General features: G+C 43.9%; 2 protein-coding genes across 6 annotated transcripts; both read left to right on the top strand.

Moving 5' to 3' along the window:
- Positions 1-19,752: 19,752 nt before the first annotated feature.
- Positions 19,753-36,244, top strand: GPIHBP1 (glycosylphosphatidylinositol anchored high density lipoprotein binding protein 1). Its single transcript, XM_036737987.1, has 4 exons — positions 19,753-20,043; positions 20,888-21,004; positions 30,052-30,168; positions 34,049-36,244. Exons 1-4 carry the CDS (start codon positions 19,992-19,994, stop codon positions 34,288-34,290), a joined length of 528 nt encoding a protein of 175 aa, XP_036593882.1. The 5' UTR covers positions 19,753-19,991; the 3' UTR covers positions 34,291-36,244.
- A 14,053-nt stretch (positions 36,245-50,297) lies between these two features.
- LOC118841690 (zinc finger protein 501-like) lies at positions 50,298-62,417 on the top strand. Of its 5 annotated transcripts, XM_036749370.1 has the most exons (5): positions 50,298-50,510; positions 53,338-53,492; positions 58,615-58,684; positions 60,233-60,412; positions 61,249-62,417. In XM_036749370.1, exons 4-5 carry the CDS (start codon positions 60,400-60,402, stop codon positions 62,346-62,348), a joined length of 1,113 nt encoding a protein of 370 aa, XP_036605265.1. In that variant the 5' UTR covers positions 50,298-50,510; positions 53,338-53,492; positions 58,615-58,684; positions 60,233-60,399; the 3' UTR covers positions 62,349-62,417. The 5 variants fall into 5 exon arrangements, with proteins under 5 accessions (XP_036605265.1, XP_036605209.1, XP_036605350.1 ...); XM_036749455.1 differs by lacking the exon at positions 50,298-50,510 and having other exon boundaries at positions 53,409-53,492; positions 58,615-58,667; XM_036749314.1 differs by lacking the exons at positions 58,615-58,684; positions 60,233-60,412 and having other exon boundaries at positions 50,356-50,510.
- Positions 62,418-71,615: the final 9,198 nt, after the last annotated feature.

The following is a 71,615-nucleotide window of genomic DNA, read 5'->3' as shown; positions in this document are numbered from 1 at the left end:
ATAAATTTTGTTTATTTATAAGTTTATTTATGAATTTATTCATAATTCATTTTTATTTATAATTTTTATTTATTTATAAATTAATTTAATTTATTTAATCATTTTTATATCATCTGCATTTCCCACTATATTCTTCTTCCCTCACCCCATCCCAGAGAGTCATTCCTTATTAAAAAAACAAATAAATAAGGGGAGGGGGGGAGCGAGACACTATATATAATGTTCCACACCCATAGTCCCTCACCTCTGCAAAAAAGGTACATCTCTCTTCTTTGTGGCCAAGGTCGTGTTTTGTTGTTGTTAGGATTTTCGCACCCATTTACATTGTTATGCTTATAGTACATGAAGCCCTCTGGGCTCCCTCTCCCAATCAGAACTCCCACTGCAGTTTGGGATCCCCAGAGATGCAGTAACTCCTGCTCTCCCTCAGAGTTCTAAGAGTGACCCTGAGGGTTGCTGAGGTTTCTGGTACTACTACCCACAAGCTTCCACCAAAGTGCTTCCTGCAAATTATCAGCCAGGCTTAAATAGCTAACAGAAAGAGTGTTTACTAAGGAGGGATGGCTAGGACAGCTGTGTCCTCAAAGTGGGGACACGATCTCCCCTTGCACACACAAGGTCTCTGGGAAGAGTGGGCTCAAATTTATAGCAAATCATAGTGAAGCATACAGTTGGGAAACCTGTATAACAAAGAGGTAACTCAGCTTCTGGTTACTGAAAGTCCTTTTCTCTCTTTGTGAGGTCCTCATGAAATTCTCACTAAGTATTATTGTCTACAAGACTCTGAGGGCTGGTGTCCATGTAGATTTTTAAGCCGTTTTTCCTCAGTATATCTAGTCTGTCCTGTGTTTCTCAAATCCCAAAGCAGACGCAGCTATAGCCTGATTCTGGTCCCACTGGACTCTGTTATCAATGCCAATGGGACCTCCCGGTCTTCCAACTTCCAAATATATTGTGAGCTTTGAAAAGCTCACAAGATTATAACCTAACCTATTCATTCTCTGAATACTCAGCTACTTTTCTCCAAAGAGACCTTCTGTTTGCTCTGGTTAAGTCTCTCTCTATCTTCAACTGTATGTATTGTCTTCTATTTGTCCAGTATCTTCAGTCACATGGTCAGGGCCTAGGATTGTCAACTCCCAAATCTGGAGTCCTCTCCTATTTGACTGACTTGCTTTAAAGTAGTTTGCTTTTTAATATGTAGCCCAAGAGGAATGACTTGATCTTTTTCAACCAATTAAAATACAGTTCCTATGTGGTACCATCCAATGACCTAACTTCTCTATGACCCTTCCAATTGATTAAAAACCTATTCATACCTAGTTTATTTTTGAATGATTAAATTCAATTCAGATGTCTAGCCTTTCTGTGATTAACAGGATAGGAGGAGACCTCTGCCCTTATATGTATATTGCTTTTTTCCGTTTCCGTTTACTTCATTTTGCATCAGTTCATATGTCTTCTCATGTTCCTCTGTATTCATCATACTTATTATTTCTTACAGCACAATAATATTCATTATGTCCATTTGATTAGCCATACCCAAATTGATAGACATCTACTTTGTTTCCGGTTCTTTGCTATCACAGAAATTGCTGCTGGAAATATTTGGTGTATGTATTTTTCATTGAATTCTCTAGGACATATATCTAGCAGTGGGATCTCTGGGCCAAAGAGTAGGGACATTTGAGTTACTTTATTTTCACATTTCTTTTCATAATTCCAAATTTGCTTTGCAGAATGGTTGGATCAGTTCACAGCTCCACCAACCGCATATGAGCATATGGGTGTTTCACTCTTGCTGGGCTGTTTGAAGCCTGTAGGATGAGCCAGGGTCTTCATTTACATAGAATCTTGACATACATGGAAAGAACCTGGGAGAAAACACAGGGCTAACATCTATAATTGTGCACCACCTGGTGGACCAAATTATAAATTACACTCCTGTGCTAATCAATGATAAAGTGACCGAGGGCCTATGACTTCCTGTAAGGCAGTTATTCCCAACCTTTTGTTGTTTCCCAGATCCCTTGCAACAAAACATGTCTTGTGAACCCTCTGGATAATTTTATATACTACTCGTAATATTCTCTCAGATTCACTCATTAAGTGCTTACAGTAATTGCAATGAAAACTTTTACCTAAAAATGTTCATGATGGTTTTGAATCACCGCAGAAACAAATCTAATGCTTCAAACACATACAGCTTATAGTCACAGAAGAAAAAATATATCAACAATAGCCCTGGGTGATTATTTACTTCTTAAGGTGTTCTTAAAGGATTTTTAGCACAAATCTCTTGGACCATTACTGAGCGCGAATCACTAAATGGAGATCACTGCTGTAAACTTACAGAAAGGAGGACACCAGTTAGTCAATCAGTCAATAAAATTTATTTAGTGCCTAATATGTGCCAGGCACTATACTAAGCGCTGAAAATACAAAGAAAAGTAAAAAGCTAGTTCACATCCTCTAGGACCGGGCTGTCCAAAATGTGGCCCGCAGTGCAATTTATGTGGCCCCGCTACAAGCATAGAAATATACATAAAGTAAATGAAGCCGAGCTACCGCAGAGCTCTCACTAAAATGGCAAATCAAAATATATTGTCTATTGTTTCAATAAAAACCTAAGGTTGGACAACCTTGCTCTAGGAGTTCACAATCAAGAAAATGGGGGTGGGGTTAGGAGAGCAGATAGTGCAGAGGCATGATGAAGTCCAAAGAAATGTAGCCCAGTGGGAAATGATGAAATGGCTGACCTGGGCACCTTCCTTAAAGGGAGGATCTGGAAGGAGATCTCCATTGTCCGCTTGTCACCAAACAATAGAAGCTGCTGTGACTACTGCATGCGGCACCATAGATACGCATTAAGTGAACATGAAACCTGTTCCTCTACCACACATACAAGGGTAAAGCTATTTTAAATGTATCTAAATGCAGTGATTAATAACTATTAGTAATTAATAAAATGTTTTATTAATTAATTAAAATAATCCCAACTGCACAGAGCCCAAGCTCACCAACATTTTCTATTTTCCATCCTAAGAGCCTTCCCCATCACCCTCTGCTACTACCTGGCTCTGAGCTTCAGCAAATCTTGAGGAATTGTATAAAACAGGGCTCAAAAATATATTAATTAATTAAAAAAATAAAACAGAGTTCACTCTGTCAAAGGTCCTGAGCAGACCTTCAAGCCCCAAGGTGCTAAAAGCAATAGACAGTTGTTACTTCTTAGGACTCCAAGACTCTTAACGGAGTGTTTACTCCACTTCCAGGGTTATCTTCTAGGTCTCTCCATTTATACTCTTTCCATCTGCTGGGGCACAGAGAAGCCTGGATATTCCTGGAAGAAACTGTACGTGTGGCCATCCTCTCTGGTAAAGGATGCTTTTACCCTTATGTTCCTTTCGTTGCTCTAGTTTTGAAAAATAATCAGCTACCGATCAGTTTTATTGATAGTTCTAAATACAAACCGTGAGTAGAATACTTACTCACACCAAAAATATACAAGAAAATACATGCTTCTCCTTAGTTGCCACCATGGAATCCCAGGCAAGACACAGCTCTGAGAGAAGAGACCAAAAACAGAACTCCAACCCAGGCAAATACAGATGGATTCAGAGTGTTCCAGGAGAGTCAGGATCTGTGAGATTTTATTTTTAAAAAAGTAGGCAAAGGAATATGGAGCCAATTGAAAATGCTGTAGCCTTTAAGTGTTCCAATTAATAATAACAGTAATAATAATAGCTAACATTCATATAGTGCCTACCATGGGACAGGCACCGTGCTAAGCATTTTACAATTAGGTCAGATAAAACTTGGGGGTGTACTCATGAATCCATCAGTTATTCCAGGTGCTTTAATCTACATAATTCCTCTCTCTCTGGGGAAAGAGTTCAGTCTTTCCATCTTGAATCACACCTCCCTACCTCCCCCTCCCCTAATCCCCACCACCATCATCAAACACTCAACAATCCCTGGACCAAGGAGAGAAAAAGACATGCTCTTTCCTCTCCTCTGTCACTTCCAGGTACTTCCTTTGCCATCACCACTTAGCAACCCCTCCCCCTAGGAAGTTCACTCCATCTATCTAGCTATATCACCCAAGCCATATCCTTGCCAAAATCTTCTGCCAGCCTCTAGTTTGGTCTCCCTCCTCCTACATTAAAGAGTTCAGTACCTACCTGGTTTACAAACTTCCTCTCCACCAACCCCGACCCCATATTTGAACATTTCAATATATTGGCCGATTTCCCTTCTAACACTCTGGCCTCCTTAATTGCCATAATCTATATCTTTGTTCCACTTCAGCCATACACAGATGTGGATGTGATAGAGTATCACATCTTAGATCTAACCATCAACCCAATCTCCATACCCTTGAACTTTGAAATTCCTCTCTCTGGTCCTAATCTCCTCCAGTTGTTAGTACCCTTTTCCTCCACAAATTATTCTGCATTTTCTAATTTCTGTCTCCCAATAGAATATAAGTCTCTCAAGGCCAAGGATTATTTCTCCTTTTTCTCTGTTTCCCAAGCACCAAGTATAGTGCCTGGCACATTGTAGATACTTTAAAAATATTAGATAAATTGAATATATTTGAAATTCCTGTACTTCCTTAGACACAGACTTTTTTACTGGTCTACCTGGTCACTCTGGACAGACCTCATTGGTCCAATCTATCATCCTGTGCTCACTCCAAAGCTCTCAGAAACATAGGCAGCTAGTGACTGGACTTGGAAACAGGGAGATCTTAGTTCAAATCCTACCTCAAATATTTAGTGACTCCCTGATCCTGGGAAAGTCATTTAACCTCTGTCTGCCTTAGTTCATCAACTGTAAAATCCTAATATTTGCATCTACTTCCCACGGTTAGATGAGATATTATTTCTAAAATGTTTAGCATGAAGTAAATCATATTTAGATCATATTTAGATCTAAAGTGTTTAGCATATAGTAAAGTGCTATATAAGTCAGTTGTTCTTATTTATGTTCTTATTTATGTTCTTATTTAATCACAATCTACTTGCTGAATAAGTCAAAGAGGAAGTGGGGAAAGGGGGTGGTGAGAGGAAGAAGACTTCAAATAATAGACTTTCTTTTCTAGGTATTTGCTAACTATGTCTTTAATGTTTAGTTCTAAAATTTTCCCAAGAATTAGTTATTTATGAAATGAAGCTGAGAAGGAAAATTAATATTTGGGATGGTAAAATACAGCTCCAAAAAAGATTTAAGCAGCTTAAAACAATTGGCTAAAACTAACAGCATAAAACTGAAAATAGATAAATATAAAGTCTTATTCTTTATTTTTTAATTATATTATATATTTATATATAATATATTATTATACTAAGAAATAATTTGGACAAGTACAGGATTACTGAGGTATAGCTAGATATCAATTCTAGCCATATCAGAGTAAGTTCTGGAAGGTTTTAGTGAACTGCAACTTAACATTAGTGAGCAAAGTGGCTAGCAAAAATGCTAGTGCTATCTGAAACCTCATTAACACAAGCATGGTTTCCAGAAAGAGGGGAGTGACGGTCCTGCCTTAATCTGCCATGGTCATACTTCTTCCAGAGTATTATACAGAGTTCTGATCAAATGCATTTTTGAAATGACATTGGCAAACTGAAATATTCCAGGGAGGAGGGTAGCCATAATAAGAAGAAGTCTAGAGACCCTGCCACATGAGCTCTATTTGAAGGAAGAAGTGAGTACGTCATTTATAAGATGATACTAGTTCTGTAGAACCAACAATAAGGACGGTGTGACAAAGTGCTTTGCAAATTTTGAAGCACCTGTTACTGTTGCTATCACCACTATCATCTGCTGAAAGCCCAGCCCTCATGATGTCAGTGCCCCACCCCTTGCCTTCCCACTGTTCTAGGGTAACGTCTGTCCTCTCCATTCCCAAAGCTAGACCCTCATCAAGTTCTGATGCAACAGCTTCTTAAAAAATTTTCCTGCCTCCAAGTTCTCCCCATATTTGCAATCCATCCTTAACAAACATACCCAATGTAGGGAAATGTATTTTATGACCTCCATGGGTGACTGTTGTATTAGCTTGAATTATTCTGGATTTTTATGGTAATGTGAAATACTATCTGTGCTGGGTGCTTTCTCTTGTTTCCCCTCGTTTGAAGGAGTAGGGAAAAAAGAAGGCTGAGAAATTATGTAGTAATGTGGGTGGAGTACCCTGGATCTTGCCTTAATATTAAAAAGATTCCTAATGATGAAGGTAATGTACATCTCCAGAGAAAGAACTGGTGGAGTCTGAATGCAGATCAAAAATACTTTTTCTTTACTTTTTTTCTTGCACATTTTTGTCCGTGTTTCATAGTATGACCTACATGAAAATGTATTTTGCATGGCTACAAATGTATAACCTATGTCAAATTGCTTGCCTTCTCAATGAGAGGGGTAGAGAAAGGAGAGAGAGAATTTGGAACTCAAAAAAATTTTTTAAAAGAGTGTTAAAATTGTTTTTACATGTAATTGGGAAAAAATGAAATATTAATTTTTTTTAAAAGAAAGATTTCTGAGAGCCTTCAGTTTTAGACCAATGAACTCAGTTCAATATTCTCAAGTGAAATGATTTACCAAAATCAATCACTGTAAAGGTTATCCTAGTGAGAAGATACTAATATGGTCTGGGTTTTTTAAGGACTCCTTAAGACTAAATTCCCACCTTAGACAGAATCAGGATAGACTTCCCTAGCACCAAAAAGGTTTAGTCAAGGTTTACAATAGAAAGCTTAGATGCTACTCAGCCTGAGATGGAGTGGACTGCTTTCGTTTGCACACGTAATAATCTCCCCCCGCCCCATATATCTGAAATTGTTCATGTGCTCTTCCCTTATAAGTAAATCATAGAAGACACACTGTTGTACTCCACCATGTGTGGAGCCAGAGGAGAAAAGGGACAGAAGGATGTAGATCCTGAAAAAAGACCAAGACAGTGGCAACGGCAGAAAACAGAGCGTGATTAGAATTCAAGTTAATTGTAGAAAGCAATGGAAAACGTAAACAACTGGTCTCAACTTGGAGCCTTCTGCATTGGCGCCAAGTGTAGATAAGGTTCGGTATCTATGGATCTGGAATGGATCTTACGCAGGTAGATTTCAGCTTACTGTAATGGAACCAAATAGAACTGTCCCGCGGTGAAATGGGCTACCTTGGAAAGATAATGAGCTCCCCATCACTAGAAGTAGTTTTTTTTTTTTATTTTAACTTTAAAACTTTTTTTAAAACTTTAAAACGGAAACTGGAGCATCACAGGGATATTGTCAAAGGAATTCTTGCTCAGGCGCTGGTTGGAGTTCCTTCCAGCTCTGATATTCTAGGATCCTACAACAAAATTCACTTGAAAAGTTCAAGTCAGAAGCAATTGGCTTGTGATGAAATGCTGGCCAAGCTGCCCTACGTTAATCGCAGAGGTGGGGAAATGCCACATGCTGCTGTCAGATGTGGTCAGTGCGTTGGCTGTTACCGCCGAACTTTTTTTCGTCACTGTAAATCTTTGTTTCCAGGTGCAGTTCACTGAGTTGGGGGAGGGGAGGAATCTATTCAGAAATCAGAGTTCCGGGGGTCTGGCGCACGTGGGTGACTTTCACACATGTCTCTATTCCCCTGTGTTGCCCGTGTGCCCCAGGAAAGTCCTGGGTGTCCGGCCAGGCTTGGACACAGAGCACCCTGAAGGGCTGGAACCCGCTTCCCGAGTCCTCTTCTGTGCCGGAGGTCCTGCTTCCCGACGTTAGTGGAGGTTCAGGTTCCCGGCTGACCCCAGGTGACCCCCGCAGGCATGATGCCCAAGTTCGGGGGGATGGAGGGCGTCCCGGGCCCTTAAGGTCCACTCTTAGACTTGGCGCCCGATGGCGGGGCAGCAGCCCCCAGGCCGGGCCGGATGGAATTGGATCCCGGGGGTCGGGGCAAGTCAAGGAGCCGGGAGGCGGGAGTCCTTGAGCAAGAAGAAGAGCCAGGAGGTCCCAGAAATGACCCCAGGGGCTGAGCCCACCAATAAGAGGTAGGAAAAAAGGAGCAAGTGAGACCAGAGACTGGAGGAGAAATGGGGGGGAGCACGGAAACAGAGACCCCAAGGGACAGAGACAGAAAGAGGGCAAAGAAGGACTAAGGGAGGGAGGGAACAAGGCAGGGACAGACGAGGAGAGGAGACAGCCCCTTGTCCCTGGGGCGGGGCCGCAGCCAAGTGCCCCTTCCAAGACAGCGCTCCCCAGCCCCCTCCCCCCAACCAGGAGACTCCTCCGCCCCCATTCTAGAGGAGGGGGATGGGCCTCTCCTGGGATGCACCAGGGGGCTGCCTGTCCCCCGGCAACCACCAGGGGGCGCTGTCGGGAGTGCGGGGCAGCCGAGGCAGCCGGAGGAGGGAGAGCGGAGTAGGCCGAGGACCCGCAGGTTCCCGGGGAGACGCGGGCGAGAGGGGGTGGCAGCCGGACTTGGGTTCAAATCCCAAGCCTGTGCTCCCACGGCGGGGCGGGAGGCTGGAGGGGGGGGGGGGAAGAGCCGGGAGCCCCGGGCTGTGGGCCTTATCATTGACAGATGAGGGTCGTGGGCAGGGGCCTAGGGGCCTGTGGCGCCCACGTCCCACGTCCTCAGAGCCCTCCGGGCCCCGACATCCTGTGTTCTAAGAGCCGTCCGCATCCGACATTTGTGTTCTTGTGCCGAGCGACCCCTCCCCAACTTTGATACCTGTGTTCTGCTTTCTAAGCTCCCCTCCTGGCCATAACAACCTGTGTTCTAAGCCCACCTCCCCCCTCAGACTTCCTGTGTCCTAGGTCTCCCTCCCCCTTCAGACATCGTATGTTGTAAGCCCCCCTCCCCCCTCAGACTTCCTGTGTTCTAAGCCCCCCTCCCCCCTCAGACATCCTGTGTCCTGGGTCCCCCTCCCCCTTCAGACATCGTATGTTCTAAGCCTCCCTCCTCCCTCACACATCCTGTGTTCTAAGGCCCCTCCTGGCTCTGACATTCTGTGTTCTACGTTCTAAGGACCACCCCCCCCCTCCAGCTCTGACACCCTGTGTCCTTTGTTCTAAAGCCCCTCCAGCTCTGACATTCATGTTCTGTGATGCCCCCTGCCTCTGACATTGTGTGTTCTATGTTCTAAGAACCCTCTGGGCTAAGCATACTTTGTTCTAAGGCCCCCCAGCTCCAATATTATTCATGTTCCAAGGCCCTTCCTGGCTCTGACTTCCTGTGTTCTTTGTTCGAAGGACCCTTCCAGCTCTGATATTCTGTGTTCTATATTCTAAAGTCCCTCCAAGCTCTGATAGGCGTGTTCTAATGTTCCTCCCAATTCTGCCATCTAAGTTCCCTCCTAGCTCTAACGAATTTCTAGCAGTGTTGGACCATTGTGGCTGCCCTGACACCGCCGTCCCTCAACAGATACCATGTACAAGGAGGGAGCTGCTCTGTCAGGAGACTGATGAAAATCCTGATGGAGTAAATAACCACACTTTCTCTACCTGCACCCCTGGGTTCTCCTCACACTAACCTCCTCTCTTCTCCGTTCCTGGCCTCCCCCCCATGTCTCACCCTCTTCCTCCTTTTTCCTTGCTCACTCCCCTCTCTCCACCTTTCTTTTTCCTGACCATACTGTCCCCATTATCTCCTTCCCCTTCCTTTCTCCTTTATCTCTTCTCCCCCCTTCTTTTCTCCCTCTCTTCCCAGAACCACACAGAATCTGAGTTGGCAAAAGACCTCAGAGGCCATATGGCCCAGCCCATACTTGGCCAACAATCTCCTCTACAACACCTCTAACAATTGATCATTCAGTCTTGCCTTAAAGACGCCCCAATGAGGGAAAATCCAATACCAACCCCTGCCACACACACAGCCTATTCCACTTTTGGATAGCTCTAGGTCATTATCTTAACCCCCCTTGCCCCACCCCCACCCTGTCCTCTTCCTTCTCCCTGTGTCCCCAGTAAAATGGGTGGAGTACCCCATTTCTGAGCATGACTCACACCAAAGGTCTAGAGCTCCTCCTCATCGCGGGAAGCAGTTTGTAGGGCAGAGGGCTCTGAGGATGGTGCTGCCTCCCCTCTTTGAGGATTTCCCCTGACCAGTCACCTCTGACCCGACTCCAGCCCCATTCTGCCACAGACATCTTGTTTTCAGCTGCCTGGCCCTTCTCCTAGTTAGAACAAGCAACATTTGGACGTTTCTGCCACTGACACAGACAGCAATTCATTGCCAGTCAGTAGATCAGAGATCTGAGCTCGAAGGGACCTTAAAGATCATCTGGTCTCACCTCCTCATTTTACAGACAAGAGGAAGCGATCTGCCCAAAGTCTCTCACTTGGAAAGTGGCAGATCTGGGATCTCCAGGTCCATGATTCATTTCACTATGCCGTAGTGCCTCCAATTATGTTTTCAGTTCACAATTAATTCCTCTTGTTTCTGCTCTCTCTAAACTCCAATTCTCCATCTAGCTGCCAAAATAATCTCCTTAGGAGATAAGGCTGACCATGTCGCTTCCCCACTGAGAAATTTTCAATGATTCTACCATAGCTGCTTCGATTAAAAAATTTGTCACCAACTAGTGGTAAGCCTCCGACCTCCTCAATTCAACACACTTACTAGGCACCTACTATGTACTAGAAGACAAAAATGAAATTGTTCCTGCTTCCAAAGGATATATGTGCATATGTGTGTGTATATATGTATATATATATGTATATATATATACATATATACAAAACAGATAGAAAATAAATATTAAGTAATTTGAGAAGGGAAATAGTACAAAGACCTGAGGGGATGAGGAAAGGGTTCCCGTAAGGAAGTAGCACCTGGGCACTCTGAGCCATAAAGGAAGCCAAGGCTTCTAAAAGAAGGAGCATGAGGGCCAGCTTCACTAGGCAAGGAAAAAGCTCGGAGACAGGAGATAGACAACTAGTCCATTTCAGCAGGAATGCAGAGTATAGGAAGGGGGATAATATGAAAAAAAGTCTGGAAAAATAAGCTGGGGGCAAGGTTGTAAGTGCCAAGCTGGGAAGTTTGTAATTTATTCTAGAGGCAATAGGGAGCCACTGAAAAATCTCTCAGACAAGTTCCATGTTCTGACCTGTACCTTAGGAAGATTGTGCTGGTAGCTGTGTGGTGGGTGAGGAGCACCTGGGTGTTGTAGAGGGTAGAACTGGAGTCAAGAAGACCTGAGTTCAAATGTGACCGCAAGTCACTTAATCCTGTTCCTCATCATTAATCCTATTGCCTCAGTTTCCTCATCTGTAAAATGAATTGGAGAAGGAACTGGCAAACCCCTCCAGTATTTTTGCCAAGAAAACCCTAAATGGGGTCATGGAGAGTCAGACACAATTAAAATAACTTATCAACAACAAAAACGGAAAGTCATTTGAAGAATGGGGAGACTTGAAGTAAAAGAACTAATTAGGAAACTATTATAATTGTAATATTGTACCTTCAAGAGGTAACGAAGATTGAACTAGAAGGGGAGCCTGGTGAGTGGAGAGAACAAGATGGAAGAGAGAGATGCTGTGGAGTAGAAGCTACAAGCCTTAGGAACTGGTTGGATAAGGGGAAGGAGGGAAGGAGAGGAGAGGGTCAAAGATGAGTCTGAAGTTTCCAACCTGGGTAAAGGAAATACGGTAATGAGCTAAACAGAAATAAGCAAGTTTGGAGGAGGGGTAGGTTTAGGGGAGACTCTAATGAATTCATAGAATCACAGATCTTAGAGCAGGAAGGGCTCTCAGAGGCCATCTAGTTCAATCCCCTCTTTTCACACATAAGGAAACTGAGGCTCACAGAGATTAAGTAACTTGCCCATGACCATGTACATAGTATCAGAGGTGGGATTTGAACCTAGGTCCCAGACTTTCCACTATACCATACTGGACATGTCGAGTTGGAAATGTCTGTGGAACATCCAGCTGGAAGTTGGCAATATGGGACTAGAGTCTGGGGGATAGAATAGGGCTGAATATGTAGATTTGGGAGTCATTGGCATGGAGGTGATAGTTGAACTTATGGGAGAGGAAGTTTAATGAGATTACTGAGAGTGTAGAGAGGAGACAGTCCATAAGAGCCCCTTAGGGTCAGGAGAAGGATGATCCTCCACAATGGAGACAGAGAGGATCTGTCAGGTAGGAGGAAAACCAGGAAGGAAGCAGTGTCACCAAAGCCAAGGAATGACAAGGCACCCATGCAAAGGGGGTGGTTGATAATGTGAAAAGTTGCCAAGGAGTCAGGAAGGATGAGAATTGAGAAGAGTGTATCCGGTTTAGTGTGGGTAACCTTGGACAGAGCAGATTTAGTTTGAAGCCAGAAGCTAGTAAGAAGTTAAGAAATTAATGGGAGGTGAAGAGATAGAAGCAGCACCAGGAGTTTGGCTGTGAAAGGGAGATTTTGAGGGAATGACAGAGTCAAGTGAGTCAAGGCATCCACTCAGCACTTGGTCAGACCTGGTGTGAACCATCCTGGTGCTAGATAGGGTCTTAAAGTCGGATAGGTCCCGGCAGCAAGAGGCCCAGTGATTAGGGAGGGCTGAGAACGCTGCTGTGGTCCTCAAATGACAAGATACAAGCCTATACTTGAAGCCTCCCAGCTCAGTAAGTCTGCTAGATGGCATAGTCTTAAAAAATCCAGGATCACCTTCATACCATGATGGGGTATCCAAGGAGGACTTTAGCAGAGGAATAGTCATAATCGATAACTCACATTTACCTATCACTTTTAAAGTTCACGAGCCCCTTTGCTCAGAGTAACTCAGTGCAGTATGTAGAACAAGCATGACTGTCCCCATTTTACAGGTGAGGAAACTAAGGCACAGGGTGATTAATTGACTTGCCTGTGATCACACACGTAACAAATGGCAGGGCTGGATTATTAATTCATTTATCCTGAGTCCAAGGTCAATTCACTCAATCAAAGCACTTTCCTCACAACAGCCCAGTAAGATGAGCAGTACAAAGTGTATCCCTATTTAATAGATGAAGATACTGAAGTTCAGAGAGGTGAGGTAACCTACTCAGGGTCCCACAGCTACTTGTGAGGCAGAAGTGGGGCTTGCATGCAGTCTCAGAGACCAGTAACCCTTTGCCAGTCTTCACTGACAACTCCTTAAAGATGCAGAACTCCTTCTTCCAAACTCTCCATTTTCTTCTGCCCTCTCTCTTTCCCCCTCCTCCTCTCTCTTTCTCTCCCTCCCTCCTTCTCCTCCCTCTTTCTCCTCTTTCTCCCTCTCTCCCTTGCTGTCTCTACCTCCCTCTCTCTCATTCTCACCTTCCTTCTTTGTCTCTCTGTTTCTCCATCTTTCTCTTCTTCCTTCCTTCTCTCTCCCTCTCTTCTTCCCATCTTTTCCTTCCCTTTCTCCCTTCCTCTCTCCCTCCTCTCTCTGTTTCTCCATCTCTCTGTCTTTCCCTCTCCTCTCACTCTTCCTCCCTCCCTTCCCCTCTCTGTGTTCTCAGCTTCAGGGACAATAACCTTTCCCCCTCCTCTTCCTCCCACTGGGATGCCCAAGGACTATTTTGTTCTATTATTTTCTGAGACCTGGAGCCTCTATGTCTCACCTTAAAAATAAAAACAAACAAACAAAAAAAACTAGCCCATCAACTCTGGTTTAACCATAACAATTAACCCTTAACAGGGATGAACAAAAATCGGTATTGGGGGAAGCTGGAAAGGCTGGCAGTTGTCATCCAATGTGTTTGCTTGGGCAGGTCACCCAAATGGCCTTTCTGGATGTCACGTTCCTCCTCATCTGAGCAGGAAAAGTGGGACTGGATCTCAGTGGCACTTGGCCTAATTCTTGCCTCTTTCACTGACTCATCTTTCTAGCTTCTTTTCTGGGAAATCCATCCCATTGAACCTTTCCAGCTTCCCCATGACACTTCCACCCCCATACAACCCCAGCGGGGTTTGGTTTTCGCCTACATTTTTCATCCCAACCCTGTCATTCAAGTTCACTGACATTTCAGAGGATCCATCTGCCTGATGATTCGACCTGAGGTCTTCTTGCTTCAAAGGGGAAAGTCATCACAGGATTATAGCTGAGAGGGATCACAGAGATTCTCTAGACAAAGCCCCTCATTTTGCACTTAAAGAACCTGAGGTCTAGAATAGAAGTGACTTGCCCAGCTAACAACAGATGAGATTTGAACCCAGGTCCTCCAAGTCCAGAATCTGTTTCCATTATAACTTGTTGCCTCCTTATCTTAGCTCACTCCCTGAGTCAGGTACCAGTAAATCAGAGAAGAGATAAAAATGACCTTTCTTCAGCTCCAGCATCCTCCTTAGTTTTTTTCAGGAGCTGCTGTGAGGCTGACAACAGTCTGAACTGTCCTCCAGTCATGTAGCTTCCCCTCCTATCTTGTGGCTACTCTGTGGTCCCTCGCCAGCAGCATCTCAGTAATCCACTAGGGCAAAGGCTATTTAGCTTCTCTGGGTCTTGGACCCCTTAATCAGTCTGTTGAAGCCTATGGACCCTTTCTCAGAATAATAGTTCTTTTTAAAAAATTCTTAATTAAAGGAAATTCTACATTTCACTTAGAGGTTAGTGAAAATAAAAAATGCAGTCTTTTCTCATACAGATTCACAGACCCCTGAACCCTAGCTTTAGGGCTTGTTATGTGCTTCTTCCCCCTACCTCCCCAAAAGCTGAACCCCCAAGGGAGCAGAAGCAGCTATTACAAACAGGTGGAGAGTGAGTGGGCTGATTAGTAAAAAGAGACCCAAGTTTCCCTCCTGCTCCTCCTCCTCCTCCTCTTCCTCCTCATCTTCCTCCTCTCCTCCTTAACTGGCTGAAGAAGTCTGCCTTTTGAACCCACCAGGCCACCCATGGTCAATGTTGTTTGATACTGCTATGTAGGGAGCTTGGACCTTGGGAGAATATGGGAACTGAAAGTTCCAGAGCTAGATGGGGCAGAGGGCTCCCCTCCCAGAATAGAGTTGAGGATCTTTCCCAACCTCACATGAGAAGGCAAAATGTGAGAACATATGAGTAACAGTGAGTGACAAGTCACAGAAGGTTACCTCGGAAGGGCAGCCTACTTAGCAAGCCCCCCTGTCAGCCCTAACCCTGAACAAGAAGGTCCTTCCTAGGCCTGGGGCTGGGACTGAGCCCTTTCATGCGGGTGGAAGTGGAAGGGCTAGACCCAGGGTGGGGAACCTGCAGCCTCGAAGCCACACATGACCCTCTAAGTCCAAGCTGGATTCAGTTGAAGGGCCTCACTTGAGGACCTAGAGGACCACGTGTGGCCTTGAGGCAGCAGATTCCCCACCCCAGGGCTGGGTACTTCCAAATCTGGGACCCACACTGTTATAGGCAGATGCCCGGGGGATCGCTTAGATATTAAGGCTTTCCCTGTCTTCATCTTGGGCTGTGCACATCAGGGATTAATTCTCTCTCCTTGGAAGTTAGCAAGTCTCATTTCAAACACTAACTAGCCGTCTGACCACGGCAAGTCACTGAACCTCACAAAGCCTTGGTTTCTTTCTCTGTAAACTGGGGCCTATTAAACCCTTGAGAGGAAGCCTGGCACAGTCAATGGAAAGCTTGCCTGCCTCAGAGCCAGGAAGGCCTGACATTGTGGCATATTCTGGCTGTGTGACCCTGGACTGGTCACTTAACCTCCAAGCACTCTAGGCAGCTGTCCGAGAATATAAGTTGCAAAAACGGTGCTGACCTGCATTGGTGAAGGGAGTTTCCCCATTCAGGAATTCCCTCTACCAAAGAAATCACTAGCCACTAAGTGGTACAGGGGATAGAGAACTAGGCCTGGAGTCAGGAAGAACTGAATTCAAATCCTGCCTAGATATTTACTATATATAGGCCAATCACTTAGCTACTTTCTGTCTCAGTCTCTCAACTATAAAATGGGGAAGAATCATAATGATAGCGCTTCACCTCCTCCCGGCAAGCCACTTAACCTCTGTCTGCCTCAGTTTCCTTGACTGTAAAATGGAGATATTAGCACTACCTCCCAGGGTTGCTATGAAGATCAAATGAGATAATAGTTGTAACACACTTAGCGCAGTGCGAGTACACGATAAATGCTTGTCCCTTCCCTATTCCAGGTCCATGTAGTATCTACCTCATAGCCTTGTGGCTGGGCTCAGAAGAGATAACATGACATAAGATACTTGCAAACGTTAAGGTGCTATATATAATATATAACTATCATAATTATTATTCTTTATAATGTTATATATATATAATGTTATTATTCAAATGAAGTGAAGTACCTATCACTGAGTAGGCGCTTAGTAAATGCTTGTTCCCTTATTCTTACCTGTGGGTCTGTGCCATCCCATGGTGTGGTGCCAAAAAACCCACTTCCTTAGGAGTTAGGGGGCCAGGGTTTTAGCTGTGACTCCCATCGACTCCCTGGGTAAGCTTGGGCAAGTCCCTTCACTTCCTCTGGGTCTCGCTTTCCTCCCCTGTCCGAGGAGGGCTTGTTCGAGATGTCCTCCGAGGGCCCTTTTGGTTCTTACCACTCTATGTTCTAAGGCGCCTTCTGGCTCCATTGTTCTAGGATTCTATCGTCCCATCCTATTTAGTCCTGTAACCTAAAGAGACAATGCAGTGCCATGGCTAGAGGCTAAACCTGGCACAGAGGGCTTGGGTGTAGACCCTGCTTCTGACACCCACACTTGCGGTGTGACACCCAGCCCAACTTGTGCTCACCTGAGGCGACTCCCCAGACATTATCTGCTGAACCACGGTAGGGTTGCAATCTGTGTTGGTGGAAGGAATTCCCATACGAGGAGTTTCCCTGTGGCTGTACATTTTTACTACCCAGGGGATGTCCTTATCTATAAAATGGGGATAATCATAGCGCCTGCCTCCCAGGCTTGTTGAGAGGATCAAAGGAGATGAAGCGTAGAAAGTAAACCTTAAAGGGCTGTGTAAATGCCAGCTATTGTTGATGTCACTGACTCGCCAGCCTCACACCGCAGATCACGGCTATGCTCTCTGGGCCAGAATCCTGCTGCACCAGCCATACCTGAAGAGGGATGGGGCAGGGTGGGAAGGGGGGAAGTTGAGCACGTTCCCAGAGCAGAGGTGGCATGCTAGGGAGTCCTGATTATCGTGAATTATCATTCACGCTTCTCTGTGTTTGAAAGCTTGAGAGCTGTTAAGATTATGAAGAAAGCGCTTCCTTCATAAGGATTCTGAGACAAAGATGAGGAAAGTAAGCTTAAGTGATTTGTCCACAAGGATACAGCCCAGAAATTTTGAACCCAGGACTTGAACTCAACCTCAGTCTCCCCATCTGCAAAATGAGGGGTGGGGGTGCAGTAGTTGACCTGTAAGTCCCTGAACGGCTCTCAGTCTGTGATGCTGTGATCCCTCTGTATCTGTGGCTCACTCCCACCCCCAGCACTGCAGGGCCTTCAGAGGAAGTTCAGAAGTTGCCAAGTAATCCCATGAATAGTCTTCAGGGCAAGAAAGGCCCCTAAAACAATGAGAAAATCTGCTCAAGGTCAGGGGCGGGGATGGAGGGGGCCTGATGTACTTTCCTGATGGCTATTTTAAACTGGCTGAGGAAACCAGGTCTCTCAGTTGAATAAGTACCTTTCCCACCTACCCCTGACCCCTGACTCCCTCTTGCCTCTCCAAGCCCCCAGACCCTTCCTCCACAGCCTAACTGGGCAGTGGTCATATCCTGCTTACCCTTGCTAAAGTGGGCCATCCAGAAGAGAACAAGCACCAGATGTGGTCTGAGCAGAGAGAGAAGGGCTGGCAGCAGAGCCCCAGACACTTGCTGATCGTGTGAACCTGGGCGAGTCCCCTAACCCTGGCTTGCCTCAGTTTCACCATCTGTAAAAAGGAGATAATAACAGCACCTATCTCAGGGTTGTTGTGAGGATCAAATGAGAGCATGATTTGTAAAGAACTTCCTTAGCACAGTGCACTGGCACAGAGCTGAGTGTTGTGTCAGCTGTATCATAATTGTTGTGAGTTATTATTTTCCAAGATTCTACGATTCTAGATATTTTCTTCATTTTCCTGGAGGTAGGAAAAGGAAGTGACCCTCCCTACCAAGCCTACATCGCTCCCCATCTCTGTTTCCAAAGCACTTAATGGGTATGGGAAGCCCTTTCCTCACAGGGACCTTGTAGGGCAGGGAGTACAAGAATCGATATCTCCATTGTATATGTAAGGAGCCAGAGGCTTAAAGAAATGACAGTAAAGTTACTAGTTGCACAGCTAGTGGGTTCCAAGCTAGAACTTAGAACGTTGGTCTTCTGACTCTGTACACAGTAGGAAGCATTGAGGCCTGAGCCACTCACCCCACTGAGCCCATTTGTAGCCTGGCATCAGAGGGATGCCCTGATCTTTGTCCTTGGGCCAGACCCAACCAGGCCAACCCTATACAACCACTGCCCCACTCGGGTAGAATTAATGACACCTTGCAAACTCTCCCCGAATTTCAAACAGAAATGGATGGAGTCTCAGAAGCACTCTTACAGCAGAAGAAGGTCAGGCAGGGAGTTATAGGACAGCCTTGAAGCTGTATTCTATTCAAAATCCTTTCTACTTCCTTACCCCTTCCTTCATAACAGCTCCATGAGGCAGGCAGGCAGAGCAAGGATTATTATGCCTATCTTGCAGATGAGAAAACTGAGATCCAGAGTACAAAAGCTACTTTATGCTAGGTCCCAAAGTGCCTGAGCCTAGGTCTTCTGAGTCCCGAGGTTGAGCTCCTTCAGCCATGCCCTGACATTTCTCCATCTGGACCAGGCTGCTCCTGGCTCCCAGATGTAGATGCTGTTAGGTGTACTAAAGGCCAAGAGAGGAAAAAAGGTACCGGGCTGCAACTGGCAGATGAAAATTCCCCACATATGCCCCACACCATGGTGCAATGGGAAAGATTTAGAATCCAAAAGTCCTGGGTTCAAGTGTTGCCTCTATTCCTTACTATCTGTAGTCTTAAGCAAGTCATTTACCCTAGACCTAGGATTATCCCTACACAGTTACTGCCATTGTGGGGGGTGAGAGGTGGGAGGGGAGAGAGTGGGTAACTGAAGTTCTGCCAGGGGCCTTGAGGGTATATCAAAAAGTCGGCAGGGCACCTGTGGATGGGCATAAAGAAGCTGGAGCCTGGCCTGGGTCCTGTGTACATAGCAGCACAGAAGAAGTTAGTTGTGCTGAGCATATATTCTGTGTGGGAGGAGAGACAGCTGCAGCTTTATAAGGGTGTGTCCCTTACAGGGGAAAGGGAGAGCTGCTGAGAGCAGAGATTGACCCCGGGGCAGAACATTCAGGAATAAAAAGCTGTCCCGGGAGCCAAAGAGCAGGTGAGTGCAGGGGTTGGCTGTAGAGATTCTATCCCTGTAGGGGAGTGATCATGTGTGCTCCGTAGTTCTGTGACCTGGCTGCTAATGCCCCTGTGCATTAAAGTAATTAATTAATTCAGTATAAATCAGAATGATATGAGCAGCAATGAAAAGCTGGACCATCAGATTTTATCTAGCACAACTTAACTGAATCATCATCGGCTGAACTCACCTCTGGCGTTCTGCTTCAGAAGGATGGTGCCCTGGGTGGGGAGGGAGGGGTACTGGGCAACGTAACTGAGGGAATAGGAGACAGGTGGATGGGAAGCAGACTCCTGGAATTGCCTGACCTCTCAGGACTGGAATGATTTCCTCTTCCTCTCCCCACTTCCCCTCCAACCTCTAGCATCCCCCAGGGTCCAGTTGGGGGAATGGGAAGGAAGAGAAACGTGACAGGCCCCATGCCAAGACCAGAGCTGGTGTTCAAAGAAGGGGAAAAACAATTGTCTCAGTCTGGGAGCTGAGCCTGTCTATCTCTCCAGTACCCCTTCTCATCCTTCTGTGGCGTCTTCTAGCCCAGCCGAGCACTAAAAAGACCTTCGGAGACCCGGCTGCCTTCGTATCTCTCACACTGCCACAGCTAAGACACAGCCTTCAGGTCCCTTGGTCCCACTATCCACACCACCACCTTGAGGAGCACAAAGCTTGGCTGCAAGGGCTATCCTGTTAGGATGAGGGTCTTTATTACCATCTTGTTGGCTGCTCTGCTGTGCCTGGATCAAGGTGAGTGAGGTATCTGGTACTGAACGAGGGGTGATGGGTATGAAGAAGCCTGCCTTCATTTGAGGGAAAGAAGAACAGAGAGCAGAGCCATTAGACAGGGAGCTGGGGACCCTACTTCTCCTTCAGGAGCGAGCAGAATGGCACCCCAGCCAGGAGGCAGAGGCATGGAAAGGTGGCCTGGGAGAGGGGGCTGGGGCTTCCAACTGGAGAGCTTCTAGGATGCAGAGAGCTAGAGTGGCTATCGTACACCAGCCTGTGGGACCACAGTGCACTTGAGATAAGCAATGGATTGGAAATCAGAGGGCTTGAGTTCAAATCCCAGTTCTGCCAATGACCTTTGATAAATCACCTCTCTGATCCTCAGTTTCCTTTTCTGTAAAAATGAGGGATTGGATTTCATAACCTCTAAGGCACCTTCCATCTCTAAATATACTATGCTCCAAAGGCCTTGGGGCAGATTTAAGCCGTGAAAGCCTAACAGCAGAACACTCTACGATCCTCTGAATCTGATGCTGACTTTTGAGAGCCCAAAGGAAGGCTATGAATTCGCTTATGCAGTGAATCAGCAGCAGAAACAAGGCTTGAATTCTGGTTTCCCAACTCCAAATCCAATGCCTTTTCTACTATTAAGGCTAGACTGTAGAGGGCCTTGAAGCCAGGCAGAGGATTCTTCAGGCAATGGGGAGCCCTCAGACATTCTGGAGCTGTGAGGGGACTAGAGGAAAGGGGAATTTACAGAGAACAATGTGGATAGAACTTCTTCAGAAGCCCCACTAGAGACCCTAACCCTAATTCCCTTGGGAATGCCTAGCCTCTGAGATTTGTATTTCTCACTTTGGGACAGGGAGTGAACAGAAGGAGATGAAGTTGACAGATGAAAGCAAAGAAGAGGATTATGACTATAAGGATGATGACGAAGAGGATGAGGATGAAGTTGAAATCAAGCACATTCCCTATGAAGGTACAAATCTGTCCCAAATCCTCCCAGCTCCGCCCCACCCCCATTCCCCAAGACCTGGTGGAGCTTATAGGCCAGCAGTGGGATAAGACCTATGCAAAGATAACTATAGTATACACAATCAGGGCATTAGAGGGGTACAGAGAAGAGCTATGTGTGGTCTATAGGGGTTAAGGGAGGGGTGAAGAAGGGAGGGCTTCCTGAAGGAGGTGACATTTAATGCCTTCACCATTTGTCCTAAGCCATCTCTGTTTATCATAGGATTTGAGTGGGTATGGGTTTGAATTCAGCAAGCAAAGCCAGGGAAGATTGTCCAAATATGGGAAACAGCCTAAGCAAAGGTCCAGAGTCAAGAAGGTGCTGGGTGTCATTTAGTTCAATTGGTCTGGAGCAGAGAGCACCTGGTATATAGGTTGGAGTGAGCTGCTTGACAGAGCTAGAATGAGCATTACGTGAATGGAATTTTACCTCAGGATGCTGTCTTTGATGGGAGGTGAGGAAGGAGAGGGCCTTCCGCCCTGCAATGGTACAGGTCAATACTTCCCCACTGAAGCAACCGCTGTTCCTGTACAGAGACTCATAGTCCTCTGGAGGCACAGGGCGCAGCTCCTTCCACAAGCCCACCCACCCCACCACCCCTAGGGTCCTAACACTGTGGCACTCCAACCTGGGGGCTACCTTCCATGGGAGTAAAGGCTGGGATCCTGAGCGATAGATGGGTGGGATTGTGTTCACGTGTAGAAGCCTCCCTCCCCCACCCCAGATCATTAGAGAGCTAGGATGCTAGGGCGGGGCCAGATAGAGAACATAAAAGTCCGTACTAAGGACCATTAGTATGTTTACTCACTGCCTACTGTGTGCAAAGCCCCCTGGGTGCTTGGCTGAAGAAGAGAAGGGGCTGGGGAGCTTGAGTGTCCTTTTCAGCCAGTCAGCCAGTATCAAGTATTTACGAGCATCGACTGTGTGCCAGGCATTGTGCTAAGTGCTAAGGTTACAAAGAAACTCAAAAAGCAAGTCCTGCCCTCAAGAAGCTTACATTCTACTGGGGAAGACTTTTGTCTTTATATTTTTATAAATAACCAGGTACCTATAAGACCAATACAGAATAGATGGACGATCAAGTCAGAGGGAAAGGACCTAGCTGTACGGGGATGCGGCCAGCATTTAATGAGTGGTATCTGTCATGCTCAGGATGACGGGAGAGGCTCTTGGCCTTCATGTCTAGCAGGAGAGATGAGCCTCTACCCACCCAGAGCTACACACATATCATACCCGAGGCAGGGTGTGGTAAAGATCACTGAGAGTCAGCTAGTTGGCCTGGTGGGTACCGCTCTGGACCTGCAGTCAAAAACACCTGAGTTCACTCACTAGCTGTGTGAACCTGGGCAAGTCACTTAGCATCTTCCTGCCTCAGTTTCCCCATCTGTCAAATGAGGATAACAACAACACCTACCTCGCAGGGTCATTGCGAGGATAAAATGAGAAGATCTTATAAGGTGCTTTGCAACCCTTTGAGCAGTTTGTAAACGCTTCTGCTGTTGTCTGACTCTTCGGTGTTTTCTTGGCAAGATCCTGGAGTGGTTTGCTAGTTCCTTCTCCAGCTCACTTTACAGAGAAGGAAAGTGAGACAGATAGGGTTAAATGATTTGCCCAGGGTCACACAGCTAGTAAGTACCTGAGGCCGGATTTGAACCCAGGACTTCCTGACTCCAGGGCGGGTGCTCTATCCACTGTGCCACCTACCTGCTCGTGTAAATGCAGGTATTATAGTTATTATTATTAAGGGACACACATGGTGCTAGGGAGTGGAAGGTTTAGTCATGAGGTGCTAAGAGGAGGAGGAGATCACTTCCAGCTGCAGAGATTTGGGAAGGCTTTCTGGAAACTGTGAGATTAGATCATGGGTTCCAGAGAGGGAGGGGGAGAAAATTTGGAACTCAAAAACTTGTGGAACTGAGTGTTGTAAACTAAAATTAAAAAAGAAATTAAAAAAAAAGATTAGATCAAGGGTTCTTTACCTCAGGTCCAAAAACTTTTTTTCTGGGTTTTTTTAAAACTCATTGTATTTCAACATAATTGATTCCCTTTGTAGTTCCATGTTGATTTTATGCATTTAAAAACATTATTCTGAGGAGAAGTCTATAGGCTCCACTAGGCTGCCAAAGAGGTCCAGGACTTAAAAAAAGATTGAGAACCTGTGGTAAAAAGATGGGAACTATTTGGCTAGCTGAGAAAAGCAGGGATGTGAGCCCAGTCCTGTGACCCTGGGGTAGGGGAGAAAAGAGGAGGAGACAGTCCGTGCCCTCAAGAGCTAGCAGCCTCATTGGGACGATGAGACAGAGACACAGTTAGTTATAATGTAAGGCAAGCTGAGGTGAGGACCATCTGAGGGAGGGCCAGACTCTGAGTTGGAGAGGTTCAGAAGAAGGAGAAATGGCTTCCCAGTGGGGGTTGGAGGGTCAGGAAGGTTTCTAATCATAGCATTCAACCTGGGCCTTCAAGGAGCGGTGAGATTTGAGCAGATAGGGATGGTACTGTCTGTGGTAGGGTAAGGAGGAAAGAAAGGTTGTGAGGAGAGGGCAGACAAGAAGAAACGCCATGCAGTGTCCAGATGAGCAGTAGCAGCCATACAGGCAAGGGGAGCTTAGAAAAGAGAAATGAGCAAGACACAGTGTGGTCAGGGAAGGCCTCAGCAAAGGGGGAGCTTTTCATTGAAAAGAACTCACATCCCTAGAGCAATTAAGGCTTGCAAAGTCCTCCCGTTGCAAATACTATGATCCCCATTTTATGAGGGAGAAAACCAAAGCTCAGAAAGATTAAGAGGCTTGCCAGGGGCACACAGCTCTCAAGGGTCAGTGCAGGCTCTCTTGTCTACAACTCTAGTGTACCTTCTACTAAACATTACCACTTCTCTATCAAAAAAAAAAAAGGAAATCTCATAAGTGGAAAGGAGCAGGCAGAGAAAGCCTCCATGGTGTGATAGGTAGAGTCAAATCCTGCCCCAGATCACACTAGCTGTGTGACCCCACACCTCTCTAGGCCTCAGTTTCCTCAACTGAAATATGAGGGGGGTTGAGCTAGATGACCTCTAAGATCCCTTCCAGCTCTAAATCTTTGATCCTCCAAGGTGAGAGGAACTTGAACCTTATCTAGAGGAAAGTAAATGTCCTCCTTCCTGGCGACAGCACGGCTCTGAGCCCCTGGGCACTGTCCTAGCTAGGACTGTCCTAAGCCTTGGCAGTGAATGGGGTTAAGCGTTTGGCCAGGTCCCAGCTGGTTGACTCCCAGGGCCCATTGTTTTCCTTTCCCCTCCGTTCTGGGGAGAGTTCTGTTCTGATGTTATCTGCAAGCCCCTGCCCTTCTTCAGTACAACGGAATTCAACAAACAGTAGTAAATGCCTACTGGGTGGAAGGCCTTGTAACTATCTGTTGACTCTTACCCTCTAACCTCACTTTCTACCAGTCTTAGCATTTCTCGAATGTTTTTATCAAGAAATGAAATGTTTTAGCATAACCTTTGTGCATATCTTATTCCCCAATCGGACTGGGAGCTCCATTTCTTATCCAAACTTTGAAGCTCCTCTCAGAACCTGGGATGGTGCTTTATATACAGTAGGCACTTAATACATGCTTGGGGAATGATTGGGTCCTGTTTTTTTTCCCAATCTAATGGGAGGACAGATATATAAACAATACTAGTAGAGGAAGGGGAAAAAGATAAGGGCAAAGGAGAAGTCCAGGCAAAGTGCACCGGGAAGTTTGAAAAGGGAAAGGATGCTTTCACTTTGGGGGTGGGGGTGAGGGATGAAGGATCAAGGGAGACTTCATGGAGGAGGTGTCATCTGAATTGGGCCTTGAAGAAAGAGAGGGACTTCAATAGAAAGAAGTGGTGGTTAATGGAATAAAGGGAACCCAGTCCATGAGAATGGGAAAGAGAGTGGTCCAGGTTGGCTGGTACACAAACTCTCTAAAAGAGGGTGGCATGAGATAAAGCTGGACAGTATCTTGGAGTCATGTCAACAACAGGAGGTTAATCCTTGATGGTGCAGGCAGCGGTGAGCCAGCGGAGGCCTAGAGAAGCAGCATGATCAGAGTGTTGTGTTGGGAAGATGACTTGAGCATCTATATGAAGGGTGGAGAGAAGAGAAGGCCGGAGGGAGGGACAGTACTTAGGAGTCACAAGCACGCTGCCCAGGCCCAGATGCTCTCTTTCTCCCAACATTGGCCGCCCTCTCGTTCCCTTTGTGACCCAGCTCCATAGTTGTTACCACCACCTCCTCTAGAAAGACTTCTCTAATTTACCTCCCTCTCTCCCTCCCCTCTGTCCCAGCTGCTGGCTCCACATTAGGTTTGGCGCTTGGGGACTCAGTTCACAGCATCTCAGAGTTAGAAAAGACCTCGGATTTCCCTTAGCCCAGCCCATGCCTGTATGAAAATCCCCTCTACAACATCTAGTACAAAACCGTCACTCTAGATGGGGAACTTAAGCAGTGTACCCTAGCTGTGTGACTCTCTGGGCCTCAGTTTCCTCATCTGTAAAATGAGGGGGATTGGACTCAGTGATGTCTAAGACCCCAATAAGGGCTCACCCAGCGTTCACTCCTGACAGCCCATTCCATTTTTGGACAGCCCTAATCATAAGGAAGTCTTTCCCTTCCTCTAGCCTGTGTTTATCTGCTGCAAATTCCACCTGTCGATCCTAGTGCTTTCCCCCTAATGCAAGGGAACAAAGCTAATACCTCTTTTATATATTAAAAACATTTCCTATTCCTGAACATGAGTCACTCTTTCCCCATCTCTAAGTCTCCTCTCCTCCAGCCTACAAATCTGTAATTCCCTCAAGAGATCCTCATGGAATGTGGTTTTGATTTTGCACCTCCTTCTGCTACTCCTGTTTACCTGTGTAGTCTTGGGCAAATCACTTGACTGCTCTAGGACTCAGTTTCCCCATACGTAAAATGAGCAGGTTAGACAAGATGATCTCTGAGCTCCCTTCTAGCTCTGGGTCCCATAAACCAATGATCTTCCTCTTCTCTTTGTCAGTCAGTCTATCAGTAAATCTGTTCTATATCCCTAGTCCATAAGGAAAGCAGGAGGAAGAGACCCAGTCCTGTCCCTCGGGGACTTTACAATCTAGCTTGAAGTTCAACAAGCATTTAAGGCAACGAGTGTTTGTTAAATACCTACTATGCATCAGGCACAGTGCTAAGATCTGAAGGAAGAAGGAGAAAGAAAGAAAAAGAAGGAAGGGAGGGAGGGAAGGAGGACAGAAGGAAAAAAAAGAAAGAAGGAAAGCAAGAAGAAAAGAGATAAAAAGGAAGGAAGAGAGAGAGAGAAAGGAAGGAAGGAAGAAAAAGAAGGAAGAAGAGAAAGAGGAAGGAAGGAAGGGAAGGAGGGAGGAAAGAAAGAAAGAAGGAAGGAGAAAACAGCCCCTGCCCTCAAGGAGGTCACAATCTAGTGGGAATGATAACATATAAACGCCTATGTACAGACAAGACAGATAAAGGATAAACTGGAGATAACCAAAGGAGGGAAGGCAGTCATATTAAGGGGGACATAGAAAGTCCCCATGCAGAAGGTGGGACTCTAGCCGAGACTTGAAAGAAGCCAAGGAAGCCAGGAGGTAGAGCGGAGGAAGGAGAGCATTCCAGGCTTGGGGGAGAGCCAGAGAAAATGCCCAGAGTCAGGAAATGGACTATCTTGTGTGAAAAACAGCCAGGAGGCCAGTGGTACTGGATTGATGAGTATGTGGAGGGGAGTAAGATGTAAGAAGGCTGGAAAGATAGGAAGGGACCAGAGATTTAAAAGCCAAACAGAGGATTTTCTATTTGATCCTAGAAGTAAGAGAGCCCTGAAGTTTGTTGAATAAGGTGGTGATGTGGTCAGATCTGTGTATTAGGAAGATCACTTACATTGCAGGGTGAAGGATAGATTGAAGTGAAGGATAAAGGAGCTGTTGGTAGGGAGTTGGTAAATTGAAAGTTGGTAAGTTGAAGCTTGGAGCTGGTGAGGGAAAGAGGCTTGAGGCAAGAAAGCCAATGAGGATGCATCAGAACGTCAGCCTTAAAACAAGTCCTCTGACTCTAAATCCAGTGTTTTTTTCTACTGCTCCACAGAGGCCCCTCTCTCTGGTAACTCATAGTTTGATGGAGAAGACACACAAGAAATTATGAAGTAATACAAGGCAGTCCCTTCTACCAATCTCAAACCACTCCTTTCTGTGAAAGCCCTTTAAAATACACATACTTTAAAATACAAATACATACACACACACACACACAAATACTGTCCTAGTGGTGCCTATGGCTATAGATCATGAAATGCCACAATCTCAGAAGAATAAAGTTTTCAGGCAACCCCAAAGGACAATGGACAGCAGACAAATGTATGGTAGATGTAAGGAGGGCACAGACCTTCAAATAATGACTCACATGACAGAAATAACACAAAAGACATCAGTGACATGTCCAATCCAAAAAAGGAGGCAGGCCACAAATGTGACACGAATGAGGAATAATGGATAGGTAATCCCAATGTCAATATCCTTAAAATGTTAAAGGCATTAAATTCAACAAAATTTTGTTAAATGCCTACTATGTGCTAGGCAGAAAGCTTCAAAGTCATGATGACCAATGACCCGGGCTTAAGTTCCGCCTCTGACACAGATAGGCTGTGTGGCCCTGGACAAGTCACTTGACCTCTCACTGTTCTAGACAGTGCTCGAAGGCTATGAAGAGCTGACCTTTATTGGTAAAGGGATTTTCTGTATCTGAGAATTCCCTGTACTAATGAAATCATAGGTCCAAACCCCTTCCCTGAAGCCCCAGATACTGTGCTAGGCCCTAGGATACCGAGATAAAAATGAAAAATTAATCATAATAGCTAGCATTTTTATGGCACCTACTGTGTGCCAGGCACTGTGCTAAATGCTTCACAATTATTTTCATTTGATCCTCACAACATTGGAAGGTAGATGCTATTATCATCCCCGCTTTACAGACAAGGAAAATAAAGTAGACAGAAGTTAAGTGACTTCTCCAAGGTCACAGAGCTAGCAAGTGTCTGAGGCCAGATTTGAACTCAGGTCTTCCTGACTCCAAATTTGTTGCTTTATCCACTAAGCCGCCTAGCTGCCCCTGTCTTCAAGGAGCTCACATTCTATCAGTTGAACCAGAGGAAGACCTCCAATATATTGGGTAGAATCTTCTTAGAGGATGTATGAAAAGCTGTGTTCAGGGATCACACTGGATGAGAAGGCAGTGGGTAGGGTAGGAGTAGGGAGATGCTATCAGCACTAATGGAGAGAATACCCTCACCAAGATCATGGTTCCATAGAAGTTCATCAAAGAATTGAACCAGGAAGTATATGTATTAGCTCATCAGGAAAGCAAGGGAGTTGATTTGTTGATGGGGAAGCCAGCGTTTTCTACCAGTAATCCTAGAGAGGTCACTACTCCACTACTCCCTCTCCCATTCTGAGGCTGCCTACAGGTATCAGATGGAACCAGAAATGGTCTGGGCCTCTAAACTAGCCTTTAAACTATGGCTGCAAAGCTAGGTGTGCTGACAACAGAAAAAGGAAGAACTCTGAATGGACTTCGTAACAGAACCAGGCACCTCTGGAGATTCTGTCAGCAGGATAGCTTCCTTGGAGCATGTGCCTGTCCTCTGCTGTTGGTACCCCTGGAGAAGTCTGATGTTCTGGGCTGAGCTCTGCTGCCTGAGATCTTGGGCAGAGGTTACTGAAGAGCCAATGGCTGTTAGAGAGTAGCAACCTTGACAACACCTTCTGAGCTCTTCACTATCGTTGTGGTGAGAGGAGTCAAGGGACCCCGGCAATCAGAGGCTGAAGGACCACAGCAAATGCTAAGTCTCAAATGCCAAGTTGAGATAGTGAGCCTCAGAGTTCAAAGAAAGGAGAGGTCAGTGAGCACTGGAGTAATCAAGGAAGGCTTCCTGAAGGAGGTGGTGTTTGAACAATGGTTAGTGTTTGGATATATGGAGAGGATGAAGAGCATGGGATGATGGCAGCAGAAGAAGCTAACTACAAGAGCAAAGATGTGGAAGTAGGAATGAGCCACATATACACAAAAGGAGACCACTCCAATTCACCCATTTCCTTACTTTCTTACCAATCAGCTTTACTTCAACCCCATGTTTTCCTTCAACAATTCAACAAATGTTTATTAGGCTGGTGTGAGATACTGTACCAGGCACTGAGAATCCAAAAGTAAAAAAAGACAGTCCCTCAAGGCACTCACATTCTCCTAGGAGGGACATATACATAGATAAATATAATAACACAAGATTGACTATAATAGGGCTAAAAGAGTGATAAAGGGGTAGAATCAGAGAAAAGTTCAAAGAAAAAGTGGCAACTCAACTGAGCTTTGAATGGAGAGAAGACTTTTTGAATAATTAAATTTATATTTTGTTAAATATTTCCCAATTACATTTTTAATTTTTAAGATTAAAAAATTTTATTTTAAAAATTTATTTAAAATTTTTTAAAATTAAATTTTATTTTGTTAAATATTTCCAATTACATTTTTAAGGTTCATTTTTTTAAAATTTTGAGTTCCAAATTATCTCCCTCCCTATCAACCCATCAAGAAGGCAAGCAACATGCTATCAATTATACATATGGTCATGCAAAAAAAAATCCACATTATCCATGTTGGAACAAAACACAGAAAAGCATGAAAAATAAAGTGGAAAAAAGTAAGCTTCGCTCGGCACTTAGAATTCATCACTTCAGAGAGAAGATTTTCAGTGGGTAGAGAGGAGGAAAGGATTGAATGCCAGGCCCTGGGGACTGGCTGCCTGGGCAAATGAATAGAGGCAGGAAAACATAAAATGAGGTTAGGAAATTAATTGACCCCTTTGGTTAATATTCAGAGAGTGTGAAAGGGAGGAATGTGATTATTTCACATTACTGGAAAGGTAGATTGGAGCCAAACTGTTGACCACCTTTGAATTTTATCCTAGATGTCCCAAAGAAAGCATCTCTCTCCTATTCTCTTACCTTTCCCTTACTCTCATGTCTCCAGGCTCTCTGGAATGCTACACCTGTGAGTCAGAGTCCACTGAGGAGCTCTGTAACAAGGTCGAAACCTGTGCACCTTCTCAGACCTTCTGCAAAACCATCATCACCAGAGGGAATGCAGGTGAGTGGTGGGGAAGGGGAACCCACACTAGAAAGGAGGGACTTAAGGTAATAATATAAGGTATTAGAGTCTGAGTTCAGGGGAAGGACTTAAATATGCAGCCTGGTAAGAGCCCTAGACTGAAAGTTTGGAGACCCGGGTGTGAGTCCCAGCTCTGCCACAGACTAGTCCATAATCTTAAGTACGTTATCTCTCCCTAAACCTCAGCTTCCTATCTGTAAAAGAAGAGTGACTTGTAAAAGAAAGGCCCCTGAGGACCTTCTAGCTCTGACATTCTATGTTCTAAGGCCCATTCTAGCTCTATCGTTCCATGATTCTATGATGCTGGTCAGTTACCACCCCCCTTCCTCTATATCTCTTTTTTTCCTTCCACCTGTCTTTAAGAACCTCTCCATATTCTCATGGCCCCCCCAATCCAAGGAAAGGAGAACCACGTTCCTGTTCTGGCTTGGTTATTGTCACAATGGATTATGATGATGATACCTCCCATTTCTTTAGCCCTTTTTTTGTTTTGTTTCGTTTCGTTTTGCAGGAAGGCAATTGGGGTTAAGTGACTTGCCCAAGGTCACACAGCTAGTACAGGTGTCAAGTGTCTGAGGCCAGATTTGAATTCAGGTCCTCCTGACTACAGAGCTGGTTCTCTACTCACTGCACCACCTAGCTGCCCCTACTTTAGCACTTTTTTTATAGACTCTCAGAGTCGTAAGGGACCTCAGAAACCACGTAGTTCAATCTGTACCTTCACATGAATCCCTGCTTTATCCACAGTACAAAGTCACCCAGCCTCTACCTGAAAGGTTCCGATGAGGGGACTCCAACTACTGCTCCAGGCATCCCATCCTACTCTTAGACAATCCAAATTTTAGGAATTTGTCTTGACATCAGACCTAAACAGGCACATTTGTCCCACTCATTGGTCCTAGCTTTACCTTCAGGTCCCAAGCAGAACAAATCTAATCTTTCTTTCTTATGACAGCCCTTCGAATAACCGAAGACAACAGTGAGGATCCCATTACTTGTCTTCTTCTCTCCAAGCGAAGCATTTGTGTTCTCTTTAACCCTGCCTTGGATGGCATCTCTAAGCATCTCGCCGTCTTGGGCGCCCTCTTCTGGACACATTCCAGCTTGTCAATGCCCCTCTTAAAATGATGAGCCCAGAACTGAATACAGTGGTCTGGTCAGGGCAGAGAAGAAGGGGATTATTGCTTTCCAAATCTGAGCTCCCTTTTTCCTAAATTCTTTTGTTTTTTTTTAATCTGTCATATCATAATATAGACTTATAAGGAGCTCAAGGTTTACTAAAACCACCGTGTTTCCCACACAAGGATCCATTACCAAGCCGTGTCTCACCATCCTATACTAGTAAAGCTCAATTTTTAAACTGATTCCAGACATTCGACTGATTCTAAACCCGAGTAGCTTTTCTGTCATCTAGCTTTCATCTCTCTACCTTGTTGGCAAAGTTAGCACAAGAGATTTTGTCAAGTTTGGGGTTTTGTTTGTTTTTGTTTTGTTTTGCCAAAATCAGGGTATACTCAGTTTGTCTAGAGTATTCCAGTAATGTACCAGTCTAGTAACCATATCCACAAAGGAAATGAGGTGAGTCCAACAGGACCTTTCCTTAATGAAGGCTGCCATGCTGCCTCATAGAGCCAGCCACTTCTTTCTAAATGTTTAGAAACTTTCCCGCTAAAAATATGCCTAGAACTTTGCCAGGAATTGAAGAAAACATTTTGAACCTGCAGTATGCAGAATCCATTCTCCTGTTTTTGAAAACTCATACAATGTTTCCCCTTTTCAAGTTGGTAGTATCTCTCTTCTTCAAGATTTTTCAAAGATTATAGATAGCCGGGTAGCTCAGTGGAGATGACGCTGGGTCAAGAAAACCTGGGTTCAAATTCTGTCTCAGATACTTACTGTAACCCTGGGCAAGTTATTTAATCTCTGTTTGCCTCAGTTTTTTCAGTTGCAAAATTAAGATAATAATAGCACCTCCTCCCAGGCTTGTTATAAGGATCGAATTAGATAAAATTTGTAAAGTGCTTCACACAGTGCCTGACACATGGCAGATACTTAATAAATATTTGTTCCCTTGTTTCTATCCTTCAGAGACTGGTAACAGAAAGTCTGCAATTATATCTGCCTTTTTCTTAACTCCCCTCAGATGTAGTGCATCTGGGCCTGGTGAACTGAACTCACTCACCCTATAGCTCAGTGCTCTTTTACCACCCCCTCACTCACCTTTGGGTTTCAGCTCCTAAACTGCCTTGTTCTAACTTTCCCAATCCAAAGATTTTGGGGAAAAGAAAACAGAAGCGAAGTGAGAGTTGGGTAATTTGGCCTTCTCATTTCCATCCTTCTGTCAGCATCCTGTCTATCCAAGTAATTGGTCCTATCCCTTCTTTGATCTTCCTCTTATATTTTAAATTTCCATGAATATCTTTTGTTTTTACATCACCTATTCTATGTTTCCCAATGTAGCTCCCTCCCAGAGAGTCATATTTTATAACAAAGAATTTTTAAAAACAGCTAAAAACTGCTAGCCATCTCCCAAGTCTTGAATGATGTTCCTTCCATCTTCTTCCATAATGGAAAAAGAGGGTTAGAAAAATTGCGTCTCCCAGGAGGCTTTGTGATTAGTATCTGGCCCACAGGCTGATAAAAGACAGTCCTTGACTGCCAGGAGATTGCATTCTGTTGGGAAAGGGGATGGGAGAGAGATATAACAGGCACACAGAGATGTAAACACAAAACATAAAAAGTAAATGCAAAGTAAGTTCAGGGTGGGAAAATATTTAGCCACTGAGGGATCAGGACAGATCAACTAGTCAGTCAATAAATATTTATTAAGCACCTGCTGAGTGCTAAGGACCATATTAAGCAATGGGGATACCAAAAAAAAAGCAAAAGACAGCCCCTGTTCTCAAGGAGCTTGCTGTCTAAGGAGGAGAGAACATTCAAACAGGTATGTGCAAGCAACCTATAATCAGGATACGTTGGAAATAATCAATTAAAGGAAAGCCCAAGAACTAAAGGGGATCAGGCTTCTTGTAGAAGGTAGACTTTTAGCTGGGACTCGACAGAAGACAAGGAAGCCAAGAGGTAGAGAGGAGGCTGCATGGGAAACAGCCAGTGAAAATGTCTGAAGTCAGGTCATGGAAATAGAAGAGTATAAGGGGCGTGTCAGGTGCCAGAGAACATCTGAGCCTTCTTCTTGCCTTAACATTGATCACCAGCCTTAGCTCATTCTGGCCTTTAGTGTTGCAGACTCTGTTCTTACAGAATGAGGCCACTATTTCCTATCCATCCCTTGTTACCTTTTTTAAAAAATTTGACTTGGTTGGTGAATTCCTTTTATAGCTACATAGGCCCCTCTAGGCAGTTGCTCCTTTTCCTCCTTGTCAGAATCATATCGGTGCATTCAGAATTTCATTTACCAAAGCTTCCCATCAATCTTGGGATACCTTCCCTTGCAGAATGTTAAGTTGATGGATCCTACCTTTATTGTAATCTCTTCTCTTTGAAGTTCAATCTCTTCAAATGTAGGTTGTATATCAGACTATACTGGCTTTCTTCTCTTCTATCCTGAGCTGTGATAGAATGGTCACTTAGAAAAGATGCATCGTTGACAGCCTTGTGACCTATTTCCCAAAGTCCTCTTCTACTTCATCCTTCTTTCCAGGTGGCCTATACAATATTCTGATAACAATATCCCCTCTGCTTCTCCTTTCATTGATTCTCATCTGAAAGTTCTGTACCATATTGTCCCCTTTGGGATTCCTAGATTTCCTTACCAGAATACATCTTTATATATAGTGATATTGCAAGCAAAATTTCTGCCTCCACATGGCCTTCTCACTCCCCATTCCTTCCTATGCAGAGTCCAACTACCTCACTACCTTCTCAGCGTGGTGCTCAGATACCTGCAAAGAAGCCACCAAGATCATAGAGGGGACTCATGTGACCGTGAACTGTTGCCAGTTTGACATGTGTAATCCCTTGTCGGTGGAAAGCAGAGTCTCAGACACGAATTCAAAGGCCAATCGAGGGGACATCCTTACGAGTGTGGGGATGACCACCCTGTTCATGCTGCTCTGCAACTGGCTGGTGAGAGGCCTATGAAAGGAGCCCTCCTACCACCAGGAGCTCCCCTCCACTATCTGGCCCTACTGCCTTTGCCCTGAACTTAATTCTACCCCACCCCAAGGAAGAGATCTCCCATCCCATGAAGTCTCTAGCCCTTCTCCCCTGGCCCTGTGTTCTGAGGTCCTTTTTGTTTCTGTAATGCTGTGTTCTCCTAAAATCATTTTCAGCTATAACCTTCCATTTTATGATTAGAGCTCTGCCTCTGACCTGGTAGGTTCTAAGGGCCTTTCCAACTCTGACATTCCATGTTGTATGTTCTTAGGTCCCTTCCAGTTCTAAAGTTCCATGTTCTGTGATCTAAGGTCTCTCTCAGCTCTGACTTTTCCATATTCTATGTTCTAAGTTCTCTTCTAGCTCTAATATTCTATGATTTTATTACTTTCTCAGATGGGAGGGAACCCAATGAAGGAGAAGGGCCTCACTCAGGCCAGCTTAGTCTGTCTCTAGGAAACAGGTAACAGGGCAGAGATTTTCAGACTTATGTGAATTATACTCAAGTCTCTGCTGCAACTCCCTACCTGTGTCTTCTTGTAGGGAAGAGGAGAGGTATAAGTGTTGAGAGACAAGCTCCTGTATCCTGGAGCCAGGACTCTGCCCATCTCTAATGCCATACATCTGAAAGGGATTGTGGAACAAGGGTCTAATTGGGGGGGAAGGGTATGGGAGGACAAAATGTTAGCCCTGGGCCAACCATTTTTGTTTGAAATCTCAAGAACCTCAAAACATTCTAGGCTTTACTGCCCTTCTACCTACTTCCTCTGTCCCCATCTGTCTCTCCAAGTGGTCCTATCTTCATGATGAGAGTACTGCCTTCTGATAATGAAGTTTTGGTTTCTTTACTAGGCAGCAGCATTCAAACCCTTCAATGACACCAGCATCTGACATGTCCCTGCTCCTCTCTGAATCCTCTGTTTCCTCACCTTTAAAGTGAAGGAGTTGGACTGTGGTTTGTAAGGTCCTTCCAGCTCTGGTGTTCAGCCAGTTGGCTCAGGCAGAACTAGGGATAGGCAAGGTAGGCAGCTGCCTGGAGAATAACATTCAAGGGTCAGAGAAGGAAAGTCACAACAAGGGACACTTCTTTCATATCACTTTTTATAAATGCATATATATGCAAATATATATGTGTGTGTGTGTGTATATATATATATGTATATATACATATATATTTAATGCCCAAAAATCCCACTCCCTATAGCTGATAGGGATTAACATTGTGACAAATTAGCACCTACCTGTTACATGAAAGCTTGGGAAGACACATACTGGGGGCACAATTTTCAAAATTTGTCAGAAGTGAACAAATGTTTTGTGGTTTCTTCGGATTAGATGTCAAAGAATCAAAATATTCAGAGCTGGAAGGGACCTTAGAAAGGTCCAAACCTCTCCACTCCGATTTTATTTATTCTTTTTTTTTCTATAATGTGAGGGGATATTTTGCTTTAACGCAATGGCTGTTATCCAGCAAACACCTAAACAAACCCATTCATAAAGAATATTCCCAAAAAACAACTTATCAAGTGTTTCTCCCCGTGTAATAACTTTTATTTATATATTATTAATATCAGAATTATTCCCCAGTTACCAGCTCCCCATTGAATTTTCCCTTGTAACAAAGAAAATTTGAAGTCAAACCACAAAACAACTGTGTAGTAGTATATACATCACTCCTCACCTATACTGCTCCACCTCTCTGCTCAGAGGAAGAAAATGTGTTCCTCCTCTTTTCTCTAGGACCAGGACGGGTTGGTGTAATCATTTCAGGAGCTTTTTAGTGTTGTTTTAGTTACGTTATTGTAGTTATTGTATATATTGTTTACTTGGCTTCTACTCTTTTCAGTCCACATCGATTCATATGAGCCTTCCCATGTTTCTCTGAATTCTGTATATTCGTCATTTCTTATAGAGTAATAATATTCCATTTGTTCTTATACCACAGTTTATTCTGTCGTTCCCCTATCAATGGACACTCACTTTGTTTCCAAGGTCCCTGCTACCATGAAGAGTGCTACTATGGACATTTTGTTGTGTATGGTTATATATGCCATTGACATCGGCCCTCATCATGCCAAGAGACATGAATAATTTAGAGACTTTTCACATAATTCCAAATACTTTTCCAGAATCAATCCCTTCACTTTATAGGTGGGAAAACCAAGGCCTAGAGAAAAGTAAAATGCCCAAGATCATGTACTAGATTGTGAAGCCAAAATTCAAATCCACATCCTTGACTCTGAATTCACAATGGCACGTTGAGTTCATCCATGGGAGGGAGGGGTGACCCCACCTAACACACTCCAGTGATCAGAGCCATCACAAGGCCTGAAGGGAGAAAAGAAAATGGGTCAGAGCCTAAGCTTGGGAATAAACCAGAAGATGTTCTCTGTCAGGAATCAGTTTCTTGGGCACACCAAATGAAGGGACTGTGACAGATCAAGGAGCAAAGAGGGATAGCAGTGCTAGCCCCATACACCCTGATGGCTTGGCAAGTGACACATACTTGTCATGAGGTAACAGCTGACCTTTAGCTCCTCCTGACTCAGCTGGGCTGGTAAGGACATGGGATCAAAGAATAAAGAAATTATAATGGTAGCTTCCAAATCTATGGAGCATTAAATTCAATTGATATTAAATAGCATTTTAAATTTTATATCATAAATTTAAAGCTGTCAACAAAAGCAAGTAATCAAACCAACATCACAAGGAGTAAATTCTTAAAAAGCCTTAGCATTCAACAAGATAGAGCCAAGTGAATCCACAGACATGCAAAAGAAATGCCTCTTGACCCCTTTCCCACCAAAAGCCAATTCCACAATGAACCACATAGCAAATAACAAAGAAAACCCTTTATCCAAGTTGATAGCAAAAAACAGACCTCAGAGAAAATTACACATGGAAATATATGTCAGACAATATAAATAAAATGAGCATCCTTTGGGGAGCAAGACAGCTCAGCTCAACTAAGAGAGAAAGTTTCAGATCTTACCCAAGGGGAAATTTTCTAAAGCTGGGGAAAGGGACATGATGGAGACTGCTAGCTCCTGTCATGTTGGCCTCTCCCCAGAGTCTTTCTTCCCCTCCATTGTAACAACAATGCTGCTAGCAGCTGCTGTGGGGGTGCAAGACCAGCAACAAGAGCTGCCAGCACAGATTCTTTCATCTGCTTTTCTAAGGAAAGCAGCTTTAAGGGGTTAACAATCTCACTTTAATCAAACATACATATATCATTCACTTAGTTCAGGGGGGAAAGCCAGCACCCTGAACTTCAGAGCAAATACAAACAGAAAATATCAACAGATCAACATTTCTCTCTAACCAAATAACAATATGCATAGTTACTGGGGAAGCACCACCATCTGGGTTTTCAAGTGGGGGGTAGGGGAGAGCTTCTGCCCAGGGTCTCATCTAGTCAAATCACATGACACTCTTCCAGTGAGCCAGAGCCCCAACAAAACACTAACCTCTGAGTTTATATACCCTGTTCAGGGCCAGAAGGCTTCACAACTAATCAGCAAAAGGGTGTGGGCCTGGGGCTTAGCACCTAGCAAGATTTAGTCAAAGACACTTGATTACTTTAGCATTCTCAAAGAGAAAACAGTAAAAAGTCCCACCCTGCTTAACATTACATCCAGAGACCTAAATCAAAGTTGAAATGGTTCTCTCTCTCAAAGCTAGAAGCCAAAAAAGGCCAGAACATCCCTCTACTGTTCGTGCCAAGTCTATCCTACTCTTCCTCATGCATAAGTGAGAAAGTGGTCCATCTCTGTCCATGAGGAGAGGATCCCATACAATTGGTGCTTTGTAAGCCAAGGATTACACAGCTATGTACAATACAGGCAGGCTGTATACAGGAAAAAGGGGAAATAATCAACAGGAAGAAGACAGGTTGGGAAAGACTTCCCATGGGATTTGAAGGAAATCATTGAAGCCAGGAAGCAGAGATGAGGAGAGAACATTCAGTGCAAGGAAGATAGCCAGTGCAGATGTCTAAAGCCAACAGATAGAATGTCTTGTTCATTAAAGAGCCAGGAGGCCAGAGTCACTGGATCAAAGAGTACATATCAGGAGAAAGGTGTAAGAAGACTGGAAAGGTAGGAGGGGATTAGCTGATGAAGGGCTTTGAATGCCAAACAGCATTTTGTGTTTGATCCTGAAACCAATAGGGAGCCACTGGGGTTTATTGAGTTGGGAGGTGACACGGTCACATCTGTACTTCAGGAAAATCACTTTGGTGGCTGAATGGCAAGTAGAGTGGGGAGAGACTTGAGGCAGGCAGACCCACCAGCAGGCTATTATAATAATCCAGATGTGAGGTGATGAGGGCCTGCCACACAGTGCTGGTGGTGTCAGAGGATAGAAGGTGGCATATTCAAGAGATGTTGCAAAGGTGAAGTCAACAGACTTTGGCAACAGCTTGGATATAAGGGATGAGAGAGAATGAGGAATCCAGGATACCTCCTAGATTTTAAGCCCGAGGGACTGTGAGAACGCTTTTGCCCTCTACAATTCCAAGTCTAGGGTTCTTTTCACCACACCACACTGACCTTCTATGTGGTCATTCGCTATCATAAACAACATTGGAAAACCTAGAACTTACTTCCACCACCATGACTACCACCTCCTCCTCCTTTTTATGGAGTTGACCTTACAGACAGGCAGAGATAGTTCCCTGTCCCACACTTAACATCCCCATTGCTTGTTACCAACCATTTATCTTTTGATAACTTTATCTTTTTAAATCTTTTTTTTGAGAATTTTATCTTTTGGTGTTTTCCAGACCTTTCCCATCTCTAGCGATCCCCTATTGATACAAATATCTCCCAGAAGATTTAAGCTTTATCAGATACTATTTGAGCTGTCAGCCTTAGGCATGGCATAGTAGGATAGAGTTCTGATTTGGAGTACAGAGAGGTGGGTTCAAATATTAGTCTTGCACACAAGTTGTGTGGCCTTGGATAAGCCCCTGAACTTTAGTTTCCTCAGAAATTAGCCTGGATAATCTCTGAGATTCCTAGCTGCTGTACATCATGTATGATCATCCTAAATGCCTATTCACTGAGAACAAGACACCACAGTCTATGAGGAAGGGAATTGCAAAACTCAAGTGAAATAATAGATATAAAGCATTTTGCAAACCTTGAAGTGGTGTGTGTGTGTATATATATATATATATATACATATATATATATATGTATGTATGTATGTATATATGCCAATTATTGTCATTATCATCAGTCTAACTTCATTCTTCAAGCCTTTTACTACCCTCCTACTGAACCCAAGCAATCTTTATAGGGCAATATAAGGGTGTGCTGGCAAATGTTTAACAACCAGGATCTGGGAGATGGGGAAAAATTTTTAATTTACACATTTAAATTTAATCTGAATTATGAACACTTTCTTAACTCTAGACAATTGACAAAACAATAACTCAAACTGTGATTTGTAACAATTGAGTATTTCTGAGGTGTGAATACTCTCACTGAAAATTTAAGAATCACTTCTGCCCAGTGGTTACAGATGGCTCAAGCACACTGCCTGACTACAGAATATAAGAAGGGCTCTATGAGTGAGGGTCAGACAGTCAATCAACAAGCAAGATAAATTAATACTATTCTATTATTGATAACTAATTATTAATTTGTAATCGACCCTTTTCCTCTTATATCTGTTAAAGCCCAACTCCTGAAAAGGTCAGTCTCTGAAGGGCATGACTGAATGATGAGATTACTAGACCTCCAAGGAACTTGTTCCTTAACTAGGTTGGGTGGTATCCCACACAACTGGGAAACCTAATTTCTGTTTAGATTATAAAAATAATCTAATCTGAGTGAGTCTTTGCCTGGGGGAGGAACCCTTGTTCTTGATCCCCTCCATTAGAGCTTAGGACAACCCAGCTCATGAAGGAGAAAGTAGCCAGAGAGATACAAATAGAAAAGTCTCCCCCTACCCAGATGCTTTGAAACTGCTGAGTCTCAGATCAAGCCACATTCTCACCTCCTCATTAAATGTCCATCAATCAGGGTTGAGTTTCATTAGTCCAGGGAGTTCCTTTTCAGAGGGTACACATCTGATTTAAGGCATTTCAAAATCTCCTTTGGTGTCTTTGGTTACTGAGAGAAACCAATGACCATCAATTTATGGATTACAGGCTAGGCTAATTAATAAATTTATTATTAATTACCTAGAAACTCTGTATCTTGGGGATTTTCATTCCTCATATGAGTGAGGGTCAAGTAAACAGAAGGAATTGCCACTTAGAATCTGAAAATGGGAAGAGGATTTAGAACCTATGGCTTAATGAAGATGAATAAGATTTTTCAATTGATTACCTCCAAGGGAGGAAGGGGTCAAAGACACCTTGTGAGTTTTGATCCTGAGTGTATCAGGAGTGCCGAGTTTATAATCTCAAAGAGGATCATAAACATGTCTGAAAGGTTCGGAACCGCCGGATATAAGAAACTCTCAACGTAGAAGGCAGAAGAATCAAAACATTTATTTAGGCTCCACAGTAACCAACCCATGAACCAGAAGCCCCATTTTGATATGTTGATCAAAATCTTCCAGGCCCAATAAGTACGCCTTGCAAGAGTAACCAGGAGGCTACAGAGAAGCATGATTGCGTAAAGCAAAATCATGCTTCCCCCTCGATGGTAATAAGATTACCCACTGGCCTGAAGTCTTTGTTCAGCTTCCTCCCGTAGATCAGCTCTGCTACTGGCAGCTCCTGCCTCAGCTGTGTCTGTGTCTGTAACTGAAGCTGCAACTGAAACTGACGATGTAACGGTCGCTGTAACTGACGATGTAACTGTCGCTGGCTCCAACCGAAAAAGGAAAGAGAGAATCTTCAAGCTGTCCTCTCCCCTCTTATAGGGTCTTTGACATCATCAAGCCCCGCCCAAATGACCAGGGCCGATTGGTTCCTGAGTTGGCTCCTCCCCCTAGGGTAGACCAGGTTCTGGAGCTAACACCTCCCCTCAGCCAGCCCCATGACTCATCACACAGGAAGTTCTGGTCCTGCCCCGGAAGAGCAAGCCCCAGCGTCCAGGGAAGCTCAATGAGGTAAACTGAGTCATTCAAAGAAAACAAAGGCCATTCTGGCTACACTCCACCCCTTGTTATAGGATACATAATCTAATCAGCCATGTATCCTAGAACATACATTGTGATCCAATTACAAAGGAAACTAAAACATATCATTCATTATAAAGCAAAACATATCATTCAGTGACATTCCCAAACATTGGTTAACGATTCAAATGCGATCCACCCCTAGGTCCCAGCAAAATAATCTCTTCAATCAATCATCCCCAAAACAATTATCAACAATTCAAATGTCCACCCCTAAATCCTTGTATCCATTACATAGGATCAATAATATCATAACAATAAAACAACACAGCAAGGATAACACAAAATAAGTAAACAGAACACTATCATCATTTCCACCCCCCTTGAACGATTGGGGCTCAAAATCTTGGGGTGAGGGGTGAAGGTCTCATTTTCCATAGCTTCTTCATGCTGAAATTGGATGTAGAGATGGCCCTGCCCCCAAAAAGTCCCATTCCAGAGGTCATTTCTTTAACGAGCTGGCAGGAATTCCAAGAATGCTACATGCTTAGGCAGTCACCGGAAAGTGCAGGGTGCTTAAGCCTGAAGGAAACAAAACTAGCAGCAAGGTTAGCCAAAACAAAGGACAAAAAGAATAGTCTGTGAATCTATTATTATAACCTATTCACGGTAAAATATATGGTTCAGGGGTACGATTTGGTAATTATTTTCCCCTGAATAGACAACTGTTACAGTGTTGTCCTTCCCATGGGCTATAACTTCTGCAGCCTTTGGAATATCATCTGGCTTCCGTTTTACCCATACCTTAGCTCCTGACTTTATTCTATCAATGGAGCAAGACCCTTTTGCCCCTCTAGTAGTTATTTTGGGAGGAGGGTCAGTTTTCACAAAGGGTATTTTTTCACAGGGGATAATAATGACTTGAACCATCCTATCATTTCTACAAAATTGTACAGGTTTTTTACCCATATTCTGGAGTGTCACAACAATTTCTTTTTGATAATTAGAATCTATCACTCCAGCCAATACATGTATTCCTTGAGCCGCTAATCCTGGTTTAGGTAATATCCGTCCAAGATGATTCTTGGGGATTCTCATACATACTCCAGTAGGGGTTTTTCTTATCTCTTTCCTATTTAACCTAAAATTCTCTATACAATGTAAATCATATCCTGCTGAACCAGGTGTTCCTGGACTTGGTAGTGGGACATCTTCCCTCACAGTCCAAAATTCAATGTTTTGGATCTCACATGTTTGCTGTTCTCTGATCTGCAGATTTGGGGTCATCATTCTGGCTAGAGGTGTACTCCCCCCTAAGGGCCTATTATTCAAATTACGTAAGGCAATAGACAAATTATCCTTCCAATGTCGATATGAATTATTTGAGCTTAATTTTCTCAGCTGTTCTTTCAACAATCCATTCATTCTTTCAATTAGCCCAGATGCTTGTGGGTAATATGGAATATGATATATCCATTCTATATTATTCAACACACAATATCTTTTCACTTCTTTGCCCTTGAAATGTGACCCATTGTCACTTTGAATCTGCATTGGGGTTCCATAATATAAACTTACAATATCTAGAGTTTTACAGGTGTTTTTCTGAGTTGCGTCTTTATAAGGACAAGCCACTAGTACACCTGAATAGGTGTCAACACACGGACATACATATTTACATCCTTTATCCTGGGGTAGTGGGCCAATATAATCTATCTGCCAAATTTGGGCTGGAACTTTTCCCCTTGCTATTTCTCCAGTAACTATCCTAGGAAGAGTTCGTTCTTTTTCTAATTGGCATATACAACACTCCTCTGTTATTTGTTTTAACAACGCATGAGAAATACTGATACCTCGATCCTGTGCCCATCGATGGGTGGCCTGGACCCCTAAATGGCCGGCAGTCTGGTGGACCCATCTTGCTAAGGCTGGGTCATCAGTTGGAGTCGGAGTAGGGACAATACATTCAGTAGCAATCTTTGCTAGTCGATCCGCATGTGCATTGTATTCACGTTCTGGTGTGGTCAGGGTTGCATGAGCATCAACATGAAAAACTGACAGATCTGTAACCAAAGACATGTCCCATATATTTTCCCATAACTCTTTACCCCAAACTTGTTTGCCATGAATCTCCCAATTCTGATTCCTCCATATAGGCATCCACGTAGCTAATCCATTAGCTACCGCCCACGAGTCAGTAAATATATGACACTGTCCTCCTTTCTCTGCTCTGATGGCCTGATGCACTGCCATCAGTTCAGCATATTGGCTACTTCCACCTATCCCAGAACTTTCCAGAGTTCTCCTTGTACAGGGGTTATAGGCTACTGCTTTCCAATGTCTCTTCTGTCCTAAATATTTTGCTGTCCCATCAGTAAACCAAGCATGTTTCTTCTGTTCTTCATTTAGTCCGTCATATCCATTATTCCATTTCACTAAGGATGGTACCATCTGTTGCTTAGATTCAAGGGGCTTTTCATTGCTCTCAGTATCAATGTTCGCCACAGATTCATGTAGAGCAGAAACTCCATTTTTGCCTGCTCTGGACCTATTCTGAATATACCACTTCCATTTGATTATGCTTGCCTCTTGTGCATGTCCAATTCTGTGAGAAGCTGGGGTACTCATTACCCAAGTCATAATTGGAATTCCAGGCCTTAATACCACTTCATGACCCAGAGTTAGTTGCTCAGTTTCTACTAAAGCCCAATATGCAGCTAACAGCTGCTTCTCAAAAGGTGTATATTGCACTCCAGATGAGGGCAGTTTCCTTGACCAAAAGCCTAAAGGTACACTTCGGCTTTGTTGTTTTTGCCACAGACTCCAATTTGCATAGTCATCTTGTACAGTCACTTGTAACTCCACTGGCCCATTTTGCATAGGCCATAAGTCTAGAGCTAATTGAATAGCAGCCTTTGCTTCCTCAAAAGCTCTACTTTGTTCAAGTCCCCAGTCAAATTCATATTTCTTTCTGGTGACTTTATACAAGGGTTTTAAAATCTGTCCCAAATGTGGGATGTGGTGTCTCCAATAACCAAACAGCCCTATGAACTTTTGGGCCTCTTTCTTATTGGTAGGGGTGGGAAAATCCTGGATTTTTTGTCGAGCTTGTGGGAGAATTTCTCGCAGTCCTCTATTCCACTGTATCCCCAAGAATTTTACAGTTTGAGCTGGCCCTTGAACCTTTGCGGGGTTGATTTCCCATCCTTTGCTTTTCATATGGTCAATTAATAATGCTAAACTCTCCTCCACCTCCTTTATATTCTTTCCCTGTATCATGATGTCATCTATGTAATGTGTAAGCTGTACACCAGGTAACTTTAATTCATCCAAATGTTCAGCTACAATCCTGTGGCAAATAGTTGGGCTATGAATATATCCTTGCGGCAGGCGTGTAAATGTATACTGTCGGCCTTGCCAAGTAAAAGCAAACTGATTCCATTGCTTGGGGTCTATTGGGATTGTAAAGAAGGCATTGGCCAAATCAATAACTGCATACCAAGTCCCTTCACGTTTTTGTATTCTCTCTATTAAAGTAACCGTGTCTGGGACAGCAGCATACAAGGGAGGAGTCACTTTGTTCAGCTGTCTATAATCTACTGTCATCCTCCATGTTCCATCTGATTTTCGGACTGGCCAGACAGGGTTGTTCCATTGAGTAGTTGTAGGGACTAACACTCCTGCCTCAACACATTCTCTTATAGTGTTGGCAATTTCATCTTGCCCACCTGGCACACGATATTGCCTCAAAGTAATTACTTCAGAAGGTTCGGGCAAAGTGATTGGATCCATCTTGATTTTCCCCACTAAGACTGCATTAATGCCTATTTTCCTCACAGCAAATTGGTATTTCCCTTCAGGTAAATTTAAGGTCATACCCTTCAAAATGTCTATTCCAATGATGTATTCAGGAATAGGCACAATAACCACACTATATTCTTTCTTGGGCAACCGTCCAATTTTCATCATTAATTTAACTTGCCTGGCTGATATTTCAGTCCCTCCTAGTCCTGTGATGGTAATAGGAGTTCCATGGCTGAACTTGTCTGGATTTCCATAAATAAGGGTGGCCTCGGCCCCAGTATCTATTAATGCCTCAGTTACCGTACTTGACCCATTTTTCCAATATATGGTCAAGTTAATGTGAGGTCTACAATCCAGCCTGTGTATTTCCTTAATTTGGGCTGGGGCCTGGCCTGTTCCCTAGTATTCCCTTTCATGTGATTCACTTGGGTATGAAGGTTCAACATCTGTAGCATTTGCAGGAGCAGTTCTGATTTCCCTATCTCTCCTGTTATCAAGGCCTTTATCTCTGTACATTCTATATAATTCATTGGTTGGAATTCCATCTATCATTTCAAAACCTACTCCTGCTCTCAATAAAGCAGTAAACATTTCTTTCCTTGTTACTCTCCTTTGGCGCCAAGTTTGCTGGTTATTCACCCTTCTCTCTCGAGGAGATCTATCCCCTCCCCAGTCACCTAAGTCATATAACTGTAAAATCTTATTTATCACTGTTGTAAGACGGCTCCCTACTTCTCCAAGTAATAAATTCAAAATTAGTTGTTTATAAGCAGGGGGAGCTGTCCTAATTATTAAATTCCTATGAGGCAGTTCCATTGAATCATTGTAATATTTGTCTGCAGTTCCTGTCATAATGGCAGTCTTCATTACCTCCTCCTTTAGTCTCATGATACAATCTCTAAGTGAATACCAGGGTCTGTGCTCAGTGGGCCACATAGAATCAGTAGCATATCTCTTATTGCATCCCACAGCGGCTAATGCCAACAGAGTAGTCCCGCTATCACCATCTCCTTGCTGATGATGTTCCCTAAAAGCTTGTTGAACTAGAGGATCATGGCTGATACCTATGAATCTCATGCAGTCTGTCCCATCTACTGATATTCCACCGGCCCCTTGATCACTGAGTCTTACCATCCAAGATATCAATGGTTCTCCTATTCTTTGGCTGAATCTACTCAAAATATCTGTGACCTCTTGCGGTGAGAAATCTTCCTGAATTTCCCTTGTAACTGAATCTTCACCTCGGGTTTCTGTCTTCCTCCTTTGTATGGGTCGAGCCCTTGTCTGATCATTTAACCATCTCCTATTCTCTGTGTGAGGCACATCCTGAACCCCAGTAGTGTTTTGTGCCTCAGCCCCTAACATTGTCTCATTCTCCCCCCACTCACTTCCTCTGCCACCATGGCTAGGACGAAGCAGGCAGTCAGGCTCTTTCTGGGCTGGGTTGAAATGCACTCTGGGCTTTTTTGGTCTCCTGTTGCTCTTAGCCACATTAATAGAAAAGTTCTCATTTGAGTCAGTTTGGTCTCCTGCTATCTGAGATTCCTCTTCTTCCTGTGGGGTAGGAGTGCCCCCATGTCTTTCACTTAATCTCAATCTTTCATATACTAGCCGGTAGGCTGATAACACTATCCAGCTTTGCCTAGATAGTGATGCCCCTGACTGAATCCCAACTTCTCGTAAACACTTTTCCAAATCCCTAGGATCTCCTCTCCGTAGCCTTGGTTCCCAGTTTTCACAGGGTCCAGCTTTTTTAGCCAATTCTTTTGCTAGGGAGGAATAAAATGGATCCTCCCATCCTGGGATATTCATCTCTTCCTCTGAAATTGTTCTGCTTCTAAATAGAGATCTTATACCTAGCGATCCTGTTCGTGACGCCAAATGTATCAGGAGTGCCGAGTTTATAATCTCAAAGAGGATCATAAACATGTCTGAAAGGTTCGGAACCGCCGGATATAAGAAACTCTCAACGTAGAAGGCAGAAGAATCAAAACATTTATTTAGGCTCCACAGTAACCAACCCATGAACCAGAAGCCCCATTTTGATATGTTGATCAAAATCTTCCAGGCCCAATAAGTACGCCTTGCAAGAGTAACCAGGAGGCTACAGAGAAGCATGATTGCGTAAAGCAAAATCATGCTTCCCCCTCGATGGTAATAAGATTACCCACTGGCCTGAAGTCTTTGTTCAGCTTCCTCCCGTAGATCAGCTCTGCTACTGGCAGCTCCTGCCTCAGCTGTGTCTGTGTCTGTAACTGAAGCTGCAACTGAAACTGACGATGTAACGGTCGCTGTAACTGACGATGTAACTGTCGCTGGCTCCAACCGAAAAAGGAAAGAGAGAATCTTCAAGCTGTCCTCTCCCCTCTTATAGGGTCTTTGACATCATCAAGCCCCGCCCAAATGACCAGGGCCGATTGGTTCCTGAGTTGGCTCCTCCCCCTAGGGTAGACCAGGTTCTGGAGCTAACACCTCCCCTCAGCCAGCCCCATGACTCATCACACAGGAAGTTCTGGTCCTGCCCCGGAAGAGCAAGCCCCAGCGTCCAGGGAAGCTCAATGAGGTAAACTGAGTCATTCAAAGAAAACAAAGGCCATTCTGGCTACACACTTGATAGGGACTAAGATGGCAGGTAGGCTCCTAGGGCCAGGAGAGATTTTAAAAATACAAAAACGGACAGCTAGGTGGTGCAGTGAGTAGAGCATCAGCCCTGGAGTCAGGAGAACCTCAGACACTTGACACACTTACTAGTTGTCACTTAACCCCAATTGCCCTGCCTTCCCCACTCCAAAAAAAAAAAATACAAAAATAGCTGGAGCAATTGACAATCATGCCCAACAAGAAGCCACAAAAGAAAATCCTCAGCAGGGAGGTGGCATGGTGTGGTTGGTGCACCAACATTCTCAAGCATTTTGGTCTCAGGGCCTCATTACAGTCTTAGAAATTATTGAAGACTTTCCCCAAAGAGCTTTTGTTTATATGAATGATATCTATCGATATTTACTATATTCAAAATTAAAACACCTTAATATTATTATGAAATTGTTTTAACCTTGCAGTCCCCCTAAAAGAGTGAGCTGGATACCTTGAGAACTCCTGGCGTAGTGGATAGAGCACTGGATTTGGAGTAATGAATCCCACCTCAGACACTTCCTGTGTGACGCTGGGCTAGTCATTTAACTTTTCTGGGCTTGTTTCCGCATCTGTAACATGAGAGCATTAGACAGGATGAACCCAAGGTCCTTTCCAGCTCTAAATCTATGGTCCTAAGTATCTGCCCCAATTTTTCCACTCCCAATAAAGGAATTACTTTCCTCTGCAGCTTCCTTGGCAAAGTGACTTAGCCTTTGCTCGAATGTTTGCCAGTGATGGTAAGCTCACTTTAATTTTTAACAAATTCTGCCAACTGTTGAAATGGAACTTGATTCCCTAAGACTATCCCAACATTAAGCCTGTGTCCTAGAATCCCCCAATTTTGTCTCTGGGAACCATGGTTGGAACCATTTGGAAATTATGAACCCTCTTAAGACTGAGGCCAAACCCAAATCTATCTCACCCTCACTTGACTTGAGTAGGACCCAAATCCTGGTTCAAATGTGTTCCCTGAGGAGAAGCAGAAATGAAATCACACAGAATCTCAGAATTCTAAGGTTCATCAGAGATAATGAAGTCCAGCCCATACCTGAACAGTTTGGAAGTGTTGGAATTTGAATCCAGTCATCCGATTCCATATCCAAGGCTATTTCTGGAAGTTCAAAGCCTAGGATGGAAATGACAGGTTTCACACTGGAAGGCCCCTCAAAGACACTCAACTCCAACCAAAAACTGAGGCCCAGAGAGGGGAAATGAATTTTTCCATGTCTCAAAAATGCCAAGTATCAACCTTCCAATCCAATACTCTTCTTGCCACAGTGGGCTGCCTGGGAGACGCTGGGACTCAGATGGAGATTGGAGATGGATATTCAGGTCAATTTTTACTACTGTTGTCTGGACAAGAGCTCATTCAGTTTGTCTGAAATGTGAAATGCGTGAAAAGGAAATAATATGAAATAAAGTTAGAAAGGTCAGTTGGAACCAAATTGCCCTTTGTAACCCAGCATCCTACTCTGGGAGGTTCTGGGACTCTGACTAAGGTGGGAGATTAAAAACTCATGTCGAGTTTTTAAAACTAGTTTATTTATTATTAACATTATTTTTTCTTAATTTTGAGTTCCAAATTCTCTCTCCCTCGAGCCCCTCCCCCATCCATTGAGAAGGCAAGCAATATGATATCAATTATACACATGAATTCATGCAAAACAGATTTCTGTATTAGCCATGTTGCCACACACACACACACACACACACACACACACAGCAAAAAATATAAAGTGAAAAAAGTATGCTTCAATATGCAGCCAGAGTTCATCAGTTTTCTCTCTGGAGTTGAATGGCATTTTTCATAATGGGTCCTTTGGAATTGTCTTGGATCATTGTGTTGATCAGAATAGCCGAGTTTTTCACATTTGGTCACAATTACAATACCGTTACTACTGTGTACAGTGTTCTCCTGTGGTTCTGCTCACTTCTCTCTGCGTCAGTTCATATAAGTCTTCCCAGGTTTTTCCTGAAACCACCTCCCTCATCATTTCTTACAGCACTTACAATACTACTGTACTCCACAAGGATATATCACAGCTCATTCAGCCATTCCCCAAATGATGGGCATTCCCTCAATTTCCAACTCTTTGCCCCCACAGAAAGAACTGCTATAAATATCTTTGGTACATTTAGCTTCGGGTCAGTTTTTACTACTATCGTCTGGAAAAAGGGTCATTTATTTTGTCTGAAATGTAGGACGTGTGAAGGGAAGTCATGTGAAATAAAGTTAGGAAGGTCGGGTGGCGCCAGAGTGCCCTTTCTGCCGCAGCACGCTGCCCTGGGAGGTGCAGAGCCTCCCATGCCGGGAGCTTGGGCAAGTAAGCAGAAGACACGGTTTGGGGAGATCAGTACCACGCTCGCTCCCCCGCCCTGCAGCAGGCCAACAACCGAGATGCCGAGTCCTCCCGTCTTCCTAGAGCGTCTCAGGAAGCACCCCGGGGGACCAGGCTGAAGCGGCTCCAACGGAAGGGGGTGTGTGCTGGCGAGAGGACACTTCCTACCGGACTGTGGCTCGACTTCGTACTCGGGGCCCGAGCAGACGTGGTCTGAGTCTTAGTCCTTTGGAGTGTGCTCTCCCCACAGCCCACCCGGACGAAGCGCGCCCGCTTCCACGTGAGGGACTGCGCCTGCGCCCCGGGGGCGGCTCGAGGGCCCCGAGGCCGCGGCCGGCCACGAGCTCTACGGTGAGTCCGGCGGGGACTGGGAGTGGCGGGAGCGGGGCGAGCCTTTCCCCTTGCTCCTTTTTCAGAGCCCTTCCTTTCTTTTCCCACATCCGCCCACTCGTGTTCCTGCTTTCCTGTGGCCCTCCCCGCCCCCGCCGCCCGCCACCCCGGCCCGTGGGCTGTTGTGCCAGGCAAGATTGGACGGGAAGAGGATGAGGGCAAGCACGGCAACGATAGTAAGGGGTCCCGATGATGTGGCGGAGTCCGACAGGTAGCGAGCATTTATTAAGCGCCTCCTGTATACCGGGCATGGGGCTGAGAAAGCGCTGGGGATGCAAAGAGAGACAAAAGACTGTGCCCTCAAGGAGCCTACAGTCCAATGGGGAAGACTGATCGCAAACAACTGTGTACTAACAGGATAAATTGGACGTGATCACAGCACGGGCACGAAGGGAGACGAGGAAAGGCTTCTTGCAGATCGTGGGGTTCTAGGTGGGACTTAGAGGATCCCCGAGGGAGAGCATCCTAGGAACGGGAAAATGCCTGGAGTGTCGGGTGCACACAGGAGCGAGCGTGCAGGTGTCGCCGGAGGCCAGAATACTAGGGAGGTGTAAGGAGCTTGGAGAGATCCCGAAGGGGCCGGGTTATGAATTCAGACCATCACACATCTAATAAGTGTAGGAGATTTGAGCCCACACCTCCCTTACTCCAAAGCTGACCAGTGTCCACCCTCTCGGGAATTACATCAACAGATGGTCGGATCCCATCCTTTTAGATACATTGGAGTTCTTAACATAGAGTCTAGGACATCTAGGAGGTGGTGGGCCTGGAGTCAGGAATACTCATCCTTCTGAGTTCAAATCTACCCTCAGACACGTGTTAGCAGAGTGACCCTGAGCAAGTCACTTAACCCTGCTTGCCTCAGTTTTCTCATCTGTAAAATGAGCCGGAGAAGGAAATGGCAAACTGCTCCAGTGTCTTGGCCAAGAAAACCCTAAATAAGGTCATGAACAGTAAGACAGCAGTGTAAACAACAAGAAAAAATATGGGATCCAGAAACTTGGGGCTTTTAAAAATAGTAACCATTTCAGTGTAATTGGTTTCCTTTGTAATCTTGTATATTTTATTTGACGCATCTAACAACATTCTGAGGCGTCTACAGGCTTTACTAGGCCACCAAACGGTGGTCTAGTGACAAAAAAAGGTTAAGAAGCCCTGATCTGGATGGTGTATTGTGTGATTCTAAATAACAGTGAAGGAGACTACAGAAAGTTTACCAACAAATTTACAGTCAGAGAGAGGATCATGTCAAAGGCCGTAACCCCCTGAAGGACAACTTACCAGACCTTGGTGTTCAGAGACTTAGAGAAACAGCGTTACTGACTCCCTACATAGTGTTCTGCGTTAAGCATACACACAGTTTTACGCTCTCAAATAAACTAATGAACAGTGATAAAACACAGCTCTACGGGGTCATTAATACAGAAAATACACGGTGTTGTTGATTAGTATAAGTAACTATAGGATTTTAGAGTCGGAAGGAACTTTGAAGGTAGAGCACATAGTCTGTTTTCCTTCATCTTACAATGTATATTTGTTGGATAAACCTATATTTGACTGGGACCTAGAGGTGTAAACTTGCTTTTACAAGGTCACGCAGTAATTTGGCAGTAGAACGAGGATTAAAACCTAGGCCTTTCTTGTCTCTGATAAAGCATTAGATTAGTTTATTGAAAAGAGCCCTGGACTTCGGAGTTAGGAGAGCTTGGGCAAGTCACTTGAGCACAATGGAAAAGGATTGTTATTGTTATCAGAGAGATCAGGTTTCTGGGGTGCCGTGGATAAATCCCACCTCCTTTGAAATTCAAATTCAATTCAGCAGACATTTATTACATACCTACCATGTGCCAGACTTTTTCCTAGGCGCTGAGAATTTGAAGATAGAATTGATTGACCCTGCCCTCTAGAAGCTTATATTCAGGATCATACAGAATTAGTACAAGTACTCTATATGTCATGTTAGTGGAAAAATTTGAGGAAAGAGAGAATACTTGCAGTTCAGGAGCTCGGAGCAGGCAACATACAGGAGACAGCACCCGAGCTAAACCTTAAAGGAAGAGAGTTTTGCAAGGAAAAAATGAGGAAGGAGAGTACTCCAGGCCTGGAGGATCGCCCTAGAAAATTTATGGAGGTGTGAGATGGCGGCTTAGATCAGTTTCTGCTGTCGCCTGGAACAACAGGTGGCTCAGTTTTCTGAATTGTTGACTGCATGAAGGAGGATATGTGAAATAAGGTGCGAAAGGCAGGCTGGAGCAGATCATGCTGATGTTGCTTAATGCTGCCTGGCCTTCGCCACTGAATCCTTTTCAAGGATAATGACTGACATTTAAAATGTGCAGAGTGATTCACATATGTTACCCTATTTGAGCCTCACACTAAACTATAGGCCCTCTAGGTCTTAATGTCATTTTACCAGTGAGGAAACGTAGAAAATGATTTGCTCATGGTCGTACAGCAGGTGTCTAGGGTGGGATGCTATGATGCCTCTCCCATGCCAGAAGTAGTTGGCACCTACTATAACAGTACCTGAGGGAAAGTGGAGGCTTGTCTTAGAAAATCTTGGAGAGAATATGATAGAAATAATACAGAGCGCTAGGTTTTTTATCTCCCCTACCCCTTTGTTCTTCCTGATTTCCTTTAGGAAATGAATGATACCCTGGTTCAACCTTCCCACCCCCCATCAGCCTCTCTCCTCTTGGAATAAAGCGTTTGTTGTTTTTAGTTTGGGTTTCTTTCAATATCCATCTGAATCCATCCTCACCCACCTGTAACGTTACCTGTTCCCCAGGTTCCATTCATGCTCGTCACCAGAGGATATGGCAGCCCTGGGGGCAGTACAAGAGCCACTCTCTGCTTCAGCCCACATCAGCTTCCCATCACCCGGATCCCATCCAGGGCTTCCACATCATGAGATGTTACTACGCCTCCAGGATCCCCAATACGGTACTCATTCTACCCCAGCCCACTCCCAGAGCTCTGTGTCCCTCCTCTTCAGCCAGAGCCTTCAACGTAGAAAGTCGTTGAGTACATTTTGATAAAAAATATTGTAGAGGCAGATTGGATTTTTCTTCTCACTGCAGATATGTCTGCTTTACATTAGACAGTTTACCACCTTTGCTGATAATCATTTTTTGTTTATTATAGGAACTGAAATAAGGATACTTGTGAATTAGAGTTGTCCTAAATTTAAATAAATTTATTTTAAAATATTTATAGATGAAAGTTTGATACTTTTGATGATCTGTGATTTCATTAGTGGGTTTGCCTAAGTCTGCCAGACTAATGTCCCTTCATTTTTCATCTCACCAGACTCTTGTCCATATAGTCCTTCATAGATAACTTGCTTGCCTGTAGCACTTGATATATCAGATAATACACTTAGAGGTAGAAGGGCTCAAAGAGATCATCTCCTCTGGCCACCTCACTTTGCTGGTGCCAGCTATGGGACCTCTCTGGGCCCACAGGAGGGACTTGGCCAAGGTCGACCACAAGTAGCAAGTGGTGGAATCAGAATTCATTCCCAATCCTGCTGACTCCAATCTTTCCATTTCCAGACCTTTCCATTATTTTGCACTCTCAACTTTTCAGAGCACTTTCATTGCAATAATGAGGTAGGTAGTGAAGTATTATCTCTGTTTTACCCTGAAGAAACTAAAGCCCCGAGAGGTCCCACGGCTGGTAAGTGCCAGAGCCTAGGACTGAGAGCTCCAAGTCTAGTGTGCATACCTCTACCCCACACTGCCTCCCTAGTGTACCAAAGGTCTTCCTCTTACTCTTTTGGTATCAAGGATACCATTGTATCATTTGGATCAGGGCTGTCCAAAATGTGGCCTGCCTACAAGCATAGAAATATACATAAATGCTTTAGTAAACGAAGCCAAGCTACCACAGAGCTCTCGCTAAAATGGCAAATCAAAATATATTGTCTGTTTCAATAAAAACCTGAGGTTGGACAGCCCTGATTTGGATTATTCCTCTGTTACTTCTTATTGTTGATCTGTGACCAAGCCCACATGCTTTTCCAGGTGCTCTTATCTTTAATACAGCTTTTTCTTCCACTTCTCGCATGTAGGTCATTGTTGGTAACGTGTAGCATTTGCACACCTTCTAAACATTTCCACTGTCCTTGGGTTTTCTAGTCATTTGAACTTTCCAGGGATTATGTTGTTCCATCCTTTGCCAAAGTTGCAAATTTTAAACATGCATGAGGTGTTTACAGAAATCCATTTTTCCACTTCCTTCCTCTTTTAGTTATATGATCTCTGTGTATAGATGTAAAAACATATACAATATAGGGAACTGGGAAAAACAACTAATTTGTTGAATAAAAAGATCCCAAAAAATCTACAGGCTAGAACACTGGGCCTAATCTAACAATAATAAATTTAACAGGGATAAATTTAAAGGCCAAAGAACCAACTACATGAGTATAGGACAGGAGACAAATAGCTATAAAACAATATGAAAAATATCCAGGCATTTTAATGGGTTTCAAAATCAAAATTATGGCGATAGTGGAAAAAGTATTGGATTTGGAGTTAGGGCCCCTGCATTTGAATCCTAGCTCTGCCACTTACTCCCTGTCTCAACTCAAACACGTCACTTTTTTTAACCTACTTCACTTCTACGGGCCTCAGTTTCCTCACCTGTGAGATGAAGGCATCGATCTAGATCAACAGGTTTTAAGCTTTTTTGTCTCATGGACCCCTTCAGCAGCGTGATGAAGTCTTTGGATCCCTTCTCAGAATAATGTTTTTGAATGCATAACATAAAATACGTAAGATTACAGAGGAAACCAATTATATTGAATTGCAGTTGTCAGAATAGTGAAAACATGTTCATGGACCCCAGATTAATAACCACTGGACTAGATGATTTCTTAGTCTCCCTCAGAACTAAGTCTGTGTTCCCAGAACACTATGACATGGCAGCCAAAAAAATTAACTATCTGGATTAAAAGGCATAGCCTTCATAATGAAGGAGGTTTACTCACTCTGCTCTTCCATGATCGAACCACACAAAAGTGTCAGTTCAGTTCTAGAGACATTAACAAGAGAGCAGGTGACCAGGATAGTGACGGGGCTATCATCTCTGCCATTTGAGGCTAGATTGAAGAAACCAAGGGTATTTAGCTTGGAAGAGAAGATTTTTAGGGGGATAGCTGACTTCAGATATTTGGAAGGCTGTGGAAAGAGACATTAGATTTGTTCTGCTTAGCCCCAGAGAGCAGAGCAAGAAATAGTAGGTAAAAGATAGAAGTAGAATTCACTTCCATGTAAGGAAAAACTTCTTTGCAATTACTGTTATCCAGAAGTAAAGTGGGCTGCTTGAAGAGGCAAAAAGTTCCCCTTGAAGTGTGGGGCAGAGAACTGCCTGTCAGAGGCAGAAGGGATTCTTACTCACATATAGACTGGACAAGGGGACTTGCGTGGTCTGTTTCGGTTCTGATTCTGACTCTGTGTTGCAGTCTTGGTTGCTGGGTGGGTGCACTCACACCAAAGAAATCACTTCTTTTTTGAAGTATATAAAATTGGATACGTTGTGTTGGCCGCAGAGTCACTATCCTCTGTAGTCCTCAGCCTCACCTGCTTCTCTCATTCTGGAGTCTCTATCCCATCATAAATGCAGGTTAGTTAATAATATCCTTCTCACTGTCTATCTTGACTGCTTAGTCTATATCATTAATAACCCAATAGCCCTTGGCCCCAGGGCTGTCCTTACCATTTATTCATTTCTTTGCCCATGAAATTTTTAGGTTTTGATAACCTTGGGCCATTACTGATAGTTTAATTCAGCAAATATTTATTAAGTACCTAAGCACACTACTTAGCTAGCAATAGGGGACATCAAAAATTTGGATAAAAAGGGGACCCCACTTCCCACTGAACTCACATTTCTTGTATGCAGATAAGACACCATCATTTATAAATTGTAATACACAGTTGTGCAAGAAGAAGAGCTAAATACATGTGAAGTCCAAGGTAGAAGGTTAGGGTTTGTGGAGTTTGGGATCTGGATCTGTGATGTCACCAGTGAGAGCTACTTGAATTTGGAAACTCATTCCACCAGTATAGACCAGCAACTTAAAGTCTTAGACAGCTACCTGACCCCAGAGCTTTGTGACTTGCCTGTGGTCATAGAGCTGGTATATAGAAGAAGCAACTTAAACTCAGGTCTTCCTAACTTCAAAGTCAGCTCTTTGTCTCCTTCAGCATGCCACCTCTTAGAAGACTGTTACTAGTGAGAAATCAGAGGAGGCATCCTGGAGGAGGTGGCATTTGATTTGAATTCACAGAAACCCTTTGATTTTTCCAAATAGCAAACCTGAAACACAGATTTACAAAGCATAACCCACATTTATTTGTGGTTTACAAGGCATATCGCACTAACAACCCTGGAGGGTAGGTAATACAGCAGTTACTAGACAGGGAAATATTAGCTAGATTAATTACATCATACTTCAAGGATTCAATTTAGTGCAACACATTTACTAAGGACCTGTTTTGTGCAAGGCCCTGGGGATGAAAAGAAACGTTCCTGGCCCTCACGGTGTTTTAAGTTCTCCCACTGGAAATACATCATTTGCACAAATAAATAGAAAGTATATACAAAGTCATTTCAAGAAGAGATTGCTAAGAAACTGTGGGAGGGTGGGGGGAGAGAGCCCATGATGCAAAGGCAGAGGAGCAGCAGATGGAATGCTGTATACAGACCAATTTGACTGGAATGAAGAGTGCAGGGGAAAGGGGTGAGGGAACAAGGATTTATTAAGTGCTTACTTAGCACTGCGCATGACAACCCTGAAAGGTAGGTGCTGTTATAATCTCCATTTTACAGCTGAGTTAAAAACAAGGGTGGAATGACCTGCCCAGAGTCAGACAGCCAGTAAGTGTCTGAGGCCTGATTTGAAATCAAGACTTCCTGACTCTGGGCCGGGTGCTCTGTCCATTGCATCGCTCAGCTGCCCATGAATGGTAGTGATATGAAATAAAAACAGAAAGGCAGGTAGAACCCAGTTGTGAAAAGATTTTGATTTCAGGCTAGTTTTTAGATTTTAGTCCCAAGGACTAAAGGGATGTGATATTGTCAGATCTGCCACATGGATACCAGTTTGGCAGTTGTGTAGGAGATAGATTGGAGGGCATTAGACTGGAATCAGAGAAACCAGTTAGGGGGCTATTGCATTAGTAATTGCAAGGGTGATGAGGGTCTTATTCTTGTTTTCATCAGGCTTGATACTCCCTCTGTTGGTATAGAATAAAACCCCTCTCCACACCTTAACAGAGAGTCTTCATTCAATTATGGGACTGAAAAATTCATTTGGTAGCCAAACCAATGTTGATAAATAATCTCATTTAGCTAGACTGGGTTTCAGGTGACAGAATGACAGAAACACAGTCTGTCTCTTGTTCCATACCCAAGCATTTCCTGCTTGGCTAAAACTTTCTAGAGGTTGAACTTCATTGGCATAGACTTCAGTCACCTTCATGCAGTGTGGAGAGGACTTTAGTAAAAAAAAATTCAGTTAACCAGGAGTCTGTCTACACAATCAAAACATTCTTAAACATACTTTTTTGCAGCATTCTTCAGCATTTAATTTCCTTATTTCACTTACAATATCATTTGATCTTTTTGTGTTAATGCATATGTGTAACTGTATGTGTAACTTTGACACACAGTTACAAGAGCCCTGGACCAGGAGTCAGGAGGCTTGTGGTGTGATCTCCTTCCTGTCAACAACTAGATGATCAAACCTGGGACTAAGTTACCTCCATCCTCTGATTCTTTCTCTGAGAAAAAAGAGTAGATGGACTAGATACAGAAACACATTCTGCAGACCAGATATTGACATGGAAAACCACAAATTAGCATTATCTGTGTTGTATTTTTATTTATTTTGTTAAACATTTCCCAATTCCATTTTAATCTAGTTCTGGTTTGTGGCCCCATGGCAGCAAGTTTGTCACCTCTAGACTAGATGATCTCATATGGTCTCTTCCATCTCTGAAAGTCAATAGCTTTGATATAAAGTGAGTTATACTTGTGTTTTCCTATTTTTCAACAGCTTTTGAGACTTGTCCGTCCTTTGGAGATATCCAGTCTGACCCCACACAAACGGTCCTGAATGAGTATTGGTTAAGTAATTTGTATTCAACCAGCTTTAAACACCTAGGGTATCCTGTATTAGGTGCTGTAGGATACAGAAGAAAGTTTAAAACCCAGAACTTGTCATCTAAGGATTTTAAAATCTAATTGGAAAGACAAGGCACATATAAAGAAAGTTAGTAAGCACATATATGATAATCAGATTCATAATATGTGCTAAGTACTAAGGAAACAGTAAAACAGTGCTGAGGGGGTGGGGGGCTAGTATGAAACAGAAGAAAGAGTATTTGCTCTCAAATCAGAGAACATGGTTTCAAACTTCTGTGCTTACCACTTTGTTGTACTTAGATAATTAATGGCCCTTAGCCTTCCTGGGCCTCAGTTTCCTCCTCTGTAAAATGAAAAGTTGGCTTAGAAGGCCTCTGATGTCCCCTCATCCTCTATCTCTAATCCTAGTATGAAGTGAGGTGGCATTATTCAAGGAATGTATGAATGGAAAGGTCACTCCTGAAAGCTGTGGTAAAATTCTGAGGGGACAGTTTAATAATGATAATAGTTTGCTTTTTATTGTTACAAAGTATTTGTAGTCTGAAGAGCTGGGTTTAAATTCCAGCTCCAACACTTACTAGCTGTATGATGATGGACTTCATTGTCTTTATCTCTGAAATCACAGTAGTAACACTAGCATAGCCTGCGTCACAGGACTAGAAGGGGCTTCCTACACCTCCAAGCCCTCACGTAAAATATGAGTCATCATCTCAATTGAGCTTTGATAGGGACAAATGGGGAAACTGAGGCTCTGAGAGGTCAAGTGGCTTACCCAAAGTTACATGACTAACAAATGGGAGAACCAAAACTTGTTCCCCATCCTCACTCCCAGGTCTAGTGTACTTTCCGCTTGCAGATATGTTCAGTAAAGAAGAAAGACTTGCTCAAGGTAAAGAGACTGGGTCTAATGGGCCATGTTGAGAAATGATAGAAAAGAATTTGGAGACGTACCTGGGCAAGTGATAGAAGGCTGAAATTTGAAAAAGTAAGCTTTAGAAAGCCACTGTATGTTTTTGTGTGGGATAATAATGAGTATTTAGAGAATTTCAGAAGTGCCGGCATGTACAAACTAGAATAGGCAGATACATGAAGAAAAGGAGCCCATTAGGGGAATGTTTCATTTAGCTGGAATAGAAAGCCATCGGGGAGACAGAGCAATAAAAAGATGATATGACCAAGACAGCACAGAGTTATGCAAACCAAGGGAAGAGTATGTGGAGGAAGTGATGGATGGTGTTACCAAATATGATAGGTAGAGAAGGGGATAAATTTAATAATCACCAAGTTTCAAAATTAGAAGGAATCTCAGACCACTCTCTAGTCCAATCCATACTCCTAAAGAAAAAAAAATCCCTTGTACAATATTCTGGACAAATGGTCATCCAGTTGGGGAATGCCTCTCCTTAAGGGGAGCTCACTATTTCATGCCAAGGCACCTTATTCTGCTTTGGGATAGCTTGAATTGTTAGGAACTTTTTCATTATATTAAATTACATTTGCGTCTTTGAAACTTCATTGATTGCTCTTAGGTTTGTCCCGTCTGATCATATAGAACAAATTTCATGCCTCTTCATGACAGCCCTTGAAATATTTGAAGACAGCTGTGAGGGACATTGTAATGGAAGAATTTTGGTAGTAACTGCTCAGATGTCCAAGGGGAGAAGGGAAGGAGGAAAGTTAAGGCAAAGATAACTTCATGTTTAGAAACTGTAAGTACCATCCCACCAAGTTGTTCCTTACTAGCTCATCTGAATTCCCTCTCATATTTCTAATAATAGTTCTCGTTCTCTCTCTCTCTCTCTCTCTCTCCCTCTCTCTCTGGCTTGAACTTAGCTCCAGATTTTGTGCTTATCCTCTAATATTATTACTCATTGTTCTTTGTCCCCTCTAGTCAAAAGTCTTGTGTCATCTTATCTGGATTCACATTACCTTATGTCCAGGGCACTCACCATTCCACCATAACATCACTCTTCTACTCTACTTTCCTAGCTTTTCATCAGTTTATAAAATAACTTTTGAAGTTATCAAAATCATGGGACCCTCTTGGACATCACCATCATTTTGTAGAGGGAACTTAATAGCTGTTGTCCAAGTATTTGAAGTCTTGTCAAGTAGAAGAGTTAGCTTTATTTTCCACAGCCCTGGAGAACATAAGTAGGAGTGATGGCTAGGACTCGCAAGACAAATTTCAGCTCAGTAAAGGAAAAGCTTCCTAACATAGCTGAACAAAAGGAAATGGGTTGCCTCCAATAGTAAGGGGTTCCCCATCACTGTAGATCTTCAGGTAGAAGGTAGACCACTTGTCAAGAGCACTGTAGAAGGGAACCTCATTACTAGTTGAACTAAACTTCTGAGGTCCTTTCCAACTCTATGACTCATGCATCAGAGGATTGCACAATATGGCCTAAACAGTTACTTCCAAATCTATGACTCTTTGAAATTATGATTCTATATTTGTCATCTGTCTCCATCAATTTACCTCCTCTCCTACTTGCAATTAGAGAACAGATGACTTTTTTTTTTTACTTTCCATTTATAATTTCAGATTATAAGACCAGGACTGACAACAAGTTACTGATCCCAAAGCAGGAAATTTCTGAAGAAATAGAATCTTGTGGAACGGTATCAGAAATACTCCAATCAGATGTTCTCCAGAAACCCAAATTTGGAGAAACCTATGAACTTCAAAGCAGGTTAGATAGTCAGGTGGGAATCCCAGCTGAGAAGAGATGGAAAAACTCCCTTTCCCATCAGAGAAAGGCACAGGTGACAGTCATGCATGAAGAAACCCCTATAAATGAGAGAGGCCATGAATGTACTGGATTTGGGAAAAATTTCAGCCTGAACTCAAATCTTGTTATAGAGCAGAGAGTTCCTACAGGAGTGAGACCTCATAAATGTGATACTTGTGGCCAAAGCTTTGGCCAGCGCTCAGTCCTTATTCAGCATCTGAGAATTCATACTGGAGAGAAACCTTTTGAATGTAATGAATGTGGGAGAGCATTCAGCCAGAGATCCGAAATTATTAGGCATCGGAGAATTCATACTGGAGATAAACCCTATGAATGTAATGAATGTGGCAAAGCATTTAGTCACAGATCAACCCTTATTGAACATCAAAGAATTCACACTGGAGAAAAACCCTTTGAATGTAATGAATGTGGGAAAGCCTTCAGAGGAAGGTCAGACCTTATTCGGCATCAAAGAATTCACACTGGAGAAAAACCTTATCAGTGTAATGAGTGTGGAAAAGCCTTTAGTCACCGATCTGTCTTTATTGCACACCAGAGAATTCACACTGGGGAGAAACCTTATGAATGTCATGAATGTGGCAAGACCTTCAATTGGAGCTCAAGCCTTTTCCAACATCAGAGGGTTCATAGTGGAGAGAGACCCTATGAATGTAATGAATGTGGGAAAGCCTTTACACAACTTGCAGTTCTTATTGATCACTTAAGAACTCATACTGGGGAAAAACCTTATGAATGTAATGAATGTGGGAAGGCCTTCAGTCATGGCTCAAACCTTCTTCAACATCAGAGAATTCATTCTGGGGAGAAACCATACGAATGCTGTGAATGTGGAAAAGCCTTCTGTCACAGCTCAAAACTTATTCAGCACCAGAGAATTCACACCAGAGAGTGACTGTTAATGTAGTGGGGAATTCCCAAAAATTACTTTGGTGCAAGAACCCATTAAAGATTATAAGTTCAAGGGCAGGGCCCATTTTTGTCTGACTTTCTGTAGCATTTAACCTGGTGCCACATGCAGATAGTTTAATAAATGTTTTTGGTTGGCTAAAGTAATAAATAACTTTAAGTGATAGTACCCCCAGCTGGTCATCTCTCTACCAGAGAATATACAGCTGAAGTATTCCTTGGGAACATAGGAGGGTGACATTCCAACTTTAGAATAATTTATTCTCCATCAAAAATTGATATGAATTGGGCAGAGTGGCTCTACGTCTTTCTGTATAGGCTCCATTGAGAATGACACCACCTCTATCAGAGGCAGTCAGGAAGTTTGCCAAACTTTTTGTTGTTTGTTTTGGAGAGGGGAAAGGAAGGGAAGGGAAAACAAGGCAGTTGGGATTAAGTGACTTTCCCAAGGTCACACAGCTAATAAGCGTCAAGTGTCTCAGGCCAGATTTGAACTCATGTCCTCCTGACTCCAGGGCTGGTGCTCTATTCACTGCCCCTGAGCCTAGGATTTGATGTTTTAAGTTAAGATCTGTTGATGGGATATTTAAGTGAAGATGGCCTACAGACAACTGGATTTATAGAATAAAGCTAGAAATACAGATAAAAGAGGCCATCTACATATAGGGGGTACCCCTATGGTGGAGTTATGTGAGTGGGCTAGCTTTCCCAATATATAGGGTAAGGAAGAACGTCCAGAACTAGAAGAGAATGAAGAGGTTAGTGATATGAGAGAAGGCTCCAACATCAATAGCTAACATCGTGCTTTAAGGTTTGCAAAGCACTTTACATAATAAGCTCATTTGATCATCACAGCAGTCCTAGGAGGTGGGTACTATTATTATCCCCATTCTGTATCTGAGGAAACTGAGGCTAAGAGGTTGTGGCTTACTTGGGCTCACAACTAGTAGTTTCTGAGGCAAGATTTAAACTTGGGAGTCTTCCTGACTCCCAGATATAGCACTTTATCCACTATGCCACCTAACTGCCTCTAAAGTCAGCAGCTAGAAGGTAGAGTGAAAAAGAAAGAGGCTGAGAAGTTGTGTCTTGAAATCAGTTAATTAGCATTTATTAAGTTTCTGCTAGATGCCCCATTGTGCTAAGTTCTGGGGATCCAAGAGTGGAGAGAGTTCGGAGACAAAGGGTGCTATTGTTTGTCCTTTGTTCTCCAAGAGGACACAACATCAGGAAGTTGATGCCATGACATTCAAGAGAATTGGATTTAAGTGAGGGAGGCTGTGCAAAGTCACCAGCCTCAGCCTCACTGTCCTCCAGAGTCATCTAGGTCCAGTGGCCAGATATAGATCAGGACAACAGGAGACGGCCCAGGATGCAGTGGGGATCCTTGGCCTTTTCAAGCTAAGCCCCATAACAGGTCTGAGACAAAGGAAACGATTGTTGATACGGGATGCGGTAGAGAAGACGAAGGATAATGGAAAAGGAGGCCATTTGACCAAATCATCACAGCTTCTGTTCATTTAAGCGTTCATTAAACACCTACTGTGAGTAGAGTACAGTCTTACGCGCTGAGGGACATAAAAAGTTTAGAGGAAATAATGCTCCCCGTCTTCATAGACTTTGAAGACTCATAGAGGGATAAGACATAATTCACGGTTAACTCAAATGCACATGAGGGAGGAAGTGACATTTGAAAGTGATTTTTAAAATGAGAGATGAATTCAGTGATCAGGATAGAGCATTGCTAGCAAGTGAAATTGGGGAGGGTAAGATTGAGTCATTTGTTTTAGATGGAGTTATTGTGAACTGAGAGAGAAAGCTTGAAAAATAGGTCAGTGCTTCTAGACTGCAGGGCCTTGAATGCCAAAGGAGTTTGGATTTTACTCAGTAGATGATAAGCCACTGAAGATTTTTTTTTTAATTGCATGACCATATCATCGTGTGAGAATTTATGAAAAAGATTACTCTGGCAACAGCAGAAAGTACAGATTGGAGTGGTGAGTGGCATTGGCTAGACCTATTCAGAGACTGTTGCAGTAGTGTGCAGTGAGATCCCGCACTAGGTTAGTACCAGTAGGACCAGAGTGGAGGAACAGATGTGATGCATCGTGGAGGTGGAATCAACTAGATTGGTAGTTGGATTTTAGATCCAAAGATAAGCCCACAGTTACAGATTTGGTGGATAGTATTACAAGTGATAGAAGGTGTCAGTAGAAAGTGAGGCAGATTTAAGTGGAAAGACCATCAATCAGCTTTAACTTTTAGAGAATGACCAGCACTTGCCCAAGAAGCAATGAGGTTGTCAGGATGCGTGTCAGACAATGTGGTACGGAAGAAGGAGCACTTTGGATGTGACATCAGGAGACTCAGATTTCTGCCTTGGCACTAACACTACCTGTGTGATCATGGTTGATAGAGCCTTTCTGAACCTCAATTTCTTCATTTGTAAAATGAGGGTAATGATTGAGTTGAAACGGGCCTTAAAGACTACATAGAGTATAAACATATACACACACACACACCCAGTGCCTTTTTTTAAACAAATGAAGAAACTGAGGGCTAAAGAGTTTAGGTGGCTTACCCAAGGTCAGTAACCAGACGAGGCCAGATTTAATCCCAGGTCCTGTGGCTCCTATCCCTCCTGATGCAAATTGTCATCTTGCTTGAGCAAAAGTGAAACAGTGGCTGAACACACTGATGAAAGTGATTCATTCAAATGAGAACCATTAGAACTGGAGTCACTTTCTACTCTGAATGGGTTGTTAAGAAAAGCATACTTTGCTAAAGTACTATAGAAATGTAAATTATTAAATAACCTGAAATCACATTTTAATAACACGGGTCTCCAATGCTTTGTAAAACAAGCTATGTGAAAAGATGGAGGAGGAGTTATTCCTTATTTAAGGTTGGGGGCATCACAGAGGAAAGAGGAAGAGAAACTTGACCTCCAAGTGAACCCTGGTAAGGAGTAAAGTAATGCCACTATATTCAAAGTTTTATTGAAGTAGACCTAGAGAAAGGTGAATGGAGGTATTTAAGGGGTCAAGGATTGGAGCAGTCTGGGGATTTGAGAGAAGGATGTACTTACCATAGTGGGGTGAGGGAGAGCAAATTGGTTGAAAGATAGAAGCTTCTTGATATTAATTAGTTGACGTGTAGTTTCACATTCTATTTGTTTCTTCCACCTGCAAAGTGGTGGTAGTACAGTTATTTTGATCTGAAGTTATCCCCCTCCCCCCCAGCTCTAAATATAGGATTTCTATAATCTCCATCATACACAGGAGGGAAACAGAGATGAGGTGATTTGCCCAAGGTCACACAATCATAGATGGGCTGGAACTCGAACCCTGTTCTTTTCCTTCCATTATCACACCCAGCAACCCCAGAGGAGAGCTTTGGTGGGCGGGAGAAGGTAGGAAGAGGGTTCCCACACTTCAGCTCTTAGATCTTCTCTTCACTCCCACTTCAGCTTCCTATCTGTCTTGCATTTTCTCATTTACTTTCCTTCCCTTTCATTCATTTTAACGATCACTGACCTGCAGAGGTCAAGGCACTGTGTGTCAGGATGGGGAAGGGGCAGCACTTTGCAGGGCTAGAGCAGGGCCTGGGTTTGGGCCTTGCTCGACTACTGGGGTACAAAGAAAGGAGGAAGAGGAGTTGCATTTGTTCTGCTAGACCCCAGCATGGGCAGCCTCAGGGAGGGGCGTCTCCCAGCCAAGCTTGGAGGATAACTCGTCCCCTCCACCACCAAATATCACCCTCTACCATTCCATGGCTCCCATCCTTCTTCCCTCCTTCTCTGCTCCTGAACTCCGCCCGCCCCCTTTCCAGAGAGGACCCGCGAGTCACCAGAGGACGGGCGGGCGGTCCTCCCAAGGGTCACTGGGAGAGTTCCGCACCAGCATTGGCTGGGGTCAAGGATGAGTCAGGTACTGAGGGGTGGAGGGATGCGGGAAGGCTGCGTCTGTCCAGGGTCGGTCCTTCCAGGGGCTTGGCTCTGCTGGCCTGGAGTTTAGGTGTGTACTCTTTTGACTCCGCCCCGCTCCCTCTGAGCTCTGGTCCCGCCTCCTCAGAGCCCTGTCCCCGCCCCAACTCCGCCCCACCTTCTTGGAGCCTTGGCCCCGCCCTGCCTTTACCTCTCGGCAGGTCCACTCTGAGCTGGAGCCCTATCAGCCCCTCGACTTCAAAACTTGCTTTTCCAAAGCCTCTTCTCCCCGAATACCCACCCCCGCCCTGTCTCCAGCTGGTCCCTCTTTGTCGTTGTTAAGTCATTTCAGTCGTGATGCCATTTGGGGGTTTTCTTCACAAAGATACTAGAATGGTTTGCCTTTCCTTCTCCAGCTCATTTTACAGATGAGGAAACTGAGGCAAACAGGGTTATGTGACTTGCCCAGTGCTCTATCCACTGCACCACCTGGTTGTCCCCCCAAAATATACTATCTACATTTCCCCTCCCCATGCCTCCTTTCCATAACCTTGCTATGGAGTAATGAAAAGCATTTTAGTGAGGTTTTTAAATTTAAATTCAGTCAATCACTCAATCAATAAGCCTTTATTAAGTATCTGTTATGTTCCAGGCATTGTGCTGTACTGGCACTGGGAAAAATGCAATGTTTAGCTAAAACATAGTCTCTCCATTTATGGAATGTGTAGTTTAGTAGGGGGATAAAACACAGATACAAATAACTGTAATGCTCAATAACACATAAATATATTGGGAAGGTATAAAACACAGTGCTGCCTGGAGTCTGAGGTAGCTAATGACCAAGGAGATTTTTAGGAAAGCTTCATAGAGGAGATGATTTTTGGAGTCTAAATCATGGGTAGGAATTATACTGGGAGCCGCTAAGTGGGACAGTGGATAGAGCACCAGGCCTGGAATCAGTTCAAATCCAGCCTCAGACACTTACTAGTTGTGTGACCCTGGGCAAGTCAATTAACCCTGTTTACCTCAGTTTCTTCATCTGGAAAAATAAGCTGGAGAAGGAAATAGCAAACCACTCCAGTATCTTCTCAGAAAAAAAACGCAAAATGGGGTCACAAAGAGTTGGACGTGATTGAACGACAAAATCTTTTTTGTACTATCGGTCCATGAAATGATTAGTATTTTTGTTCTGTTATGGTCTATAGAGGATGCGCTTACTATTTCTGCCTTCTTACATTTGTTTGCAGTATCTTTTTGCCCTAAAACATGGTCATTTTTGTAAAAGTCCCATATAGTGCTGAGAAACACATATATTCTTTTGCAGTCCCATTTAGACTGTATCATATCATTTAGCTCTAGTTTCTTCAGCAATTTGTCCAGTTCTATATTTTCCCTTTTGTTTATATTTCTGTTACATACATCCAAAATTCAGAGCGTGTTAAAATCTGTCATTACTGGGTTACTGTCTAGGGAGGTAAGAACAAGGAATGGAGAAGGGGAAGTAAGGAACAGAGTTTGGATGATGCCCTACAGAGAGTCGGAATCACTGAATCCCAACTTCCTCTGAACACCTTGAGAGCAGGGACTGTTTTTGCCTTCTTTGTATCCCTAGCAGTTACACAGGGATACAGTGCCTGGCACATAATAGATGGTTAAAAATGGTTACTGATCCAAAAGTTTGGTCCCACCATAGTGAGAGTTTACTGAGATATGGATGAAAGAAGCAGTCCATGTTACCATGGTGATAATATGGGTATAGGCTTATTAGGGGGAATTTACTCACAAGACCTATCCTGGGTGACAGTGATGGAGTGATGGCCCAGACTACTTGCATATATTGACCACTCCTTAATCCCACCCAGATCACCTAGTTAGCCTACTTGACATTCTTTTCACTGTCCTGTTTGCATATAAGCATCAGTGTCATCCTCATTACTTTACAGGTTCCTTTAGGAACTTTGACTGCTTTATTGGCATTACAATAAACTTTTCCACTTGACTGGAAGACAGTTTGAGTGTGTGAATTCCGTCCAGGCCACGCTGCCCTGTACCCTGACATTTCCAGGTTCCCAGAACCCCTAAACCACACCAGCAACAGGACATGATGAATCCCCAAGCACATTTAGGCCAGGCCAGATACTGTATAGAAACAGGACAAAGAAGGTTTAGCGCCAACAGAAAGCCCATGGTCACATGGGTGGGTACATGTAAATTTTTCCTTGGAAGCTGTTTTACTGTTTACAGTAACCATGATGCCACAGGTCATGTTCTCAGGCTCTTGTTCCCACCACACAGTATTCTAAATAGTTAAGAAATGCTTTAGCATTTATTAAATAAATTAACATTAAACACCTAAGTGCCAGTGGTAAGTCAGATAGTGCAAAGGCACTGTCTCTATTTAGCCAGCCCAGACATTAGGCCATGCTTCACCTCCCACACCATCTCATACCTTTCCTACCCTCACCTCCCTGGTGCCTAGTTGATGCACCATTTTGCCCTCCTCTTACCGCTTAGTCTCCCTCCTTCCTTATCCCCCTTCCCTTCCTCTTCCACATCCTTTCCACTGACCCTCTCTTTCATCTTCCTTCCCCTTTGCATCCCTTGCTGGGACCAGAGATCAGTCACTACCAATGCTTCCGAAAATGGCTTATCCATGAGCTCTCTGTGGCTCCCCTTTGTGTGTGTCTCCGTGACTTCCGAACCTCCCTTTCCTGGCCATCACTCCCTCTTAAGTGACTCTCTCCCACCAACGCGAATATAAGCTCCTTGAAGACAGGTTTTGGATTTGTGTCCTCGGTGTTTAGCACGGTGTCTAGCACCTATCAAGCCCTTAACAAATGTTTTTCCATTCATTCAGCAATTGGAATTGTCCAAAAGTGAAACGGCACCTTGGGAATTGACAACTCCTCTCCCCTGGAGGCTTCAAGCAAAAGCTGGATGTCCATTCGTATAGCAGCTCGGCCCCGCCCCTCGGGTCCAGACATCCAAGCCCAGAGAGTCCAGTCCTCCCAGGTTCCTAGAGCGGTCCGTTTTTTTTTTTTTTCTCGGGTGGTCCCGCTCCGGGGATCGAGGGTCGCTAGCCCACTTCTCGCCAGTGGTTCTGCTGGGAGTCGGGGCCTGAGGAGACAGGGTTGTTGTGTGACTCTCCTTGGCCCCCAGCTTTGCTGTTGTATCCACAGTAGCCTCTGCTCCCGCCACGGGCCGGGGTGGAGCTGGGGAGGCCTACGGGCGCCCCGCCCCCCGACCCCCTCAGGGCAGCGCGAGCCCCGCCCCCGCGGGGCCTGGGTGGGCGGAGCCGGAGTCTGGGGTTATAGGTGGGAAGGGCCTCCAGAGGTCAGCCTGCCCCTGACTTTGAATTCAGGGACTTGACGTCCACTACAGTAAGGACAAGACGAGGAGCCCACCGTCTGTGAACCTTGGTTCTTTTATTTTACAAACGTGGGAACTGAGTGTGTGGGTCAAAAGACCACTGACTCAAGTAAAGAAAAACAGAGGTATCTCGATTTCTCAAGGCAGAAAAAAAACAGAAGTTTTATTTGATCAAGTCTCGGCAGAATTGGGCATCTCTCACTACCAGGGCAGAGATAGCAGTGACTAGAGGAGAAGGGGAGAAGACAAGTAGGGAGATATATACCCTTGTACAAACAATTCTAAGAAATCCCACCCCAGAGGCTGGACCCCCATCCCCATTTGCCGAGACGAGTGGCCTCACAATCTAACCAGGAATAAGTTTTTACCCAGTACAGGCACAGAAACTACAGAATTACCTTACAGGGAAACTTTAATGCTAAAATGGCCATTTGTCAGTAGGCTAGGGGAGGGGAAGAGGGGAATATTATCTGGTTTCTCCAAAATCATATGATTTACAGGAAAACAAAACTTAGGCCTGGTGAGGTTCACATCCTAACTAAATTTGTGCTATTTCTATTTGAATATTGCCTTGCCTGAGTTATTCATAGGGAAGCTTTCACAGTCTTGTATTCCATTCACAGCTGAGGTGACATCTATAAATCTAAAGAAGAAGGGGGAGAAAGACATTCCTGAAGGCTAAATAATCAGATTCCCACAGACTCAAATTTATCCCATTTCCCTTTTCTCTAAATATTGATTCTCAAACATTTTAGATATAAATACATACATATACATATTCCCTGTGAAGCCTTCACACTTTATTCTCTCACTACGTCACACGTGGGTAAACGTTTATCTGCACGTTCCACCCTCTAAGCCCCAGGGACAAGGTGCATACGTTCTGTGTGACCCCAAGTGAATTCGCTGAGCGGCCCCAATTGTCTCCTCCATAGAATAGGGATGATATTGAACCACCTACCTCACCTTGGAAACTTTGGACATATAAGTGAAGACTTATTATTGCTGCTCCTAATAATACTGTTTAGACTCTCTTCTTGGGGGACTAGGAGAGGGTGGAGACTGAGCCGCCCAAGTGGAGCAGGTGGGAAATGTTCATAAAACTAAAAATCAGTTTTGATATGGCTGAATCTTGATTAATGTATCAAATAGAAATCTTTGGATCTGAAATGCTTCTGGAGTCCTGGTGTCCAAGAATTGGAAATGATTTTAAGAAATTGACAATTCAGGCCTATTGATGCAGAGAATAGGGGTCATTTTCAGTTCAGAAATGTCTCCTATCCTCATTCTGGAAGATGCTCAGGTTTGAGACTAGGTAGTTTGGACTCAAGCATATTTGACCTTCGACACCTCTCCTTCCTGTATGATCTTGGGCTTTCCTGGTCTAAGCAGTAAGAGAAAGAAGTAGACATCATTTAGTCAACAAGGCATCAGAAACAAGTGACTAGAGACTTTCTGAAAGAAAGAGAGGCATGGTCAAAAGTGAAAAGAGGAACAAAAGTCAAAGATCATTAATGTCTGTTTAAAAACCTTCTCGTTTCTCAAAAGTAGAAATAATAAGCTCGGGAGCCTTTAAGAATTAAACAGTGTAACTTGGACATAGATGATGCATGCTGCACCCTCATACCCTTGAGAAGGGAATGAGTATCCCACTTTGCCTGGTCCTGTGTCCCTAGAGGATGAGTCTTTTTAGCTTTTGACTAAAAAATAATCCTTCGCCATGATGTTCTCAGCTTATGGTTTTTAATCATCGCCAGGAAACTCCAGGGAAACAAGGGTTCGTTCTTAAGCATCTCGTAAGTTCAGTGCCTGCTTTATCAGCCATCAGCCTTTCTTTCATGTGAGACACCTCTTGGACAACACCATCAGAAGGTTCTTTTACCTCAAGAATCATCAACATGGTATTTGCCTTCTCCACAGCTAAGCTTCTTCCTCTCAGACAGCAACCTCCTTGCTTGTCTT

This window comes from Trichosurus vulpecula, chromosome 1 (assembly GCF_011100635.1).
Source record: "Trichosurus vulpecula isolate mTriVul1 chromosome 1, mTriVul1.pri, whole genome shotgun sequence".
NCBI lineage: Eukaryota > Metazoa > Chordata > Mammalia > Diprotodontia > Phalangeridae > Trichosurus > Trichosurus vulpecula.
The sequence above is the reverse complement of the archived record's forward strand: the minus strand, read 5'-3'. Positions and strand labels throughout refer to the sequence as shown.

Bases quoted from the DNA above. Each gene is read 5' to 3' on its own strand.
- GPIHBP1 (XM_036737987.1), top strand. From the start codon at position 19,992: ATGAGGGTCTTTATTACCATCTTGTTGGCTGCTCTGCTGTGCCTGGAT. The intron at 20,044-20,887 runs GTGAGTGAGGTA...ACTTTGGGACAG, and splicing joins TCTGCTGTGCCTGGATCAAG to GGAGTGAACAGAAGGAGATG. The intron at 30,169-34,048 runs GTGAGTGGTGGG...CTTCCTATGCAG, and splicing joins CATCACCAGAGGGAATGCAG to AGTCCAACTACCTCACTACC.
- LOC118841690 (XM_036749314.1), top strand. From the start codon at position 53,366: ATGGCAGCCCTGGGGGCAGTACAAGAGCCACTCTCTGCTTCAGCCCAC. The intron at 53,493-61,248 runs GTACTCATTCTA...TTATAATTTCAG, and splicing joins CCTCCAGGATCCCCAATACG to ATTATAAGACCAGGACTGAC.